Raw genomic sequence first — 72,089 nt, forward strand, 5'->3', positions numbered from 1 at the left:
AAATTACACAGTTTTGTTAATTACTGGCGGTTTTGGAATTCAGAAAAGGTATTGTCTGTTAGTAGATAATTTACTTCTTGACACACTGTCCTCTTTCGGGTTCCAGGGCTCCGTCCTCTCCTGGTTCTCTTCGTATCTTTCCCAACGCACCTTCAGAGTATTTTCTAATGGCTCCTCTTCCACCCCCGTCCCGCTCTCTGTTGAGGTTCCTCAAGGATCTGTCCTGGGACCGCTTCTTTTCTCGATATACACCTCTTCCCTGGGCTCACTGATCTCGTCACATGGTTTCCAGTACCATCTCTATGCTGATGACACCCAGCTTTACCTCTCCACTCCCGACATCACAGTCGAAACCCAGGCCAAAGTTTTGGCCTGCCTCTCAGACATCGCTACCTGGATGTCCAACCGGCATCTGAAACTGAACATGGCAAAGACTGAGCTCCTTGTCTTTCCACCCAAACCCTTTTCTCCCCTTCCCCCACTTTCCATCTCTGTTGACAATGCCCTCATCCTCCCCGCCTCTTCAGCCCGCAATCTAGGAGTCATTTTCGACTCCTCCCTCTCCTTCTCTGCCCATATCCAGCAGACAGCTAAGACCTGTCGCTTCTTCCTCTATAATATTAGCAAAATTCACCCATTCCTCTCTGAACAGACCACCCGAACCCTCGTCCACTCGGTCGTTACCTCTCGTCTTGACTATTGCAACCTTCTCCTCGCTGGCCTCCCGCTTAGCCACCTATCCCCCCCTTCAATCTGTCCAAAATTCCGCCGCACGTCTTATCTACCGCGTGACCCGATACTCGCATATCACCCCTCTCCTCAAGTCGCTTCACTGGCTCCCAATCCGCTACCGTATTCAGTTCAAGCTTCTCCTATTGACCTTCAAGTGCACTCAATCTGCAGCCCCCCATTACCTCTCTACCCTCCTCTCCCCGTATGTTCCCACCCGTAACCTCCGCTCTCAGAACAAATCACTCCTATCTGTACCCTTCTCCACCACCGCTAACTCCAGACTCCGCCCCTTCTGCCTCGCATCACCTTATGCCTGGAACAGACTTCCCGAGCCCATACGCCATGCGCCCTCCCTGCCCATTTTCAAATCCTTACTCAAAGCCCATCTCTTCTCCCTTGCTTTTGGCGCCTAACCACCCTCCCCATTCATGATACCTACACTGACTACATAGTTTGTCACCTTTAGATTGTAAGCTCTCTTGAGCAGGGACTGTCCTTCCCCATGTTTAAACTTGTACAGCGCTGCGTAATCCTGGCAGCGCTATAGAAATGCTAAGTAGTAGTAGTAGTAGTAGATATATCCCTGTTATTATGGTAAAGGGTAAACATGGTAGCTATTATTACAGGAAAGGGAAGAGAAAACAATGCCTATGATATTTAGAGAAATGTTCATGCATAAGTACATAAGTAATGCCACACTGGGAAAAGACCAAAGGTCCATCGAGCCCAGCATCCTGTCCACAACAGCGGCCAATCCAGGCCAAGGGCACCTGGCAGTGGTTTATGGACTTGTCCTTTAGGAAATCGTCTAACCCCTTTTTTAGCAGAGAAACACGGGAAATTTTGCCAGTCTATGCTTGTTACATGAATGCAACATCTGTTTCTAATAAAGTAAATGTAGTTAGTGATGTGGTAGAAGAGAGGCAGTAAGGATTTGTTTCTATTATTGAGAACATTATAATGCCTTTGTGTCGGTCCATGGTGCAGCCACACCTCGAATATTATGTTCAATTCCACATCTCAAAAAAGATATAGTGGAATTAGAAAAGGTACAGAGAAGGGCAATGAAAATGGTAAAGGGGATGGGACGACTTCCCTATGAGGAAAAGCTGAAGCGTCTAGGGTTCTTCAGCTTGGAGAAAAGACAGCTGAGGGGAGATATGATAGAGGTCTATAAAATAATGAGTGGAGTGGAATGGGTAGACGTGAATCATTTGTTTACTCTTTCCAAAAATATTAGGACTAGGGGGCTTGCGATGAAGCTACAAAGTAGTAAATTTAATATAAATTGGACAAAATGTTTCTTCACTCAACGTGTAATTCATTGCCAGAGAATGTGGTAAAGGTGGTTAGCTTAGCGGGATTTAAAAAAGGTCTGGCTGGCTTCCTAAAGGAAAAGTCCATAGACCATTATTAAATTGACTTGGGGGGAAAATCTACTGCTTATTTATGGGATAATACTGATCAAAAATATAACAAAAAATGGCAACGCTCTATCTTATAATTCTTGAAACATACACAACAAACTGTAGATAGAGCGACTAAAGCTCAGACCACTATCTGATTTTTGATAAGGGGACGTCTCATACTGTCACACAGGCAAAGCGTTGTAATGCGAAACAGGCTCCTGTCGGGACTAGACATATACCGGAGACTTACTTGAACGTTGACATGGAGATCCAGGAAGTGCAGGATGTTTGCAGCCGCAGCATGATCTTATGATAACAGAGAAGTCTGTGGCTTTCAGCACGATAAAGATAAGTTAATTTTTTCTGCATCAGATTAAGCTCTTTGTATGAGTGATGCAGCTTGTCAGTAGCACTGGATGAAAGGGTTAGTGCATTAAGCAAATACATACAAAAAAACAAAAAAAAGAAAAAAAGAATATTTGCTGCACAGAGATATTCACAAGACATTTGGAGTATCAAACACATTAAAGGACACTAATATTAGGCAAGTTGGGTGCACTATCGGTGGCTGGGGGCAGTCGATGATTATAAATAGTCACAAAAGCAGAGGCCAGTAATAAGTATGTTACAAAGTGCCTGTGTGACGACGGTATGAGACGTCCCCTTATCAAAAAACAGATAGTGGTCTGAGCTTTAGTCGCTCTATCTACAGTTTGTTATTTATGGGATAAGCAGCATAAAATATATTGAACTTTTTGGGGATCTTGCCAGGTATTTGTGACCTGGATTGGCCACTGTTGGAAACAGGATGCTGGGCTTGATGGACCATTGGTCTGTCCCAGTGCGGCAATACTTATGTACTTATGTTAACTGAAAGTGATGGATCTTAACCGTAGATGTTTTGTCTAGATGGATATCCCATTCATTCGTTATTGAGAGTAGTTAAGAGGGAAGGAGGGATAGCAATGATTTGCAATAGTTTTGCAGGTTGAGGCGATGGATTTGGTGATGGATACTGGTTTGAAAGCCCTAGCTCTCAAGGCAAGGCCCCTCCATTCATAGGTCTTCAGTGATCTATAGACCTCCTGGAAACTAGATTTCAAATGTGGACAAGCTTCAAACATTGCTTCTGCAATTTACCTTATACTTTTGCTCAGTTGTAATTGAAAGGGATTTTGATCTCCATTAAGAAGATACATTGGAGCCAGAGGTCCATTCTTTTATAAATTTGGGGGATGATTTCACTTCAATAATAGTAAATTAGGGCAGTACTCGTGTGTGTGTGTGTGTGTGTGTGTGTGTGGTGGTGGTGGTGGTGGGGTGAGGGAAACATAATTGATGCCATTATTTCTTCTATTAATCTGGATAATAAGAGATTTTTAGATGTTGTTTATTTATATATTGATTGATTGGGATTTATTAACTGCCTTTATGAAGAAATTCACCCAAGGCTATGTACAACACATCAACCAATTTAATTTGGTCACATCTGATCTATAAATCAGCATCTACATTTACATGCCACTTATGCTTGTCACTGCTGAGAAAATTTGCAGTTAGGCACATAATCGTACTAAACACCATTCTGTAAAGGTGTGTGTATCTGGTATGGTGGGTAAGTGTTAGGGTGGAGTGTCAGTGAGTAGAGCATGGGCAGGGGCATCAACTGACACATGTACTTTACAGAATTCCCTAAGTTGCGCATGCCCTAGCTGCACTAATACACCAACAGTTACACCACGTCTATGCAGGCATAACTAAGTATAAGTACATAAGTATTGCCACACTGGGACAGACCAAAGGTCCATCAAGCCCAGCATCCTGTTTCTCCAGATTGATGGTATATTTTATTTGTGGTATACCTATAGTGGCTTATGCTAGTATTCTATTACAGAATCTTGATTGGCATTCATCATTAGCCAATGGAACACCAAAATTGGTTTGCAACTTTATAGAATCATCCCCAACATATCTTGCAAGGTTTTGTTATGCAGGTTGAAGTTGGTGGGATACAGGGTCAATACAGAGCTGAAGAATTGTCAAAGAGATTTCTTTTGGGGAGAAGTAGCAGCACACTTAGCTCACCAGGAGATAACCCAACTCTCTCTTTGTTGGAAGATTGGAATAATATAGCACAGAATTCCTTAAACAGGGTGGTACCCTTTCAGTTGTTGAAAACCCCCAGAGCAGAGTCTCCCCTTGGTATACCTTCAGGCTATTAGATATGAAGAGAGTTTTGGAAATTGGAAAAGGCTCGACAAGAGTCTCAGGATGAGGCCTCTAATCAGGCATGGAGACTGCAGATGGGAAAATAGAGAGAGAGAGAGAGGAAAGAGAGGAGAATATATTCTAACATTTTTCCTCATCTAAAGGGACTCAACTTAAAACTCTCTTCTTGGGGGAAGGGATCTTAATTTGAACTTATGCTACTAACTCTTGTCTCATAAAATAATATTACTGTATGCCATCTGCATTAATAAACTGTAGTGGGACGCCAATAAGTAGGTCATCTCTAAGAATTAATAATTTGAGAGAAATTTATTGTCATTTTTTCATTAGTTGGATTAGGCTTTTATCATTTGTGGCTGTCACAAGCAGGAAGTTATAGTTAGGTAATGCAAATTCTCTAAGTGACGCTAAAGGTCTTGAGAAATGTATTGCAATTCAAATCACTGCGTTACTTTGTTCTTTCTCTTTCATCCCTCCTCCCTGTAGGTTTCCTAATGGTTTATTTTATCTTTCCTACATCACTGTTAAGCAGGTATTCAAGCAGAAAGACTGTGTTTGAAAGGTATTTTGGAGTTTTAGAAGAAGGGAACATGAGAAAATGTGACCATTAAGTTCTCATTGCCTGTCTGGTGATTTTAAATCTATAGCCCTGTTTAATTAAACTTGCAGGTCCAGAGCTCCTTCCCTGCACTGCATATAATCCATCCTCCACCCCATGTATTCCCTTTTCCAGTATCATGTGGGGCCAACGCATGACACAGAGGTTTTCAAACTTGGATAAGAACAGGGCTGTAGCTTTCATTTAAACCCCAGTGATGTCCTTACCCAACAATCCACTTCCCAGTTCCAGTGATCACAGGTTGGTTTGACTGGCCCAACGCCCCATTCTAAATCCACACTGGAGAGACTGTGTTGGAATCAGAGATCAGGCCACCCTTTTGATCCCTAATCAAGGCAACCATTAACCATGTGATAGGCAGTCGAATTTGGGGCAATTCTATAAAGAGCACCAAAAGTTAGGCACCAAGATACAGTGCACTAGGCACTAATTCTATAATGGCATCAGGTGCCCAGAAGTCATTATAGAATACTAGCATAAGTTGACATTTATGCACTTTTTAGGCATGTCATGTCAATGGCAGGCATTAATGTACGCCCCTAAATGCAGCACTTTAGCATGCACCTTACAGTATTCTGTAAGTGATGTGTGTAAATGTGTGACCTGCCCAAGTCCTTTCCACATGTATACCCCAACATAATAGCCTGGACAAAATAGACCAGACAAAATAGCCTTGTAACAAAACAGCCCTTGACAAACTGGCCCCTAACAAAATAGCCCTTGACAAAATAGTTCTTCTCAAAAATAAAAAGTATAGTGCTACCGTTCCCGCCCCCTATGATACATCTTCATGTTCAGGCAGGAACAGCAGGGCTGTCAGCAGCGTGCAGAGCTCTATGACGCCATGCAGAATTTCCTTTATTGACAACCACTGAATCAGAGAGACAGCAGGTTCGGGCAGACAGGCAAGCAGGGAAGAAAAGCTCTATGTTTGATTTTCATGCTGCCTCCTGCCCAGAATAAGTGAGCAGAGAGGAAGGTCATGCAGGGCTGGGACATTTGCCCCTCTCCCTGTGCCCCTCTCTGCAGTGATGCCTATGCTTCTGGAGACAGTCAGGGATCAGTATTCATCAAACACAGGAGCAGTAAGATTTCTTCACAGTTTGTTCTACCCCTGCCGGGCCCTTTTGTTGGGGCTATTTTGTCAGGAGCCAAATTGTGGGAAAACTATTTTGTTGGGGCTAATTTGTTTCTGCAAATGTATGCACCTACATTAGGCACATATCCCCACTTATTCTATAACAACGCATGTAAATGCTAGGAAGTCCCCATTCTGCTCAATACCCCTCCCATTTCCACATCTTCTTTTTCCACTTGTGCATACATTTATGCACATAACATCCATTTACATTTAATTAGTGCCAATAATTGTTAAAAAGTCAATTGGCTTGTTATTCAATTAAATTGTGTGTGCTCCCAAATTTGTACCCGCAATTTTTGCTGGCTTTTATAGAATTAGGGGTCGGTGCCTAACTTTAGGCAACCTGTTATAAAATGAGGGGGATTGTGCTCTCAATCACCAGCCAGGAGTGGCCTCAAGTTTTGAACATAAATAAAGCCAGCGTGCTTTCCAAATAAGAACTCTCCTATGGATTCTATAAAGGCCACCCAAATTTGGGCACACAGGGCAGAGGTACTTGCAAATTAATTAGTTAATGAGCTAACAATCAATTATTGACATTGTCACTAATTTAGACTTAAGCACATAATTGCCTACACACTGTTCTATAATGCTGTGCACCCAAAGTATCTTGTGTGCAACCCAAAAGGGGCATGGTCATGGGAGGAGTATGGGTGGGTCAGGGATGTTCCAAACATTAGGCGCAGTCATGGGCATAGTTTGGGGGATATGAAATTTAATGTGGACAAATGCAAGCTGATGCACATTGGAAAGAATAATCTGAATCACAGTTAACTGATGCTAGGGTCCATTTTAGGAGTCAGAATGCAAGAAACAGGCCTAGGTGCAGGGGTGTGCTGGTAAATTTTTAACAACAGGCTCTTTTTTCGGACGTAGCCAGCTCTGCAGTTGGAAGGGCCAGGGGTAGCCGGGGAGGTGGGTGGGGGAGCAACATTTGCCTCTCTCTCCTACCTCCCTTCATGCGGGCACGCTAGGCATACTTTTGCTGGCAGCCAATAAATGGACTGCCACCACTCCCAAGGTCTTGCTCTGAGCAGCATGCTGGAACTTCTCTCACATGCTCGAGAAGTCCCAGCCTGCTGCCCAGAGCTGGAAACAAGGAGCTGGGAGCAGCAGTAGTCTATTTACTTGGCTGGCGGGGCTCAGCATCCCCACCAGCAAAATAAAAGATAATTCAGCAGAGGGCCCAAGCCCACATTTTGGGAGCCAGTTGTTAAAGTAGCCATGGAGGGCCCTACTTTAACAACCGGCTCCCAAAATTCTTAAAAACTTAACAACCGGCTCTTGCGAGCCTGTGAGAGCCTGCTCCAGCACACCACTGCCTAGTTGTCATTGTAGATAATATGCTGAAATCTTCTGCCCAGTGTGCGGCGGCAGCCAAAAAAGCAAACAGGATGCTAGGAATTATTAGAAAAGGGATGGTGAATAAGACTGAAAATATTATAATGCCTCTGTATCGCTCCAATGTGCGACCGCACCTTGAATATTGCGTTCAGTTCTGGTTGCCTTATCTCAAAAAAGATATTGCGGAATTAGAAATGGTTCAAAGAAGAGTGACCAAAATGATAAAGGGGATGGAACTCCTCTCGTATGAGGAAAGGCTAAAGAGGTTAGGGCTCTTCAGCTTGGAAAAGAGACAGATGAGGGGAGATATGATTGAGGTCTACAAAATCCTGAGTGGTATAGAAAGTACAAAGACTAGAGGACACTCGAGGAAGTTATATGGAAATACTTTTAAAACAAATAGGAGGAAATATATTTTCACTCAATGAATAGTTAAGCTCTGGAACTCCTTGCTGGAGGATATGGTAACAGCTGTTATCGTATCTGGGTTTAAAAAAGTTTTGGACAAGTTCCTGGAGGAAAAGTTCATAGTTTGCTATTGAGACAGAAATGGGCAGGCGGCTGCTTGCCCCAGGATTGATAGAATGGAATGTTGCTTATAATTGGGTTTATGCCAGTTACTTGTGACCTAGCTTGGCTACTGTTTAGAAACAGGATACTGGGCTAGATGGACCATTGGTCTGACCAATTGCTGCTGGGTATTGTCGGTAATGTAAAGTTAAAAGTGCCATGGAGGGGTTGAGGGAGGGAAAGGAAGATCACAGATACTGGACTTGTGAAGATGGGAAGAGAGGTGCTAGACCTGTAAGGGAGGATTGAGGCTGGAGGGAAGGGAGAGTTCCTGGACCTGTGAGGGAGTCTGGAGGGAGAGGAAAGAAGTGCTGGACCTGTGAGGGTGGGAGCTGGAAATCAGAGAGAAGGGATACAGGTTATGGACATGCAGGGGGGCTAGAGGTCAGAGGGAAGGGAGAGAGAGGTGCTAGACTTGAATGGGGGACTGGGGGGTCAGGGAGAGAGATGCTGGACTTGCAGGGGGCTGGAGGTTGGAGGAAAGGGAGAGGGGTGCTGGACCTGTAGGGGAGTGGAGGGAAGGGGATGTGCTGGACCCACAGGGAGGGGGGTTGTAGGGAAAGGAGAGAGGTTGGACCTCAGAGGGGGTGGGGGCACTGGCTGGAGAGAAGGGAGAGAGGTGCCAGACCAAGGAGATGAAGAAAGAAGGAGATCAACTGCTAAACTCACAGTGGGAGAAAAAGCCAGATGCTGGAAGGAGGAGGGAGATAAGCTGGATAGGGTGAGGTCAGAGAAGAGAAGGACACGTTGGTATGGAGGAGTGAGAGAGGGAAGAAGTTGGACACAGGGTGGTATATAGAAACAGAGGGGAGATGATGAGCATTGGGTGGGAACATAGGGACTGAGACACATTGGTAAGACGCCCCTCTTTGTCCATATGCCATCCCCATACAGCAATACTTGACATGGGGGGGGGGGTGAAAATATGGGAAAAAAGAAGCAATGCTAGACACTAAGGAGGGATAATATTGATACAGAGAGGAGATACTAGACATGGGGGAGAATAGGAACACAGAACGGAGATGCTGGACATGGGGGGCATAGGGACACAAAGGGGTGATGATGAATTTGGGGATATGAACATGGGAGATCCTGGACAAGGAAATATAGGGACACAGATGGAAGATGGATGCTGGACATGGATAGAGAAGAACTGTCAATTGGACAGAAGACCCTGGCGAGTGAGTTAAGAGAAGACAGAGGGAACCTGATACCAGAGACTGGGACCAATATGATTTGAAAAATAAAATAACCATACAGCAAAAAGGTAGAAAAAATAATTTTATTATTTTGTGAATAGAATGTCAGATTTAGAATGTGGATCTTTCCAGAGCTGGTGTTACACATGGCTGGGGCCCAGGGCAGAAAATTGGGGAGGTATCCCAACGCCTATTACCAGACTGAGCCTTCTTCAGCTTACGGCAGGCTTCAGTTCATTCTCTCTCTGGCCAGAGAGCCAAGAACAATTGCCTTATTTGCACCTCCTCCTCCCCAATACCATTCCTGGCATGTGCCATCTTTATATTTTGCATAGGAAGAAATGCCTTTCTTGTTTCTCTGATGCTGTACAACATGCAAGGTCTGATTTCTTGGTTTAATTTATGTTTATAGTTTGTGATCACTTATTCTGTATTTGGTATTACTGTTCCATGTGTGTGACCGAGGTATTATGTTAGGATGAATTTTTTATGTTGGCCTATCCAAAAATTGCCACTAGCTATGCAACTGAGATAAACACATGGCCTTCGGTGACCCAGGCCCAAAAGCTTTCCCTCTGCAGTGTTCCACCTATGTGGGGATGGGAAGTTGTAGCGCAAGAAAAACTTTGGGGGGCCACTGAAGGCAGTGTGTTTGCCTCACTGATGCTGCTAGTGGCCTGGAAGGTTGAAGGAGTACAGTTCTGTAGGGAGTAGGAAGGGAGAGAAAGGTACCAGATCCCACAGGGGTGGGGGTGGGGGTAGAGAAAGCAAGAAATGCCACACCTGTGGATGGGGGGGGGGAGGGAGAAAGAGCTGCTACATTGTGGGGAGGAGGGAAGGGGAAGGCAAGGGAAGGAGAGAGATGCCAGACTATGGGTGGGGGGGGGGGAGGGGAACAGAGTACAAGATGGATAGGACTGGGGGAAAGAAGGGGAACAGAGCACAAGATGGATGGGACTAGGAATGGGAGGAGAAGGGGAACAGAGCACAAGATTGATGGGACTAGGAATGGGAGGGGAAGAAGAAAAGAGCACAAGATGGATAGGACTTGGTGATTGAATGGGAGCGTGTTGGGGAGCAGAGCATGGAATTATGGATGGGAGAGATGGAGTGGGAATTTTAAGGGGATGGTGAGTACTTGGCAATTGGTGGGCATGAGTGAGGGTATGTTAATGAGTTGAGAGGGGATGAGAGGGAGATGGGAAAAGCTTGTAGAAGGTGAGAGGGAGAATGAAGAGTAAAAATCATAAATAGGTGGATATAGAGGCAGAGAAGAGAAAAGAAACATAAAAAAGATAGATCAATGCCAGATGAATATTGAGATGGCAGGGAAGAAAGACAAGAGAAAAGAGAAGAAACGGAAAGGCAGATCTGAAAAAGAATTTAGGAGAAGACTGACACTGCATTTCTATATTTATTTATTTATTAGGATTTATTTACTGCCTTTTTAAAGGAATTCACTCAAGGCGGTGTACAGTAAGAATAAATCAAACATGAGCAACAGGCAATTACAACAGTAAAAATATTCAAATAACAATACAAAGTATAGAATACTATCCACCTTATAATTGAAAGAGAAAAACGCCTAGATTTCGACCCAAATCGGGAGATAGACGTTTATCTCACAAAAACGAATAAATCGGTATAATGGAAAGCCGATTTTGGACGTTTTCAACAGCACTCCATCGCGGAAGCGTACAAAGTTGACGGGGGCGTGTTGGAGGCGTGGCAAAGGTAGAACTGGGGTGTGGTTATCGGCCGAGGAGAGATGGGCGCCTTTCGCCGATAATGGAAAAAAGTATGCGTTTGTAGCTAGAATTTAGGGCACTTTTCCTGGACCCTGTTTTTTCACGAATAAGGCCCCAAAAAGTGCCCTAAATGACCAGATTACCCCCAGAGGGAATCGGGGATGACCTCCCCTGACTCCCCCAGTGGTCACTAACCCCCTCCCACCACAAAAAATGATGTTTCACAACTTTTTATTTTCACCCTCAAATGTCATACCCACCTCCCTGGCAGCAGTATGCAGGTCCCTGGAGCAGTTGTTAGGGGGTGCAGGTGACTTCAGGCAGGTGGACCCAGGCCCATCCCCCCCCTACCTGTTACAATTGTGCTGCTTAATGCTTAGTCATCCAACCCCCCCCAAACCCACTGTACCCACATGTAGGTGCCCCCCTTCACCCCTTAGGGCTATAGTAATGGTGTAGACTTGTGGGCAGTGGGTTTTGAGGGTGATTTGGGGGGCTCAACACACAAGGGAAGGGTGCTATGCACCTGGGAGCTCTTGTACCTTTTTATTTGTTTTTGTAAAAGTGCCCCCTAGGGTGCCCGGTTGGTGTCCTGGCATGTGAGGGGGACCAGTGCACTACGAATCCTGGCCCCTCCCACGAACAAATGCCTTGGATTTATTCGTTTTTGAGCTGGGCGCTTTCATTTTCCATTATCGCTGAACAACAAAAACGCCCAGCTCACAAATTGTCGAATAAAACATGGACGTCTATTTTTTTCGAAAATACGGTTCGGTCCGCCCCTTCACGGACCCGTTCTCGGAGATAAACGCCCATGGAGATAGACGTTTTCGTTCAATTATGCCCCTCTATACTATTTACAATGTCAACACAATACATAATAGAACGTTTTAATTGACAGTGAAGGGTATAAGCAAAGATGAAACATATAGATAGGTAAGAGAATATGAGGAGTTAGAAAATAAGGTGATTAATTTAAGGAAGTGTGCATATATAGAGCCTGTGTATTTATAAGGTCAACACTGGGGGGGGGGGGGAGGAGGGAAGTGATGGGCAAGGAGGGAGAAAGGGAGAAAGAGCTGGGCTTTGGAGAAGGAAAAAAGGCAAAAGTGGTGGTGTCGGGCCTAAGATAGGGAACAGGGAAGTGTGCTCTTCCCTTTCTAATTTATGTGAATGTGAGAGGGGGCATAATGAGAGAAATTTCCCATTATTGGCTAATTTTTAATTAAAAATTTATATAATATTTATATCTGTCTTCACTGTTTTGATATACTGCCTTCCTATTCAGTTTGTTTTTGTCTTTTTTGGGAATAATGATAATGAATGTGTGAGATGTATGTAAGCAAATGAATATGCTAATATGCCATACCACACTCTTTGCCACCCCCCCCCCCCCCCCCATGAAACAGTCAAACTATGCCCATGGGTACAGTTATAAAATACCAGGGTTGTGCACCCAATTTGCATGCCAGGATTTACGCCAGGTTTCAGCAGGTATAAGTCCTCATGCTCAAAGTTAGGCATGGGAATCCGCACTAAGCACTATTCTATAAAAGGTACTCAGCCCATAGTGCCCTTTATAGAATCGTGCTTGGTGCAGATTTTTTCTGGCACCTACTGAATCTGGCCCTCTGTCCTTTCTGAGTATAGTATAAGAACCCATAATTCATTGCAAGTTGTATTCACGAGAAGTCTCTTTTAGGAAAATACATATTCTGGAAAGATGTGTCGCCATTTTAACAATATACTCTACTGTGCTTCCTGTATGCTTTTCTGAGCAATTAATGTGCCAACATAAAGAAGAAAATGTTCTATCAAATCAATCGCCCTATTTAAATTATGTGTTGGAAAGGGAAAGATAAGCCCAGAGTCACACCACATTAATTGGCTATGTTTATTTGCACTTCCATTTTCGTTTAGCTTAACCAACAAACCACATTTTGTGGAGTCGGATCACTGTAAGCTGAACAAGCTTTAATTGAAAACTATTAGCAATATTAGCGTCATCACATGTAAAGTTTGTAGCATGAAGCTCTCCATTAATCAAAGCACCTTTTCTTCTCTTTTTTTTCATTAGAAATTGAGAACCATTCAATACAACAAAAAAATCCTTATATATAGTTATGCAGTTCAGTCAATGCAAATAGTGTATCAGCCTTGGACCATATACTTAAACCAACCAAGTAACTTTCATTTGACCCTGTAATTCACCCTCCACAAATTTTCAACCTGACAATTTTTTCTTCGTTTGTTTGTATGTTTGCAGGCTTCCCCCATACAGAGCTAGATTTACTAAGTTTATTTCTTCCCTAGAAACAGGAAGGATAATTTTCAAAATGATTTATGCAGCCAAAGCAGTGTGTTATCTGCAGAAATGGTTTTTTCCAAAATTTCCTGCTCAATATATAGTTAAAATTACGCTGTCAGAAGCCTCTGTTTAAAGGTAAAATGATCTCTATGAAGCAAAACTTGATATTTTCTTGAAGCTGATGACATTCTAACGCATTTCATGGATGAACAGTATTGTCCCATACATTATTTAGGTCGGAGTGAGAAATCATTTAATTTAAGATACTACATCTTGTGTTTTTATAATTCTTTATGAGGGTAAACATTTTATAAATTATGTTTTTCTCATAAAGGACTTTTCCTGTAGGTTATTCATGTAGAGGTATGTGTGGTGACAAGAAGGCATATATGTTTGTGTGACCTGGATGTAGGCATGTTCAAGGGTGGGTTTTGAACAAAGCATGGGTGAAGTCACTATTAATTTGCATATCTTAGCAAATATTCACTAATGTTTACCCTTGTTCCCAAGCAGAAGTAAATGACTATGGCTTCAGTCTAGGCACAGTCTTTGCCACTTTTAGTCTTTGTAGTTTATAAAGACGTGCCTAAGAGATCTGATCTATTGTAATCTACAGCTTATATACCACACATATCCCAGCAGGAGGTTCTTTGAAATTAAAGAAGTCTTTATTAAATAATGAGAGACAATACAAAGAGAGAATCACAACAGCATATGCAAACAATAGTAAACTGCAGTAAAGTATCATAAACCCCCATATAATATCAAATAAAACACAATATAACAACTTCTATATTTTATAGTAATTTATGAAAAAAAAGGGGGAAGGAGAAAGGAAAAAAAAAACACCCCCACCTCCATAAAATACTGTGCTTAAAAGGAACAATGTGAAATAAAAGGCTCCCAAACCACCACCAGCAGGAGGTTCAATGCGGTTTACAATTCAAGAACCCACACAAAAGCAGGAGGTAACAATTGATTACAAAAGGAACTAGATACAAAGTTTATCAAATAAAAAGGTCTTCAGCTTCTTATGTAACTGCCTATAGTCTAATTTCACAATATTTGCAGTACTGACCTTCGCCGTTTTGACGGCCTGTGCCTTTTAGTGCTTTTGTCCCATTGAGGATCTTACAGCCAAGATTTGACAGCTTGGACTTTTACAACCATCTCTTTGTTAAGCATTTTTGCCATAACACCAGAGATTCACCAGACCCCTGAGGCAGGCCTTTTGTGCAGAAAACACGGCCATGTCGAGTCGTTTTTTAGCTGTTTTCCAATAAAGACTACTTGATATCCTCCTCGCAGCCACCTCACTGTTTTGTTTGTTGTTATCACGTACCTGGAACATCAGATGTGGAGGCAGGAGGTTTCCCCTAACATACACTTCTCTTTTCAGCTCCGGTTATACGCGTCCACATTTTTGACGCCCCTACACTTTGGGCGCGCCTAGTCTGACGTCAGACGCCTTCAGTTTAAAGCTAGGAGTTTCCCTCCTCTCTTTGCCTCAGCTACTTCTTCCTGGTATTTGGTGCGTTCCTGCTGTGATTACTCCTGTTTTATGTGGTTTTGACTCTCTGCCTGGATCTGACTTTGCTGGATTGCTGCCTGCCCTGACTCTATGCCTGGACCTGACCTCTGCTGATTAGTTATCTGTCATCTCCTGAGTCCTGCTCTTGTCCCACCCAAGTCCTGCTGGCCATCTGAACCCAAGGGCTCAACAGCTGGGGAACGGTGGTCACCGCGGCTGAAGCGTGGGGATTTCTGACTGCTGATCTTCGGATCGGCACAAGGGCTCACTCCATTTCTGGACATTGTGACAGTTGTCCATGTCTACATGAGGACTGCTCCTCCTTTTTGTTTGTTTCGTTATAATTCAAGAACCCACACAAAAGCAGGAGGTAACAAATTGATTGCAAAAGGAACTAGATGTAAAGTTGATCAAATAAAAAGGTCTTCAGCTTCTTATGTAACTGCCCATAGTCTAGTTTTAAACAAACTAGACCCAGTAATAGCTTGAAAGGGAATGGGACCTGATATACTGCCTTTCTGTGGTTTTTGAAACTACATTCAGGGGCCCTTTTACTAAGATGCGTAGGCACCCACGCGCATACAAAGTGTGTCAAATCAGAACTACCAGGCAGTAATTCTAATTTTGATACTTGTCAAAAATGTGCGGCAGAAACTAATTTCTATTTTCTACTGCATGGCGCTAACTGGGCAGTAATCGTCAGGCATATAAACTGCTGATTACCGCCCGGTTAGCACATGAGACCTTACCGCTAAGTCAATGGGTGACGGTAAGGTCTCAGGCCCAAAATGGATGTGTGCTGATTTTTATTTTGCAAGCTGGACCTGGGAGCATCCAATACACGTGCCTACGCCAGCGCAGGCCATTTTTGGCACGCCTTAGTAAAAAGTCCTCCTCAAAGCAGTTTACATAATATATACATGCACTTTTTTGCACCTTGGGCAATGGAGGGTTGTGACTTGCCCAGAGTCATAAGGAGTTGTAGTGGGACTTGAACCCAGTTCCCCAGGATCAAAGTCTGCTGCACTAACCAGTTGGCTACTCCTCCACACAGAGTCAACTTGACATTTAACCTTATTGGGCCGATATTCAGACCGCAGGCGTTAGCCTGGTTAACTCCTTTGGTAGTCACTAAGCCCAGATATTCAACACCAGGCTGTTTCTAGTGACTAGCATTGAATATGGTGGGGAAAATGTGGGATACAAAAGTAACAAATAAATAAATAAAAATATCCGGTTTATTTTTAGCTGGTTTAAAGATAACTGGCTAAGTCAGACTTAGCCAGTTATCTTTAAACCGACCTAAGATATACCAGGTTTTGAAGCGGCCAAATACGGTTTAAAAATCGGTGATTAGCCGGTTATATCAGGTGATATAACTGGCTATCTGCTAGCCACTAACCCGGGATATTTAGTGGAGAATAGCTAGTTATCTCCCGCTGCATATCTGTAGATAGCCAGTTAAGTGCTATTTAAGCGGTCAGCAGCCGTTCTGACCAGTTAAATAGCGCTGAGGGTATATTTTAAATAACCAGATACCTCAGTAGTAAGCTATCATGGACTCTAGCAGAGCTATAAAAACAGTGAAAAAAATTTGAATTAACAATTCAGAGGAATTCCCGTATAACATCTGAAAAACTAAATAAGCCGTTTTAAAAATTATTTGCGCACAAATGCAAAGCCAGTGGAGATCTGTTATAAAAACCTTGGTTAAGAGAAACGATGGAGTTGTACAGAGACTTCTGTGATCCATACACATTTGAAACTTAATTCTAGAAAAGAATTTGAAAGTTAACAATGAGGTATTGTAACTGTGTGTGACTCTGGGCCTAGCCCACCCTGTAATTAGGCATAGTTTAGGGATGGATATAATAGCAATAATAAAGAAAAGTGGAAGCTGTAAATGTAATTAAAATGCTCATACACCCAACATGTTTTGGCATTTCAGTGCCTACTTCAGGGCAGTTTTTACAATTGCAGACAGTAATTCACCCTAAGGTGACCACCTACAGTACTTCTATGGTTGCACACTGTTTTAACAGTAAATGTTACTTTGCTACCCTCTGAGGACCTCTTTTAAGTTATGTTGCTCTTCATTGAACCTTTTCTAATTCTGCTATTTTTTTTTTTTGAGATATGGCAACCAGAATTGAATGCAATACTCAAGGTGGAGTCTCACCATCGAGCAATACAGATGCATTATAGTATTCTTGGTCTTATTTTGCATCCCTTTCTTAATAATTCATTAACATCCTGTTTGCTTTTTTGGCTGCCGCCGCACACTGGGCAGAAGATTTCAGCATAGTGTCTCTTTGAGAAAATTTACTGTAAGGATCAAAACACATGAAGTCCATACACACTAATAGAAATGCATCAATACACTTCCCCTGAATTCTCCTCCCCATACTTTCACCACACCTAAAGCTCCACCCACAGATAAAACTGTTACACCTTAACGTTCTCTGGCTACTGTTCTATCGTCTTATCATCCCCCTTTGTTACATTCCATTGATGTATCCCCCAAATGATATTCTGAATTGACTTTGTCTTCCCTTAATTCTCCACAATGTAACCCAATATTGAATTGTAACAAGCTGTACTTCCATCAATCACAATGTATTGTAAGCCACACTGAGCCCGCAAATAGGTGGGAAAATGTGGGATACAAAAGCAATAAAATAAATAAATAAATACAGTGACATCTAGGTCTTTTTCTCGAGTGCTGACCCCCCAAGATTGACCCTAGCATGGAATGGTTCACCCCCTCACAGCATATTGGGCCAGATTCTATAAATGACACTCAAAATTAGGTGCAAGCAAAAATTGCAGTAAGTGGTATTCTGTAAAGGGCATGTGCTCTTTATAGAATAGTGCTTTAGGGGCCCTTTTACTAAGGGATACCTAAAAGTGGCCTGCGCTGGTGTGGGTGCCTGTCCCAATTTGCAGCTAATTAATCCATTAAGTTATGCATGCAACTGACCTCATTCTATAAGCTGCACTCATAAATTTATGTGCTGGTCAGAAATTTGGGCATGCAACTTTCTAGAATTAGGAGGTATGTACTCCTGTGTTAGCCAGTTATGCAATAATGTGAAGTTTAACAGGCAGACTACCGCACAGCCCTTTAACGCATTTGTGCGATAGCCTGTTACCACATGCATTAGGGGGCCCTTTTACAAAGGTGCAGGAGAGCCTACACATGTACAGCATGCACCCAGTCGGAACCACCGCCCAGCTAGCGCATGAGCCAGGTGGTAATTCTGAATTTGGTGCACACTGAATCCCAAGGCAGAAAATTATTTTCTATTTTCTACAATGGGCCGCTTAAATAGCAGTTGGCACGTGCTGCATGCTTACCATGCAGGTAGCGCCTGAGACCTTACCGCTAGGTCAATGGGTGTGGTAAGGCCTCAGGCCAAAAATGGATGTGCTCACACTATGCAGGGCCACTTTTTACTGCAGCTTAGTAAAAGGACCCCTTGGTGTTTAATGTTTTTTTTAGTGAATTTAGGGCTCATTTTACTAAGCAGCAGAAAGCCCAATGTGGGCTTACCGTTCGCTATACAGGAAGTTCTGCTGGGCTACCATAGCAGCCTGGCGGTACTTCCCACCCACAGCGGAGTGTACCCTCAATGGATGCTGGTAAGGGCTCCTCCCCAAAATAGTTGCGCGGAAAGAGTTTTACTTGCCACACGGCCATTTTCTGTAGGAAATCGAGACTTCCCTTTTACCAGCTGCGGTAAAAGGGGGCCTTGGTGCTCATGCCTTGGTGCACCGATGCCAGCGCAGACCCCCTTTTGCTGCAGCTTGGTAAAAGGGAAGTCTTTAGTGAATTTAGTTTTATCTGAGAATATTTATTGGCAGCTGCATACTGATTAAACACAGACCCATGTCAAAAGATTTCCTTATTTCCACATTATTCTTTCTCAATTAATAATCACTGGGTCTCTTGTTAACCACCCACTCTCATACACTGGGTATTCAGTGTATCCTGCAGACCTATCCTACAGTGGCACACTCAGTTGAGGTCTGGCAATGTGTTCTTCGTTGGTTATGTATTCTGCGTGAGCGCTGTCAGAGCACAGCAGTTTAGTGGTGTTTTATACAATTTTATCTTTTTCTATTATTATACATATGAATTGTAATCTTTCTTTTTTATATATAGTTATTGTATGTAATCCACTTTGATGGCCTGACCCTAAGTGGACAATCAAATAAATATAACATTGAATCTTGATAACCTTGACCCTCTTATTCCTTATCACTCCTCTTTGCAAGGTTTTACCTTTACTCCGGATAGGGAAGAAAAGGAAGGGTCAAAGCTGAGTAGGTAAAGAGACGCCATGAACTGCATCTTTATACAGTCTGACGGACTGTTATCTTGTGCACTCAGATACAATGAGTCAGCCCAGTTCTTGGCTGCTTGGAGTTCTGATTGAAGAAGCAGCGGTGTGTCCCTTAGCTTTGGATACATTTTTAAATCCGGGCCAATGGCAGCCACCCCTGAATCCGGTAGAGCATAGAGCAGGAAGTTCCAGTGGAGAGGTCAATCTGGCAGTGTCTGAGGAAGTAACCACCAATAGTGTGCTGTCCAATGTTTCACAGGGGGTTGGTGAAACCCTCTCAAAATGGGGGAGCACTGGGTTTGAACCAACAATATTGAAAGCGAGGTTAGAAAAAAATAGTCCCGTTTTCACTTTTACACTACAGCATTCTGCTGCAATCTTTCTGGACTTAATATAGATGGCCATAGAGGAGCTGGGCAAGCTACTTTCCTTACAATTTTCTGCACAAGCTTCGCAAGATAAAGATTTTCTTGAACAGTATAGGGCTCCATTTACGAAGCCACAGTAGTGGTTTCCTTGCTGCAAATGCGACAAGGCACATAGGAGTTGAATGAACTTTGTTACATGTACCACACTGGGAGACCTTTTACAAAGACGCGCTGAAAATGGCTTGCGGTAGTGTCGGCGCAGATTTTGGGTGCACTCCGATCCATTTTTTAGCGCGCCTGTAAAAAAGGCCTTTTTAAAAATATTTGCTGAAAATGGACGTGCGGCAAAATGAAAATTGCTGCGCGTCCATTTTGGGTCTGAGACCTTACCGCCAGCCATTGACCTAGCGGTAAAGACTCACACGGTAACCAGGCGATAATGACCTACGTATACCAAGTGCACCCAAAAATAAACAATATTTTTCAGATGCGTATATCGGACGCACGCCAAAAATGAAATTCCCGCAAGAGCCACGCAGTAGTTGGGCAGTAGCTCTATTTCTGCACGCACTGGGCGCACTTAGACGCTTATGCGGCTTAATAAAAGGGCCCCTGGGAATCACTACCACTGCTTAGTGAAAGGAGCCCTTAATGATCAACAGCAAGAATTGAATACTTTATCCCTCCAAAATTGCCATACATAAATACGATACTACTTGCCTAGTTAACCTAAATCCTTAGGGGTCCTTTTACTAAGCCGTGTAAGCGTCTTTGCACGCACAACATGTGCCAAAATGGAGTTACTGCCTGAGTACCAAGTGGCTCTTGCGGTAATTTCATTTTTTGCGCAAGTTCGATACGCACATCTGAAAAATAGTTTTTCTTTTTGGACGTGCATAATGGACGCACGCCAAGTGGCATTTGATGCACATAGGTCACAACCACCCAATTACTGTGTGAGTCTTTACCGCTAGATAATGGCTGGCGGTAAGGTCTCAGACCCAAAATGGACGCGAGACAATTTTCATTTTGCCGCACAGCTATTTTCAGCAAAAATGTAAAAAAAGGCCTTTTTTATAGGTGCACTAAAAAATGGATCAGAGCACGCCCAACACCTGCAAACCATTTTTCAAATCGCCTTTGTAAAAGGACCCCTGAGTTCCTGGTATATCGGTAGAGTTTTTGGAAATACCTATAGAAAGACAAGCAACTCCTTCCGCTGTAATAGTTTCACTTTCTTTGGACACAAAAAGAGATTGAGACTTTTTTTTCTCTAATAAAGACATGTCTTTCTGCAGACTTATAAATAATTTGTATAGTTCCTGGTATTACAAAAGCTATACCCAGACAAAGAAACAACAATTTCTTATACTGCGTCTGAGAGTCTAGCAGATACAGGCAACATGTTTATTAAGATATCCTTGTAAATGTGAAGCAAAATATAGGGATCGCAAGTTTTTAAAAAAAAATCTTCTTAATTATCATTACTTCTTGCTGATAAGATAGCTTTAGCTGCCTCTGCTCCTCAAGTGGGTTCTCACTCACGAATGCTCTCAGATTAATGTAATTGGATGGTTATGCTGTCTTTTATTTATTTTCTTTTTTGAAAATTATTTATAAGGGCTCCTGATTTTCTGCTCCACCCCTCATATATTGAGGATTTTGTGAGCAATAAGGTTATTGGTTCAATTTTGATTTCATGTTTAAAGCGATTTACTTTGACTGTAATCTGACTTCCTTAATCAAGATTATTCTTTTTAATTTTTTTTGAAAATGTATAAATAAAACTTTCAAAAAAAAAATTAAGGGCTCTTTTAGAAAACAGCTGTACCCTTACACTGCTTTGCCACTCATCATTTGAGCATTACCAGCAGGCTACCGCCAATACCCCCAGTGTGCGCCATTTCCGACACTTAAAAAATATTTTGTATTTTTTAGCACTGGGGGCTTACCCAGTGGTAATCAGGCAGCTCTAAATAGGTTTTGTAGCAAGTGGTTCACTTAGTGGGTCTTTTACAAAGCAACAGAAAGCCCAACGCAAGCTTGCCACACGCTAAAACAGAACTACCGCGACCCATTTCTGGCACTCTCAGAAATATTTTTCCCTCACGCGGCACTAACCAGGCAGTAATTGGGCATCGCTAAATGCTGCCCAGTTACCGTTGGGTTACTGCTGGAGCCCTTACCACCACCTCAATGGGTGGCAGTAAGTGCTCCCTGCTGCATGGGGGTATTTTACCAGCTGCAGTTAAAAGGGCCCTGGCACTTGGAAAGAACTGCCCCCACTGGGCCCTTTTCCCCACAGCTTAGTAAAAGGACCCCTTAGTGCACAGCCATTTTCTTTTTTTAAAAAAAAAACCTTTTACCCGCTGCAGTAAAATGGGGCCTCAGCATGCAGCAAATCCACATGCTGATGCTACCACTATGCCCCTTTTACCACAACTTTGTGAAAGGGGCCCTAAAAGAAAAATAAAAAATAAAAAAGAGAATAGGACCTAGTGCATATACAGGTGCTTAACTCTCAATTTCTTAGTGCTTTTGGCACGTGCAAGTGGAGACTACCTCTAGGTACCGCTTTATAGAATTTGCCCCTTAAGGCCTGATTCTAAATACGGTACCTAAAAATCCACAAGATAAACATTTCCGGCTAAGTGTATTGTATAAGCGGCACCTAGATTTAGGCGCGGTATATAGAATACACTTAGTTGATATCCCAGTGCCTAAAACTACATGCCTCCATTTACACCAGTGAAAATGTGGTGTAAACCCCAGCTCGTAGATTTATGCATACTGGGCCATAATCTGCAACTGCATGTGTAAATTTAGGAACACCCATGAAACGCCCATTTCCCCATATTAGAATTTAGGTGCTTTGCATTACAGAATACACTTACCAAGTTTATTTATTTATTTATTTATTTATTTATTGTGAACATTTATATCCCACATAATCCCACCAAGGCAGGCTCTATGTGGCTTACAATGCTAAGGAAAAGTACATCACAATTAGTCAAGTACAAATCAGGGTAGAAAGTAGAGGGGGGGGAAGAGAGGGAATCAACAGGGGAGGGGAATATGGGGATGCAGAAGATCAAGCAGTAGAGGAGTAAGATAGATCGATCACACAGGTAGGTCTTTAAGGGTTACTTCAACAGGCTGTGATCGGATGTCTCTTTTATCTTTGATGGTAGAGCGTTCCAGTAACAGGGACAAGTGAAGCCAAAAGACGAGGCAAAGAGCAACTTGTATCTTAATTTCCTGCAGTTGGGAAAGTGGAGATTGAGATAGGTGCGGGACAACTTCATGGAATTCCTGGGCGGGAGGTCAATTAGGCTGTACATATAGGCTGGAGCGTCTCCGTAGACAATCTTGTGGGCAAGAGCACAGACTTTGAATACAATACGTTCCTTGATCGGTAGCCAGTGGAGCTTCTCACGAAGGGGCTGTGCTGCCTCAAACCGCGATTTTCCAAATAGTAGTCTCACCGCCATGTTCTGCGCAGTCTGGAGCTTCTTGAGGGCATGTTCTTTGCAGCCAGTGTAGATTCCATTGCAATAATCGAAGTGGCTCAAGACGAGGGAATGGATAAGTGTCCTGAATACGTCAAATGGCAGGAACTGCTTGATACGCTAAAGGGACCTCATGGAAAGGAACATGCGCTTCCTGGCTGCGACAGGAATGGTGATGTTCTGAGCAGTAATCGTGCCCAGAATAGACTTCTTGAACTGGGAGGAGAGGATGAGGCACTGCGTTTTTCCCTGATTAAGTTTAAACTTGAATGTGGTTGCCCAATTGTCCATGATGGTGAAACTACACTGAATTACTGCTGAGATTTCGGCTAAGGAAGAACGAAAGAGGGTGTAGATGGTGACATCGTCTGCATAGATGTAGGGGTTCAGGCCATGGCGCTGAAGGACCCTTGCGAGAGGAGACATCATGATGTTGAACAGGGTAGGCGAAAGGGGGGAGCCTTGAGGAACCCCACAACGAGATCTCCATGATGGCGAAATAGAGGACTGCACTTTGACCCAATAGGAGCGGCATGCAAGAAATTCTCTAAACCAACCCAAGACAGGACCTCCAACACCATATTCAGCTAGCAACATAAGGAGGAGACTGTGGTCAACCATGTCGAACGCACTTGACATATCAAATTGAAGAAGCAGGATGTTCTTTCCGAAAGACAGTTCCTTTCTGAAGTTGGACAGGAGGGTAACCATTACAGTCTCGGTGCTGTGGTGCGGCCGGAATCCAGATTGAGAGGCATAAAGTATCGTGAATTTGTCCAAGTAATCTGAGAGTTGGGAGTTCACTAAGCTTTCCATAGTCTTAACAAGCAATGGAATTGTAGCAACAGGGTGGTAGTTACTAATAATACTGGGTTCACACCTCGGGTCCTTTGGTATTGGCGTCAGGAGAACATGGCCGTGGTCAACGGGGAAGCAGCCGTTCTGGTGCATGAAGTTGAGATAAGATGAGAGGTCAGCAACAAAACACTCCGGCACCGATTGCAGCAGGTAGTTAGGGTAGGTGTCCAGCTTGCAGTGTGTTTTTGAAAACTTGTGAAGGGCCAGAGAGACTGTTTCAGCAGTGACAGGCTCAAAGGTGGACCAATAACGGTCGGCTGGGCAAGGGCCTTGTGTGGACACAAGGCCCTGCAGGAAGTCAGCCGCACTAGAGTGACTTTGGGAAAGCGAGCTCCGAAGGAGAAGGATCTTGTCCCTGAAATGGTTGGCTAGCTGGATCGCTGATGGCATGCCCACACTTGATGAAGTAACTGAGGAGGTGTCAAGCAAGGAATTCAGCTGACGGTAGAGCTTCCATGCATCCAATGACCGTTTGAATTAGCTTCTGGAAGAAAGTTCTTTTGGCTTGTTTGATGGCATATTTGTAAGTGCGAAGTGAGAGCTTCCAGGCTGACAGGGTGTGGTGGCCTTTAGACTTATACCAAGCTCTTTCCAGCCGCCTAGTGCATAAATTCTAATTACTGCCAATTAGTGCTCATTATTGCTTGTTAGGTGCTGTTATTAACATTGATTAGCTTTTTAAGCCAATTAAGTTACATGTGTTATGGAATATGCTTAGATTTCAGCACTGAACACTAGGCGTCCTATATAGAATCTGGCAGTTAGTGTGTATTTACTAAACAGCACATGAAGACAAACATATCAACCTATTTAGCACACACCTGTTTCTTGGCTTTGAAATTTTAGAGTTAATTACCTTTTTCCAAATCCAAGCTGAGTTGAATTACAATCAAGTACAGAGTGTATTTCCCTGCCACAGTGGTGTTAATCTAATTTGTACATGAGGCAATAAAAGGCGCAGTGACTTCCCCAAGGTGACAAGGAGTGTCAGTGGGAGAAACAGAATGTAAACCCTGGTCCTCAGTCCACTGCTCCACTCACTAGACTACTCCACCATACTTGTGCTTTTACATTAATATCATTTCACCTTGGGCCTTTGTATATGGAGGGGCAATTTTGGTATGATGTCCAAGTCTGACTTTGGACGTTTTGCTTTAAACGTCCCACATCTGAATAGAAAATATGACCATTTTCGAAACCACAAAATGTTTGTTTTTTTAAATTCCGTTTGTAACAAGTTTTCATGCTTTTTGCATTTATTTATTCAGGCCATTTTTGAAAAAAAAAAAGCGCACAAGTGAACAATGTAAAAAATGAAGCCATTGGGATGTAGGAGGGCCCAGCACTTTTAGCAGACTGATCCCCCAGACATCCCAGGAGAGCAATGGGCACCCTAGGTGGCACTGCTGTGGATTTCATATACCTGCTCCCAGGTACACATCTCACCGTTGCTCCCCTATCTTGTCTGCTGAGCCCTCCAAAACCCAAATGTACACAACTACAATAGACCGTATGGGTGTAGGGGGCACCTATATGTGGGTCCAGTGGGTTTCTGATGAGTTTTGGAGGGCTCATAGTTTCCACCACAAGTGTTTCAGGTAGAGTGGGATATGGGCCTGGGTCCTCCTCTCTACAGTGCACTGCACTAACCACTACATTTTTCCAGGGACCTGGTTGCCGCTCTATTAGACTTGGCTATAACATCTGAAGCTGTTGTAGAGGCTGGTAAGTACTATTTGTAATCACTTCTTTGGAGTGTGGGAGGGGATCAGTGACCACTGTGGGAGTAAGGGGGGTCATCTCTGATTATCTCCAGTGGTCATTTGGTCATTTAGGGCGCCTTTTTGTGTCTTATTCATTCTAAAAACAGGTCTAGACCAAAACTTTGAAGTTTCAGCCCTAGACATTTTCATTTTGTTCCATTATGGCTGTAAAATGTCCAAGTATTAGGAATACCCTAAGCCCACTCACAAAATGCCCCCAACGTTCCCCCTTGTGATTTGAATGCACTGCAGATGAATTGCATAGATAAATGTCTGCTAAATAGATTTTGAAAATACCGATTTGGACATTTTGAGAAGACATGTGTCCAAATGCTGCTTTATAACACTTTTTGGATGTTTTTCTCTTACGAACACTAGCCCGTAATAGTGTACTATATTTTGTTTGTCCTAAATGACCTTACCATACATGCTAAGCTTTACCACATAGACTCCACTATAATGTTTTTGTTGTTTATCATGTTACTTATAGATATATTGAATTTTAAAAAAATACTCTATCTACTTGTGCCTCAGATTAATCAGTTTTGAGGGGTAATAACAATAAGAATCATATTCCATATATTTTTTTTCAGCTCACCCTTTGAGTTAGCCAGACAAATCCAGACATTTAAAATCAATCTCCCATCCCTCCAATCATAGGCTTAATTTCCCAGACAAAATTTATTCTGTCAAAAAAGGCATCACCAAGGGCCCTTCCAGTGTGTGGTTTCATTTTGGCCAGTAAGTACTAATATTCAATGCTAGCTAGCCAAAATTAGCTAGGTAACTCAAATAGCAGACCTAAAATTAACTGGGCATTCAACCTGCATGGATTCTGTCTGAATATCTAGTTACGCAGGCACATTTGTGCAGATAACTGTATCTGGGCAAGGTCAGCTGTGGGGGTAGGAAGTGTCATTGAGGGCAGAGCCATGAAAGCAAGTGCCCATTTTTCACTGATTTAACCTACACACATTGCATCTCACCAGTAAAATACAAAGGTTAAATACTTCCCATGGTATAGTCTCACAAATGGATTTTCAATGGAAATACAACTTGGAATACTATTGTCACTAATACTGCAAATTTATTTGCATTTAAGTGTTAGTGAGGTTTGAAAAACATTTCTCCAGTACTTTATTACAGTTATTTACCATTTACAGAGTCCTTTTAATAAGCTGCATTAAGCAGTTAGCTTGGATTTTATTGTACAGTAGAGGTTTTCATAGACCTGTACTAACAGTTACTACACATTATAACCAACCTCTAGCAGTAGTCATGCGAGAGTACCATTAGGGACACCATTTTATAGAAGGCGCCAGACTAGACAGAAGTGACTGGGCATCACTTCTGCCCAAAGACCCCCTGGAGTACCAATGCTTCTAAAGAAAGCCCCTGTAGGAGCATGGCCATGTGGGGGGCTTCAACCTTGTAGTGATGGGGGAGTGGGAGCCTTGCAGGGGGAGGGAGGCAGTCGAGCAGGGGTGAACCCTGCCAGCCTGGGGGCATCAGATTGTGGCTTTGCAGCCTGATGCTCGTGGGCCACTGGAATAACACTGCTTGCGAGGTAACGCACAAATAGCAGTATTGTTTTACATCGGGATTCATAGCGTGATTTAAATTGCACGTGCAAATCCAGTCATATTCTGGATTTGCGTGTGCAATTTAATTAGTTAACAAGCCAGTTAGCACCAGTAATTGCCACTTAAACAATTATTGACACTAATTGGCATTAAGTAGAATTTATATGCAAACTGTCTAAGCATATTCTGTAACATGAAGCGCATAAATTCTAAGTTACATAGTTGAAAACGGGGGCATGGCCATGGGCGTGGAATGGGCAGGTCATGGGCGTTTCTAAAATCTGTGTGCATTGTTATAGAATACACCCTTGTTATTTAGGCATCGGCATTTACACCAAGTTTTATTTGGCGTAACTGCCCGTGACTAAATTTAGTAACGCAGACAAGTGCTTGGGGTATTCTATAAACCATGCAGAAATTTAGGCTTATTCTATAAACATAGTAACATAGTAGATGACGGTAGAAAAAGACCTGTACAGTCCATCCAGTCTGCCCAACAAGATAAACTCATATGTGCTACTTTTTGTGTATACCTGACCTTAATTTGCATCTGCCATTTTCAGGGCACAGACCGTAGAAGTCTGCCCAGTACTAGCTCCGCCTCCCAACCATTAGCCCCGCCTCCCACCACCGACTCTGCCACCCAATCTCCGCTAAGCTTCCATTCCTTTTGAACAGGATTCCTTTATGTTTATCCCACGCATTTTTGAATTCCATTACTGTTTTCACCTCCACCACCTGCCGCGGGAGGGCATTCCAAGGCAGTTGTTGGAAGGAGGAGGAGGTGCGGTTGGAAGCTCTGCTAGTTTCCAGAGAGGAAGGCAGTGAGGCCAGCTCCTTGCCCCACCATGCGGCAGGCCCGGGGGGAGCATGCCTCAGGAAAGGCCCAGGCTCTGGGGCCTTCGGGGGCCCGGGACCTGAGGGCCGGGAGGAGTGGTTCCTTCGCTGGGAAACCCCCAGAAAGGAGGGAGAGGAGCCCGGTAGATCGAAGGGCACTGCAACCCCAGGGCGGAGGTGTGAGCAGCGGCCCCCCCCACTGCCTCGCAATATCTGGAAGGTGAGGGGGGAAGAACACTGGAGCTGGCTCAGAAGGAGAGTTTGGAAGACCCAGAACAGGTAGTGGATGTAAGGCGGCCAGAGGCTGGGGAGAGTGAGGAGAGCGAATCCTCAGATGATGATGAGGTGGACTTGGTGGAAGGCTGGTATGATCCGGACGACCCGTCAAGCAGGATAATTGCTATTGTGAGGCGCATTAAGAAGGAAGAAAAAGAGGTGGTCGAGCTGGGGAAAAGAGTTAAGATGGCGCACACGATGTGCAGGTTAGCCCCCGAGGAACATAAGCGGATGTATGAGAAAGAAGAGGCGCGGCTAGTGAAACTGCTGGCCAGAAAGGAACTGTTAGTGAGAAAGTTGAAAAGGGGCTCAGGAAACCCTCTGCAGGAACTTTATTGTAACCGGGATCGGATGTCCTCTATGCTAACACCAGGAGGTGCAGGGGGGCTGGGATCCCTGCAGGAGCAGGCAGGGGTTCACAGTCCCTCCCCGTTATCCTTCATGAGGCAGCTGGCCACACAGTCCGGTGTGGGGGAGCAAGGAACAAGTAAGAAGGAAAAACAGCAAGTCCAGATACTGGAAGTAGCAGATGGGAACATGGAGTGTGCCCTTTACACAGCGGAGGTGGAGGTACCTGGAGATGATGATGGCGTGGGGGACCAGGCAGCTGAAGAGGCACCACTTGAGGGGACGGTGCAGGTGAGCCACGGAAGGCAGAAGCCGTCATTGCTGTTGGTGGAGGAGTCCGGACGGATTGCTGAGCAGCTGGAGTTGACTGGGCATCAGAATCCTCGCCCACTACACGAGGAGGAGAGAGCGGTTGATGCTGGGAAGGCAGAGGATGGAGGCCTTCAGGGCAGTGGACACGGAGAGTGGACTGGTCACCAGTCGGCGAGGGATGATTCCTCACCGGGTACAGAGCAGGCTGGGAGTTCTTCAGCATTGCCGGGGGTCCATGAGGAGGACCCGGGAGAAGAGAGGCAATACCCCAGCGACACGTCCCCAGGCATGGAGACGGAGGTAGCAGGCCAGGAGAGCTTGGCGGTGGAGAACCCGAGGAGGGAGCAGGAGAGCCCGAGGAAGGAACAGGAGGAGCTGGCCTATGGGAACAGTGGAGTGTCTGAGGCCCCGCCCTGAGGATTGGACGTCAGAAGGAGTTCGGGGGCAGGGTGCCTGGAAGCTCCGGTACTGGACAGCATTGTACAGCTGACGAGGGACAGTTCGGCCCCAGAGCGGACCCTGGTTATCGCAGGGACAAGTGTGGACGCTTTGGGGGCAAGTCTGGACTCTGTGGGGGATGGTGTTCGGGTAGTAGAGACACGGGACGGGGCTGTAATAAGGGGAGAGGGGGGAATGGAATGGGGCAGGGGAGGGGGGATGGGGTTGGGGTGGGAGAGAAAGGGGGAGGCGGGGGTAGGGTGGGAAGTAGTATAGGGGGTGGGGGAGGGGGCATTGGGGGCAGGGGTCTCGGTCTTTTGCAGCAGTGGTTCAGGGGAAGGGGGGGAGGACAGAGTGGAATTGGGAATATGGGCAGGGGTTTTGAGGGGTCAGGGAGGGGGTCTGGTCAGCTGCCAAAAAGGCGTAATGTGGTGCAGTTGAAGTGGGTAGGGGAGGGGGCGATGCCATCCCGGGAGTTGGTTCTGCGGCAGGTGATGGGGCTGGGATTTATCCCGGAGGATTTCTATGCCTGCATCCACCCCGTCAATGTCCCAGAATATGATTTAAGTTTCCTGACCCAGAGGGGCTTGGAGGAGTTTTGGGAAAGGTATGAGGGAGTGAGGGAGGTGGGGGAATGGAGGGGTTTTAAGGCTATCCCGATTAGTCAGCCGGACCTGGTGCAGGTGACCCTGCTGGTACGTAATGAATCCCTGACCAGGGCTGACTTGGAGTATTGGCTGCAACGGTATGCAGAGCTGCGATCCCCGTTATCCAAGTTGCCGGATCCTAGTCGGGTTTGGGCAGGGGGATGGGGAGCACTGGTCAGGTTGCGGCAGGTAGGGCACGTAGTGCAGCACCTCCCCTCGGCGGCTTTCCTTGGCCGTGATAGAATACTCTGCTTCTATAAAGGACAGCCACGACAATGTTTTAAATGTGGTTCGTTCAGACATTTTAGTATGTCCTGTCCAGTGTTAAAGTGTGGGAGGTGTGGGGATATTCGACATGCCACAGAGGATTGCATTTTGATTTGCTGCAATCTGTGTGGTAACCTGGGACATGTATTTAGGGACTGTCCACAGGCATCTCATAATGGGGAGGGGGAGGTAGGGAGTGAGGAGAGCGATGGGGGGGTGGACGGGGAAGGGGTGGGGGTTTGGCAGGGGCCGGAGGCAGAGGGGGGGCAGGGGAAGGTGGGGGAGGGGGATTGGGTGCAAGTGGTACGGAAGAAGGGGAAAGTAGGGAAGGTGGGGGGTCGGGAACGGAAGGAGAAGGGGCAGAAGGGGTCGGGGGGGAATAGGTATCAAGTGCTGGGGGAGGAGGCAGAAGAGGAGGAGATGCGGAGGGAGGAAGGGGAGCAGATAGGGGGGAGGGTGGAACGGAAACGGAAGTTGGGGAAGGCACGGGAGGGACGGGTGGGGGGTAGGAAGAAGGGGGTTCAGGAGGGAGGAGAAGGGGAAGGAAAGGAGGAGGAGGACGGGGGGAAGGAAGGGGATGGAGGGCAGGATGGGAGAAAGGGGAGTAAAAGGAAGGCGGAGGGAGTGGAAAGTAGGGTTCGGGACCCTCCGAGGAGTTGGGGGGAGCGAGTGGAAGTGGAGGAGGGTTTGGGAGAGGTTGTGGAGGGGGGGGGTGGGGGAAGGAGACGGGGGGGTGAGGGGTTGGGGGTGATGATGAGGATGAACAGGAGGATGGAAGAGGGCGGAGGGGGCGAGCTTGAAGGGGGGGATGGGGGGTGGGAGGGGGATTGAGGATGCAGGGGGGGGTGTGCAAGTGGCCCTGGATCCGGGGGGGGGGGGGAACGGGGGTGGTCTGGAGGTGGTGGTACAGTTAAGGAAGGAGGGTTCGAGGGGCTGACGGCTTCTACGGCTGATAATGGCAGGGCTTCTTCTGACGTTTGCCTCGCTTAATGTAGCGAGTATCGCCTCGGCTAAGGCACAGTGTCTGGCGTATGATACGTTGGCTCGGGTGCGGGCTGATTGTTTTCTGCTGCAGGAGACGCGGCTGAGGTCGCTGGAAGAGATTCGGCGAGCAAAACGGGCCTGGAGGTGGGGACCCTCGGTATGGGGGATAGCGGGGGAAAGGTATGGGGGGGTCGGGATTCTGTTTAAATCCCAGGAGGTTAACATCCAAAGAGTGGTGGAATTGGGGGTGGGAAGATGTCTGGTAGTAGATGTGATTTGGGGGGGGAAGGGCTTTGAGAGTGGTGAATATATATGGGCCCCAGAGTAAGAAGGAGAGGGTGGGTTTGTTTGGGAAAATCAGGCCCTATCTCTGCACATCTCGCCAGATTCTTTGGGGGGGGGGGGATTTCAATACCATACTTCGAAAACAGGATAGCGGGGGTAGATCGGCGCAGGTACGGTATGACGGAGTACGATTGGCAGGGATTATGAGGGAAGCAGGGTTGATCGATGCACATATGGAGTTTTGTGGGGAGGCGGAGGGGTTCACGTTCTTTCGAGGGCAGTGTAGGAGCAGAATAGATCGGTTTTTAGTGCGGCGGGGGGTGTGTGCTGGGGGGCCGTGGGTAATGAATGTGGACTTCTCGGATCATCGTATGGTCCTCCTCCTCCGGGTTGGGGGGGGGGGGCAGCCAATAGGCCGGGAAGGGGGTTATGGCGGTTGAATCTGAAGTGGTTGCAAGATGAGAGGATACGGGAGGATTTTGGGGGGTTTTTGGAAGACCAAGTAACGGTGCAGGGAGCCTTTCGGTCGCTTGGGGGATGGTGGGATGAGGTGAAACGACGTGCACGGGGGTTTTTCTTACGGCAGGCCAGGAAGGATGGTATGGAGCGGACGAGGTTGGGACTAGCAGTTAAACAGAGGAGGGATAAGCTGGTTTCCCAGGGGGGACGGGAGGAGGAGATCAGGGAATTGCAGGACCTCTTGGAGCAAGTGCAATACAACCGGTATGCCTCCTTGGTGTACGAATGGGACTTCGGGAAGCTAGTTCACCCGGATCCCTTTGCCTGTTGTAGGGAACGACGGGAGCACAGGGTGGTGGAAAAGGTGAGGGATGCTGGAGGGATTTTGCAGGAGTCTAAGGAAGGGATCCTAGGGGCAGTGGGGGCTCATTTTTCGGGATGTTTTGCTGCCCAGGGGCTAGATGAGGAATGGATGGAACATTACATGACAGGTACCCCGGGGATAGGGAACTGGGGTCCTCAGCTTCAGGTCTTATTACGGCCTTGGACATTGGGGGAAGTGGAGGAGGCCATTGGGGCACTTCACAAGCGGTCATCGCCGGGGCCGGACGGCCTGCCGGCTGAGTTTTACCAGGCTTTCCAGGCCCGGTTGGGGCCGATTTTGTTGCAGGTGTGGGAGGCGGCCCGCGTGGAGGGGTCCCTTCCGAAGTCTTTGACGGAGTCGGCCTTGGTCCTGCTCAGCAAGGGGAAGGACCCTATGGAATTGGCCAATTGGCGGCCCATCGCGTTACTCAATACAGATCGTAAGATTTTTGCACGTATGCTATTCCAGAGGATGAGACAGGTGTCCGGGCCTCTGTTGGCGACCTCGCAGGCGTGTGGGGTACAGGGACGGGGGGTTCTAGAGGCAGCGGCCTGGGTGCGGGAGGGGTTCGAGCGTAGCAGGGAGGGGGGAGACTGTTAGTAGCCCTGGACCAGGAGAAGGCGTTTGATCGGGTACAATGGTGTTTTTTATGGAGAGTGTTGGGGCATTACGGATTCCCGAAGGAGTGGGTAGGGCAGCTACTGCTTTTGTACCATCAGGCACGATGTTTTCCCTTGGTTAATGGCTGGCGGGGGAGGGGGTTCGGAGTAGGGGCGGGGGTGCGGCAGGGGTGTCCACTTAGTCCGCTGCTCTATGCCTATGCTATTGACCCCTTTGTGAGACGGGTGGAGCAGGGGGGGGGCAGGGTCTGCAGGGGGTAGAGGTGGGGGGTGATAGTCGGTTAAGAGTGGTGGCGTACGCCGATGACGTCACAGTATGGGTGGCAGATCAGCAGGAGGGGGTACAGTTGTTGGGCTTGATTAGGGAATATGCAAGAGCAACGGGGTCGAGGGTGAACCGGGAGAAATCACAGAGTTTGTGGGTGGGGGAGCGGGGGAGGATTTTTGAGTTGGGGGGGGGGTTCCCTGCCCCGGGAGAGCGCCTTAGGGTGCTAGGGATATATTTTGACTTGGGGGATTATGGCCTGTACAACTGGGACAGGTGTCTGGAGAAGGCCGAGACCCGGGTAAATCGGTGGAAGGGGTGGAGAATGTCCATGGGGGAACGAGTTCGGTTGATTAAGGTTCATCTGGTTCCCCTCTTTTTGTTTGTCAATTATATTTGTTTATTGCCTGAAGGCAGGTATACGAGGTTATACAGTGTTTTTTTTCAAATGTTGTGGGGGAACCGGATGAATCCAGTGAAGAGGAACATAACATACTTGACGAGGAAGGAAGGGGGGGGTGGGTATGTTGAATCCGGTGTTATTTTTTAGTGCATTATTTTTACAGTTTAATTTGGGTAGGGCGGTGGGACCGGAGCCGCCGGGGTGGGCACAGAGCGTGCTCCGGTGGTGGCCAAGATATTGGTCTCTCTGGCAGCAAGGGGGGAGAGTGGTAGCGCTGAGGAAGGGTGGTCCGGGGGGGGGGGTGGGCTATTACAAACTTCTGCTTAAGCTGGTGCGGGTGTGGGGGGTGTTGGCAGAAGGTATTAGGGAAGGGAGGAGGGCGGTGTGGATGGAGAGGGTGAGGTCGCAGGTGTTCCCGGCGCCGCTGGTGCTGCGGGATGGCCCAGAGGCTCGATTGCAGCAAGGTCTGCAGTTTATCACATCTGACCGGATCCCTGTTAAATATCGGGACATTGCGTGGCTGTCCTTTCACGGAAAGCTGTATGTGCGGGGTAATTTAAAATGTCGCAAGGCGCAAGACCGAGGATGTCCGAGGGGGGAGTGTGCTGGGTTGGAGGAAACAATGGAGCACTTCCTGCAGAAGTGTTCATTTTCGGGCCAAGTGGGGGACAGGGTTGCCTCCTTGCTACAGATCCCCGGGTTTTGTAGTTACAGCTATGCGGATTGGGTCTATGGCCCTCTGGGTAGAATTGGGGGTTTGGATCCGGTGACGAGGTTTGTGATCTCGGTGATCTTGCGATATTGTCTGTGGATGGCGCGATGCAGGGTCTCCCTGCACCAGGATGTCCGGTCAGTGGAACAGATCAGCTGGGAGGTGGTGGGGGCGGTGCAGGCAGTGGCGAAGTGGGAACAGGTGGAGAAAGGTAGGAGGGTGGCCGCTAGGTGGTGGGAACAGGTGAGGTTGAACCCGCCCTGAATACTATGAGGGTTTGTTGTTGTAGGTAGGTGTTATTTGGTTGGTGGGGGAGGCCCTATGGTGGGATTGTGGATAGGAGGTGGGAGGGGGTTGCGTTGTGGATAGTTGTTGTTCGGGGATGAGGGGGGAGGGATGAGGGGGTGATATGTGCTGTTTGTATTCTGTTTTTAGTTTTTATAATAAAACGAGTTCTCCAAGTATCCACCACTCTCTCCATGAAAAAAATACTTCCTGACATTTTTATTGAGTCTGCCCCCCTTCAATCTCATATAATGTCCTTTAGTTCTACCGCCTTCCCATCTCCGGAAAAGGTTCGTTTGCGGATTAATACCTTTCAAATATTGGAACATCTGTATCATATCACCCCTGTTTCTCCTTTCCTCCAGGGTATACATGTTCAGGTCAGCAAGTTTCTCCTCATACGTCTTGTAACGCAAATCCCATACCATTTTTGTAGCTTTTCTTTGCACCGCTTCAATTCTTTTTACATCCTTAGCAAAACTGAACACAGTACTCCATGTGAGGCCTAAATTTAAGCATACTTTATAGAATACGCCTGGGCATATTTCAGCGCCAATGTTTTAGGCATGATATACAGAATCTAGTCCAATATGCATGACGCTTGGTGCCCTGCTGGACACAACGGAGTTCATAAAACCATTAGAGAAACTGAATATAAAATATTTTTAGTATTTTGAAACAGATGAATTTGTTTTATTAAATGTGTATAAATGTAGCTTTATAAAGATACACATCCACACCCTATCAATGTTTCTCTCCACCATCAAATCTCATCCATCGAATTAAACTGACATTTTACACTGGAAAAATAGAGTTAAAACGAGTTTGCACCCTGATTTTTGCAAAGATGTGTTGTCATTTTCTTTTCAGTTTATCCCCAGCTGTGTTGAGAAATACTGTCTGCTATTCTTTTAAAAATATAAAAGCCATTCCTGAAGCAAAAACCAAGCAGGAGTTTAAGAAGAACAGCTGACTGGGGGCAATACAAGGCTTGTTAACATCTCCAACAAAAAGAATATACCACAGAAAAAAATGTTCCACCCTACTGTTATAATTCACCTTAATGAGCAGCAAACAAAAGATGGTAAAAGACAGTCATGAATGATTGCCAACAAAATCACAGTGTATGGCAATTGGCTTGGGTCCTGCTGGCAAAAGACGTAATATATTATTTCTGCAGGTCACATTATGGTAAATGAACACTTACTGCCTCTGTGGCATCCAAATTGATTGTTGTAACTATCTCTGAGCTAGCTATTCTTTGCTTTACAAGTGAATGCCTTTTCCCCGTGCAGTCGATCTGAAGATTACTTCAAATGAAGTCACTTCAAAATTGAGGCAGTAGTGAGTAGGAAGATTTACCTCGCGCCATTAACAATTAACACTTCTCACTGTGATTCTCACAAATAGAAAGACCATTGTCAGAATACAGGTTTGAAAGTCGGAGTATGAATTTCATTTCTAATGGAAGTGATTTTAGGTAGAACAATGAAAAAATAACTTTGGTGCAGAAAGACATTTTTTTTGGAACTGAAGCAGAGGAATTTCCCTATGATTTTCCCTATAATGTTATTAATTTAAGAAGCATCCATTGTTGTTGGAAAGAAGCTTGCTTTTTTAATCAAACTGGAGAGGGGAGACTTTTAAGCAATTAAGGGGGCAGTTACTAAGGTACAGTGAAATTTGGCCTTTTGACGCAGCTTAGTTTGTCATGGTGTGGAGTGGAGGAGTGGCCTAGTGGTTATTTTTATTTTTATTTATTTTACTGTGCTTATATCCCACAATTTCCCACCTCTGGCAGGTTCAATGTGGCTTACAACAATTGAATAACAGACAGACAGGGTACAATAAACGGAAAGGGGTAGGGTGGTGGACTTTGGTCCTGGGGAACTGAGGAACTGAGTTCGATTCCCACTTCAGGCACAGGCAGCTCCTTGTGACTCTGGGCAAGTCACTTAACCCTCCATTGCCCCATGTAAGCCGCATTGAGCCTGCCATGAGTGGGGAAAGTGTGGGGTACAAATGCAACAAATAAAAAAATAATGGTATCCTAGTACCGCAGGCTACTGATTCCTGCTTACATGAATAACACAGCTTGGGATCAACCCATAGCCTGATGCTCCCAGTCAGCATCTTAAAGAGGCCAAAGTAGACCTTGCTTTCCCCTCTCCCTGAAGACAACCCTCTCCCCTCTGCAGGCCCCCCATAAGCACCCCCCTCCATAGAAACCTCCCTTAAAGACCTCACCCTTCCATTAGTGTGAAAGCTAGGATCTAGTACTAAAAATGGAAGGATCATATATTTGGGCTGCATAAAAGCCAAGATAGTAGTGCAAGAAAGTGGGTGAAGTTCTGTACTCTAAAGAATAGCTGGATTTGGCTGTGATCATATCTGATAATATTAAGGCAGCCAGACATAGAAACATAGAGACATGATGGCAGATAAGGGCCGTATGGCCCATCCAGTTTGCCCATCCTCAGTAACCACAAACTTCCTTTTCCTAAGAGATCCCACGTGTCTGTCTCACACCTTCTTAAACTCTGACACAGTCTTCATCTCCATGACCTCCACCAGGAGGCCATTCCATGCATCCACCACACTTTCCATGAAAAAGTATTTCCTCAGATTTGTCCTAAGCCTATTTCCCATTAACTTTATCTTATGTCCTCTCATAAAGGTTGCCTTCATTTGAAAAAGACTCACCTCCTGTACATTAACGCCACTGAGGTATTTAAACATCTGTATCATATCACCTCTCTCCCGCCTCTCTTCCAGCATATACTTGTTGAGGTTCATGAACCTGTCCCTATATGTTTTATGACCAAGGCACTGACCAATTTTGTAGCCACCCTCTGGACCGACTCCATCCTGTTTATAGCTCTCCGTAAGTACGGTCTCCAGAATTGCACACAGTATTCTAAATGGGGCCCCACCAGAGACTTGTACAAGGGCACTATTACTTCTTTTTTTCCTGCTGGTCATCCCTCTTCTTATGCAACCGAGCATCCTTCTGGCTTTGAGCATCACCTTTTCTACCTGTTTGGTGTGAGAGTGCAGGTGAAAGGGGATCCGGGAAGGCACGAAGAAAGGGGGTACAGGGAGCCGGGGAATCCCAACGGGGCAGATTTCATGTGCACAACACCCACATTCAGAAAGCTGGGCTACCGGAGGCAGAGAGGTTGGCTGGGTTAAGGAAGAAGGGGAGGAACTACCAATCCCAGAATCCTTCTCTTCCCCACCCAGCTGTGCAAGAGTTAGGGGAGGAGATAGAAGATTGGGAAATGGTCTCTGAGGAAGGTGATGAGGGCCAGCTGGAGAGATTGGGGGCGGGGGAAGTTGAAGAGGAGGATAAAATGGAGATTACTGAAGGACTAGGGGAGGAACAGATGGAGATTGGAGCCCTGGCTCAAACCCGAAAAGCTGCTGTAAGAGGGTGGCTAGCTGTACCTTGGAGAGCCTGGTGGAAGACCGGAGGAGAGAGGCTGAGGCACTGGGGGAAATCTCTACTAAAGAGGAAACAGGTGCAGCCTGTGGGAGAGCAAGAGAGCTGGGCACAATTGAAACCCCAGCCTGAACCAGGTGGGAATAAAGCTGTGTAACCGTGCTGTAAGAAGGTGCAAGAAAGACTATGTAAACTGTTTCATACTAAAAAGGTCTGGGCTGCAACCTACCAAGCTATTTGGGTTTTCCCTCTGATACTGTACTGTTCCTAAGTGAAGTAATCTGAGCTGAAGTGAAGTTATATGGACTGTTTTTGAACCTGAGTTTGAAGTTATATGGACTGTTTTTGAACCTGAACTTGACTGTGTTGAACCTGAATTGTGCTCTGGGCTGCTAGCCTAAACAACCTGGAGTGAAGGGTGTTTTGTTGATTTGAAGCAAGAAAATAAAAGCTCTTACTTATAAACATTGGGCTTTGAATGTGCCTCTGTGAAAGGAACGGAGGGAGGAGGAAGTCCTGGGAGTTCACAGGGCCTGGAGCCAAGGCTCAGAGGAGCCCAATTGCTGTGGAGTGAAGGCAACAGTCATGTGGAGGAAGAGGCAGCTAAGCAGGGTTGAGCCTGGCTGGGTCCTGGATGGGTGACCCAGCTACATTGGCCATCTTAAGGTCATCAGACACATGAATAACACAAATTGGGATCAACCCATATTCTGATGCTCCTGACCAGCATCTTATAGGGGCCAGAGTAAATCTTGCTTTCCCCTCCCCTTGAAGACAACCCCCTCTCCTCTGCAGGTCCCCTATAAGCATTCCCCTATAGAAACCTCCCTTGAAGACCCCAGATAGGGCAATGGCAATAGCCAGAAGAATGTCAGTTGTATAGGGAGGGAAAAGCCAATAGGAAAAAGGAGGTGATAGTCCCGCTCTATAAGTCTCTGATGAGATCTAATTTGGAGTACCATGTGCAATTCTGGAGCAAGGGCATAGCCATGGGTGGGCCTGGGCCCATCCAGTCTCGGCTCAGACCCACCCAAAAATTCTGACATTCTTATGGCTGGTGGAGATCCCCAAGCCCCACCAGCTGAAGCTGTCCTTCAGCAGCCAGAACAAGAGATTTTCCTACCTGCTTTGGCTGGCGACGCTTTCCTCCCTTTGCCACAGTACCACCCCCCCCCCCCCCCCCACACACACACACACCTCATGCATGTTTGTTTTTTGCACATGCCTGAAAACTGAACATGTGAAGGAGGGGAGAAGCCAGCACAGCAGCAATGAGTGGAAAGTGCCACAGGCTGTAGCAGGTAGGAAAATCACTTGTTCTAACTGGCGGTGGACATCTTCAGCTGGTGGGGCATGGGGATCCCATGCCAGCTCAGTTATTTATTTTATTCTTTGGGGTGGGAGGTACAGGGTAGGGGCAAAAAGTGCATGTGCATGAAGGGGATTGTATGCAGGGCAGGAGCAGGAGCAGGGCCAGAAAGCACGTGTGTGTGTGGGGGGGGGGGGGGATTGTATGCCCACCCAGTTTGGATTCAGGCCCACCCAGAATATTATGTCTGGCAACACTACTGTTCTGGAGACCGCACCTTCAAAAAAATATGAACCATTAGGGGCTAGATTCAGTATATGGCATCAAAAAATTCATACAAAAAAAAATCAGTGCTAAGTGGTATTCTAGAAAGGGTGTCTAAGGATGGTTGCCCTTTATAGAATAATGTATAGTGCCAGAATTTGTGCCCAAAGTTTACACCAACTGAAATCAGGTGTAAATCTTGGCTCGCAAATCAGGTGCAGATCCCCCCTAATTCTGTTTTAAGGAAACACCTCCGACCCACCCATGTCCTTCCCATTGTTATGCCCCTTTTTCAGATCTGCGCAGAAACACTTAGGCGCTATTCTATAACTGGGTGTGTAAGTGTAGTTCCGTACGGATCTGCCATTTTGTATTACCCGTTTCGGTGCCTTGTTTCCATTATAATGCTTTTCCATGCCCAAAACTCTGAGGCACCATATATAGAATTCCCTAGTTAGAGTCAGTCTAGGGGATGAGTAGTGCTGTTAAATGTGTATATTTTTGATCCTGTTGCATGGTTGTCCTATTATTAAGCTTCAATTTGCTGTATTTATTGTATTTATGTTTATACTTGCACATTTTACTATTGTTATGTTTTTAACAAAATTGTGAGCTTGATGTTAAAACTGACCTTCTGTACACCAACTTGGGTGAATCTCTTCATAAAGGCGATTAACACATCCAAATAAATAAAAAAGTAAAATAAAATAAAAATAGTAAAATTGCAAACCATGTAAGGACTGACTTAAAGATCTACATTTATAGAAAAATCTAAATTTGGAAGTAAAGCAGACTAGGGGCAATATGAGAGAGACATTTGAATACCTGCAAAGTATAAAAACACAGGAGGCAGACCTCTCTCAATTGAAAAGAAAGCTCTGGAATGAGGGGTCATAGGATGAAGACAACAGGGGATTGACTCAGGAGTATCTAAGGAAAGTGTTTACTTATGAAAAAGGTGATGGATGCATGGAACAGCTTCCCAATGGAGACAAATACAGTGTCAGAATTCAAGAAAACATGAACAATCACAGAGAATCTGAAGAAGACGTGATTATAAAGCATAATGGCAGGCATGGATAGGCCATAGGGTCTCTATCTACCATCATGTTTTTATGTTTCTAGAATATCTGCCTAGGACAAAGTTGACAATCTCCTCAGTTAACGCAGATATCTTTTTTGTACCATGAACACTGGAATTTTCCTTGACAAAATTTAAACCTCACCTTACAACATATTATTTTGAATTAGCCTTTGGACCACTCAAGGCCTGATTCTAATTTAGACTTTTGAGCCTGAAAGACTGGGGACAGTCAGCCCTTCCTTGTTCCTTCTGTTTATCTACTACCTGAGTCTTCCCATTCCTCTAAGATACGAATGTGTTTGCTTTCCTTTCCAGAATTGGCATTCTTTTCCTTTGTTTTATGTATTTTTGCTTTTTAGTATTAACTGCTTTGATCAGACTCTGATATTCTGGTATATCAAATATCTGAATAAGCCATAAATGCCACAGTATAAAACATCTTTAGATGGCTTTACCATTTACATAACTGAATGGTTTTGCAGAACAGAGACCTACAGTTATGTTGTGCTTTGTACATCTGTGACAACAATGTAAATAATACATTTGAGGTTTAGTAGACATTTGTTCCACTAATTACTGTTTCAGTATTTTTATGTGTTGTTGGTAACTGCAAACTTGTTTTTAAAAACTGTTTTACTATAACTTCAAGTAAATATCACCTATATATTTAACAAGTCCTGGATTTGCTGCCTTTGCTAAAAGCTTACACATTTCCCTTTTTATTTTTATTTGTTAATAAACAAATTACTCTAATGGGGAAATTACTGGTAATCAGCAGTTCTAGATACACAATGCCATACTGGCACTAAGATAAGATACCAAATTCTACACACATTCATAAGAACATAAGAATAACCATACTGGATCAGACCAATGAGTTCATCTAGCCTAGTATCCTGTTTCCAACAGTGGCCAATCCAGGTCACAAGTACCTGGCAGAATCCCAAATAGTAGCAAGATTCATGCTACTGATCCCAGGGCAAACAGTAGCTACCAGCAGACTGTGGACTTTTCCTCCAGAAACTTGTCCAGACCTTTTTTAAACCTAGATATGCTAACTGCTGTACCACATCCTCTGGCAACAAGTTCCAGAGTTAACTATTTGTTGTATGAAAAAATGTTTTCTCCTATTTGTTTGAAAAGCATTATCATGTTACTTTATTGAGTGTCCCCTAGTCTTTGTACTTTTTGAAAGAGTAAAAAAATTGATTCACTTTTACCCGTTCTATATCACTCGTGGTTTTGTAGACTTCTATCGTATCCCTCTTCAGCCATCTCTTTTCCAAGCTGAAGAGCCCTTACTGCTTTAGCCTTTCCTCATATGAGAGGAGTTCCATCCCCGTTATCATTTTGGTTGCCCTTCGTTGAACCTTTTCTAATTCTACTATATCCAAGTTAAGCACACAGATCAGGTATTTTATTTTATTTATTATTTGTAGCATTTGTATCCCACATTTTCCCACCAATTTGCAGTCTCAATGTGGCTTACATTTGCCGTAATGGCGGTTGCCATTTCCAGGTAACAGAATTACAAATGGTATTGCGTTAAGGTGTATACATACATATGCCTGGAATATGCATTAAGGTGTATACATACATATGCCTGGAATAGACTCCCTGAGCCAGTACGTCAGGCTCAGTCTCTGGCTGTCTTCAAGTCTAGGCTTAAAGCCCACCTCTTTGCTACTGCTTTCGACTCCTAACCATGACTCTCTTACTCAACACCCTCACTTATCACCCCTACCACTGCAATTTCCCCACCCCTAGCTGTCTGTTCGTCTGTCCAATTTAGATTGTAAGCTCTTTTCATGTTAATTTGTACAGCGCTGCGTAAGTCTAGTAGCACTATAGAAATGTTTAATAGTAGTAGTAGTAGTAGTACATACATACATGGTAGCAAACATGGAACATAACATAAATGGAACAGATCATGGTATATATACATCATGTGCATATATACTTGGTAAAGAAGAATAAATTATGGTATTGCATGAAGGTTTCTGAGTAATAAATTGGATTGTGACATATATTAGGTCATCGACTATAGAGAGACCTTATTCAGCATAAGGTTTAAAGTGGTATTGCTTGATCAATAATATCAAAGAGGTTAATCAGTCATGTGATATGAGATCGGTTTTGTACAACTTAAAACTCACTTTTATTTACTAAAACAGCCAGAGTATAATCAACAGGACAAAAAGCATTTTCCTCAAACTGAGCTTGCACAAATATACAAGACTTTATATAAAAATCACACATTTTAAATTGATAGCCCCCCTCCCCCCCAAATGATTAAAATAATGATTGAAGTGCAAAGAGCTACCAAACATTGCAATCAAGTCCATGAATCTCTTTAGTCATTTATATATCCAATAATCTTTTAAAACATTTTGGGGTCCTTTTACTAAGTGGTGGTAAAAACTAATGCATGCTTATTTTGCGGGAAAATGCAGTACTGCGGGGTGCGCTTAGGTGTCCTGCATTAGTGTTGGCATCTGCATATACTTCAAATGTGCTAAAAAGTACTTTTCATTTTGTAGCGCTGGGGACATGTTTGGGGGGAGGGAGTAAGCGTGTCCAGCGCTAATTGGTTAGGGCAGCCACATTGCCACATGCCTACCAATTAGCACATGATTAACGTGCAAGCACTTTCCACCCACTAAATAGATGTTGGTAAGGGCTCATGTGCTAATGACCACATGCTAATTGGGAAATTAATGCATGGCCATTAATTGAAGAAATGAAAAATCATCTATTTTACAGCTGCGCTATAAATGGCCTCAGCGTGTGGAAACCCACACACTAGTCATAGCACAGGACACCTTTTAGCGTAGCTTAGTAAAAGGGTCCCATCATTTGTTCTGTAAGGGGTCCTTTTACTAAGGTGCACTAGTGTAGGCGCATGTTTTGGACATGTGCAGATCCATTTTTCTACACACCTGTAAAAAAGGCCTTTTTTGCCGAAAATGGATGTGCGACAAAATGCTGATTACCGCCCAGTTAGCGCCATGTTCCAGAAAAAAAATATATTTTTTGACACACTTACCGAATGTGCATAAAAAATTAAATTACCACCCAGGCCATGTGGTAGCCGGGCAGCAATTCTAAATTGACGTGCATTGGATGCACATAGGCACCTATGCAGCTTAGTAAAAGGGCCACAATATTTTTAACATTATCATAATTTGATGCATAATGTAGTGACTAATTATTCCTTTTTGCTTAGATAAGGAGCATATAAGCAAAAGGGAATAATTAGTCACTACATTATACATTAAATTATGATTTATAATATCAGATGATATGTTAATCTGCCCCTAGCATAGAAAGTTGTGATAGACAAGCTACAAATGAAAATAAATTCTTCCATAAATTCAAATCTTTCTATTTGACATCATATCACTTTGGAAAGGAATGCTATCACATTAGCTCAAACTATTTCTATTTTTACATCCTAAATGTTTTTCAGTTTTTCTTTGAGCCACTGCACCATCGGTTGATCTGATTACCAAAAATTATATGTAGTGCTACCAGTGCATGATCAGAAATTGTCTTGTGACCCTTGATGCAGGCAATTATGCCAAAATCTGGCTATTTTGGGTCTTCTTTACAATAAAGTACTTTTGATGATCCATTGACATTCTACCATCCCTTGACCACCTCTGTGTTTTTGTTCTACTTGGTATTCACCAACCACAGAGGTTTCCTTTTTCTTATTAAATTACATTAATACATATTTTAAGCTTTCACTTTGGTCTGGTTGGCACAGATTTTAAGGCCTAGAATATACACTAAAAAGATATCATTTGGACCAAAAGCAGGTATTAAATTCAAGGCTTCTGTGTCCTCTTGCTAGTGGAGAAATACAATTTACCATGTACATAATAGTCTAATTGGCAAACATTTTTTCATTTTCCTGAGGTACATGTTCATTTAAGCATGGTAGCCTAACAATTAGTGCAGTGGCCTGAGAAAAGGGTTTGATTCCCACTGCAACTCCTTGTGACTCTGGGCAAGTCACTTAAGACCCTGTTTACTAAGCAGTGTTATAGGCGCATTAACATTTTTAATGCACTTTAACCATGTATGTGCGTTAACCATGTACGTGCCTACAATATCCCTATAGGGGTCTACATGGTTAGCATGCTCACTAGGTATAGGTGCACTAATGCACCTTAGTAAACAGGGTCCTTAACCTTCCATTGTCCCAGGTACAAAATGAGTACCTGTATATAATATGTAAACCATTTTGATTCTAACCACAGAAAGGTGGTACATTGGGCAGATGGTGCACAAAGTTAAGACCCGTATTGCTCACCATCTTAGTAACTTGTGCCTGCAACATGTGGAAGCCCCTCTTGTGTCTCACTGGCTACAGGCAGGGCATGTACCGCAAGATTTAAGATTTGTAGTGCTGCAGATGGGGGGGGGGGGGGGGGAGTAATGTCTCTTTAATGCTATTAAGGAAAGAGCAGCGCATGATTTTTCAGTGGCAGATTATTGTCCTGCAGGGCCTTAATAGGGAAACTGAGTGGCTTGCCTTTTAAATTGATGGGAATATATAGAAGGGGATCCTGACATGCTCCATACGCATGCATGGCCGCCGTGGATGATATTCCCGCTACACAGCAGTGGCGCATGAGTGAGTTCCTAGTGACCCATGTATGGCTGGTAAGAGAATTAAAGAATCAGGTTTAATGTAAAATGTGAAGTAGGTGAGAGTTTGAATAATGTTTTGGTTTGGTTGTGATGTCTGTACTTTTTTTATTATGCAGAGCGAAACACGAATCATGTAGGGTCAGTGCTCAACCAGTGCCGTAGCGAGGGCGGCTGACACCCGGGGCGGGTCGCAGCTACGCACCCTCCCCCCCCCCCGGAGCGCATTGTTACTTACTTTAGAGGCGAGGGGCGGCCGGGAGGGCCGATCCGCCCCCGAGTCCACCTCGCTGGGAGCTGCGTCAGCTCCATTGGTTCCTTGCTCTCTCTGCCCCGGAACAAGAAGTAACCTGTTCCGGGGCAGAGGGAGCAAGGAACCAACGGAGACGACACCCCCCAGTGGCGTGCACCTGGGGCGGACCACCCCACCGCACCCCCCTTCCTACGCCACTGTGCTCCAGTGCTTATTTCCTAGTAAAAAAGGTGCCGGTACTCAAATGCTAGGCCACTCTTCAGGGGTGGGGTAATCACTGAGGGACCCATCCCACAATAGCCAAGCCCCTTGCAACCAGTCACAGAATGTATGACAAGGCAGAATTGGTGTGTAGAACCTCAGCTCTTTCATTAAAACTTGGGGTCCATGGGTCAATTTTAGCAGACAACGGAAAAGGTGCCGGTACTCAGTACCCCCAAGTACCCCCTCAAAAAAATCCCTGCTGTGCTCAACACTAGTCTCTTTGTAGAGAAATGATCCAGTGTATTGGATGAAGAATCACTGTTGTTAAAGGATATCACAGGTATGGAGTGGAGGAGTGGCCTAGTGGTTAGAGCACCAGTCTTGCAACCAGAAGTGGCTGTTTCAAATCCCACTGCTACTCCCATTGCCTCAGGATGTGAGCCCTCCTGGGACAGAGAAATATCCAGTGTACCTGAATGTAACTCACCTTGAGCTACTACTGAAAAAGGTGTGAGCAAAATCCAAATAAATAAATATTAGGAATGCAATTTATTGGGTGCCAGTGTTCTCACATCAAAGGAGACAGTGCTTACATATAACAGTTTGGAATATCCCAAGGTGCAACTTTCTTGGTGATCAAGTCAGCTTGCTTTATTGTTTGCTTTATTTTTTTGTTTTTGTTTTTTTGTTTTTGTCTACTAGATTGTAAGCTCTTTGAGCAGGGACTGTCTTTCTTCTAGGTTTGTGCAGCGCTGCGTACGCTTTGTAGCGCTATAGAAATGCTGAATAGTAGTAGTAGTAGTAGCTTTCTTCCAGGAGGACTTTTCACCTGATGTATAAAACTTTTTGATTAAGAACGTGGGTGGTCGGCGATGCACTGCCGCTCACTCTGTAAACATCTGAATCAAGGAATACTTGCAAAGATGAACTGCTGCGTTTGGAGTTGAAATGCTTGTTTTATTATTTATTTATATATTTATTGGATTGATTGATTGATGCATTCTTGTATCCCACTGTTATCCAAAAACAAGTTTTGGTTCAAAGTGGCTTACAATTTGTATTTGGGTGGGGTTATATTATTGTATTACATTTGTGGTATAGGGAGGTTGCCCATAGTTTATGTGGATAGTTGTAGATTGTTTTGAATAGGTAGGTTTTCATAGCTTTTCTGAACAGGAGATAGTCAGTGATACTTCTAATGGCTTTTGGTATTGAGTTCCACCATTTGGAACCCAGGTAGCTGAATCCTGCTGTGTAAATGGTTTTGTAAATTGTGTTTCTGCAGTTGAGTAGTTGGAGGAAACTGGTTTCTGGGTTTGCATTTTTTTGAGATAATTCGATCGGGTCTTGCAAGTATTCTTGGCCATTCCGAATAGTACCTTGAAAATGAAGGTGCAGGCCTTGAAGATTAATCTTGCCTTGATTGGAAGCCAGTGTAGTTGTTCGAGGAGTGGAGTTGCCTTTTCGTATTTCAACTTTTTGAATATTAGTCGAACTGCAGTATTTTGGATGGTTTGTAGTGATTTTAGTGCATTTTCCTTGCACCCTACTTATGCTGCATTGCAGTAGTCTAGGTGGGATAGTATCATTACCTGTACCATTATCCTGAATGATTGTCTGGCAAAGTAGTCTGTTATCCTTCTTAGTTTCCATAGAGTTCTGAAGCATTTTGATGTTACCACTGATATCTGGTTATCTAAAGACAGGTGATTATTTTCAGTTGTGTTTCAATTTGGTATGTTTGATTGTTGATTGTGAATTTTTGGTAGGTTGTGGGGTTGGTTAGAATCAGGAATTTAGTTTTGTCCCTGTTTAATTTAAGTTTGAATGTCGTTGCCCAGTTTCCCATGAGGTCCAGGCTTATTTTGACTTTGTCCAGTATTTCATTGATGCTGTTGCTAAAAAAAATATGTAAATTGTTACATTGTCAGCATATATGAATGGATTAAAGCCCTTTGCTTCCAACTTTTTTCTGAGAGGTGCCATCATTATGTTGAACAGTATTGGTGATATGGGAGATTGCTGTGGTACCCCACATTCTGGGATCCAGGAAGCTGAAAACTGATTGTACATCTTTACAATGTAAGATCTCTTCCTTAGGAAGCCATTGAACCATGCCAAGACTGCCCCGCATATTCCTATGTTGTCGAGTAGGGTCATAAGTGTTGTGTGGTCTACTAGATCAAACGCACTTGACATGTTGAATTATAGTAGTAAAATGTTTTCTCCTTGGCTTATAAGGCTTCTGAACTTCATTATCAGGGTGGTTAGGACCGTCTCTGTGCTGTGTTGTGGTCTGAAGCCTGATTAGGAGTTGTGGAGGATTGAGAATTGTGTCAGGTATTCTATTAGTTGCTGTGCTACTAAGCCCTCCATTGTTTTGTTCAGTAGTGGTATTGAGGCCACTGGTCTATATTTTGAGATGTCGCTGATTTTGCTAGTTGTGTTTTTAGGTATTGGGGTGAGTACTATGTTTCCTTTGTCTGTTGGGAATTGGCCTTTTGTAAACATGTGAATGATGTGTTTGATAAAGCATTCAATGAACCAGTCTGGTGGGTCTTTCATCATGTAGTTGGGGCAGTTATCTAGTAAGCATCGAGCATGTGCATATTTTGTTAGTAGTGATCTTATTGTGTCTTGTTTGGGTGTTTTTGAAAGAGAGCCGTATTCTGTCTGCTGTGGTTTGGGCATCTTTTGTTTTGCACTCTTGTAGGAAGTCTATGATGGTTGTCTGTGGTTTTGTTAAATCTGATCTTGTCTTCGTTATTTTGTTTTCAAAGTATTGTGCAAACTCGTCTGCCATGGGTGGTGTTTCAGTCACTGCTAGGACATCATGGGTCTTAAGTAGGTTGTTCACGAGTTCGAATAGTTTTTTCATGTTGCTCTGTTCTGAGTTGTCATTGGTGCTATAGTATTCTGCTTTATCTTTTTTCAAGCGTATGTATGTTCTTATAGCTTTTCTACATATGATTTTGGTTTTGTCAGTCTTTATTTTAACCCATTTTCTTTCTAGTTTCCTGCACAGTTTTTTTCATTTGTAGTAGCTCATTGTTAAACCAGGGATGTGGTTGTTTTTGGTTCCTTGTTTTTGTTTTGAGTGGTATTAATTTGTTTAGTATGTTTTTGCTTATTTTGTCCCAGTTTTTCATGAAGTGAATGTCCTTGGGTGATACGTTTCTGTGTTCATTCAACATTGTTGACCAGGAGGTCTGATTGTCTACCCTCCCTCTGGTAGTGAATTAGTTGCCTTGGTTCTCTGCTCTTGCCGTTTTCCTTCCATTGTAGTGTTAATGTGAGCTTGCAGTAGTCTGACCATGGTGCTTCTACTTCCCATTTGTGGTTTTCTAGTTTGTGGTTTTTGTTTGTTGCGAATCTGTACGCAAGTATGTCTAGTAGGTGGCTCTTGGTGTGAGTTGGGGTGCCTTGCGTTGTTGTGAAGTTCCATTGGTTTACAGTTTGGATGTTTCAGTTTGTAAAATGGATGTCCAAATTGGACATCACCAGCACATGAATGTCCCTATGTATTTTAGAACAGGCTTTACATCGGCAGATCTTGTTCTAAAATACTAGCACCACCAGTGACATACTGACCTGGATGTCCTTATTCTGACTTGTATGTCTGTTCTAAAATGTTTTTCCACATAACAGCTAAAGACCAATGTGGCCTATTCAGTCTGCTCTGTAAGGTAGTTAGTGTTGTACCTGCCATGCAGGGCAGGATACTTCCCCTATGATTTCTCAGAATTTCAAAAGTCACTCCATACCTTTTTTGAATTTCAACATCATCCTCTGTCATCTGCCAGTCAGCCAATTTTTTAATCTTGTTCACAACCCTAGGACCCACCTCCAGGATACTCATTTATTTATAAGTCTCCCATGAGAAATATGCTGAAATCCACAAAGACCACATCCAGTTGAAGAAATAAATTAAATTTGTTTGGCATGATTTACCTCTGGAAAAACCAGGTTGCTTTGAATCATGGACCCTATTGGGCTGCTTACTATCCTTCCTTTCAGTAGCATCTCCATTACTTTTCCCCACCACAAGGTGAAACTTACTGGTCTGTTTCCCACCTCTTCTTTGTTACCATTTTTATGGTAAATCCTGAGAAGAAAGAAAGATAAGCAAACACTTCACTAGGACATTTGTAATGAATATTTTGAAATTACCATTTGAGTATTGTCATGGCCAGTTACACTCTTAATAATATCAGGGAGCAGCAATGCACCTCTTCAGCTTTAACAACCCCTTTCTCTTTGAGTTGATCCTTCCAGTGTTCAGAGACCACCAGGACTTCAGCCGTAGGCTCTAAGTTCTCCCAGAAGTACTCCTGAGAAAACTACGTTGGCTCCCAGTTCCATCTAGAATAAAATTTTAAATCTTGCCGTAAAACTTTAAAGCACTGGAAACTGCTAATTCTGCTTATTTATATGGGTTCTAGATGAGTTCCCACCTAGATAATTCCCACCAGACAGTTCCCACCTACCAATTACCCTCTGGATAATTGCTACCTAGATCAATTTCTCCCTAACTAATTCCCACCTCTCCAGCAAGGACAATTCCCCTCCATAACATTTATACTGCCAAATTTACATCTACACACTGTGGGGGAGATTCTATATATGACGCCTAAAAAAATCAGCGCTGAAATCACTGCCAAGCATATTCTATAATGATGATAGAATAAGCTTAGTTGATATCTCAGCACCTAAAAACTACATGCATCCATTTACATGAACGAAAACATGGTATAAATCCTAGCACGTAGATTTGCATGCACTGGACCATATTCTATAACTACACATGTAAATTTTGGAATGCCCATGAAACTCCCATTTCCCCATCCGTATCCATGCCCCTTTTTGCCTGAGTGTGTTAGAATTTCGGTGCACTTCATTATAGAATATGCTTAGTGAGTTGTGCATGTAAATTCTAATCAGTGCCAATTAGAGCTCATTATTGATTGTTAAGTGCATTGTTATAGAATCTGTGCTGATTTTGGCGCAGATCTCTAGGCACGCTATATAGAATCTGGGGCTGTATATCTAAGAAAAAACAAACACTACGTAACATCAGCAAATCCATTACTAAACATATGAAACAGAAGTGAAATAACAACAATTTTAAAAAAGAGATAATTAACTAAGGGGCCCTTTTATAAGCTGTGGTAAAATAGGCCCTGCGCTAGCAGCGGTGGCCGTTTTTGCCATGCACTAGTACCCCTTTCACCACAGCATGTAAAAATGGCCAAAAATGAAATGACCATGAAGTAAGTTCGCACTTGTTGAGTGGACATTTTGGAAGGGAGCACTTACCGCCACCCATTGAGGCGGTACCGCCACCCATGCTAACCCGGTGGTAACCAGCCAGTGTGCAGTGCAGCCCAATTACCACTGGGTATCCCCTGCAGAAATAGTTTTCAAATATTTCCGCTAGCACTGAAAATCTGTAGTTCAAGATTTCCATGCAGCAAGCCCACGGTGGGCGTACTACTGCTTAGTGAAAAGGACCCTTAGGCAACTTTAACATAAAAAAAAAGAAAGAAAAGAAAATCCCAAACAAAAGTCCAACAAAAAAATCACACACTCCTAAAATAAATGTGTGGAAAAAATGCGTTATTACTGGACATCATGGGATAATCAAAGACTAAAAAAACTAAAACACCTCTAGGGAACATGCACATGTATAAAAGAGCACAAGATGATGACACTTACCTTATATCTCAACCCAAAAAGGAAACATGAGAACAGTGAGTGACCAAAACTCCTCCGCCAATATGGAAAAATATGTGTCTTACATTGATACACTGTACCACCCAAAAGTCAAGTGTATAGCAAGAAACACTGTGCATACTCAGTAAGAGCTTTAGAAAAGTTTGCTGTGGTCAGTAGTGCCATAGCAACGTGACATTGCGTGTGTATGATCTCAAAGCATTAATTATGCAGTTAGAGCAAAACCTGCCGGGATAGCCTGATCGATTCACGAAAAATGTAAGACTATATAATTTCGAGTGGGAATTTACTGGAAGGGGTGGATTCTGCAGGGGGCAATTGACACCTCAAGGTGGGAAATGATATGAGGGGATTTGACCTAGATGGCAATTGTCTAGAGGGCAGTTGGTGAGTGGGAATTGTCGAGGTGGTTACTCGCTGGAGGAGTGGCCTAGTGGTTAGAGCACCGGTCTTGTAATCCAGAGGTGGCCAGTTCAAATCCTGCTGCTGCTCCTTGTGATCTTGGGTAAGTCACTTAACCCTCCATTGCCTCAGGTACAAACTTAGATTATGAGCCCTCCTGGGACAGAGAAATATCCAGTGTACCTGAATGTAACTCACCTTGAGCTACTACTGAAAAGGGTGTGAGCAAATCTGAATAAATAAATATGATAGACTGCAAAGATACATTCCTTGAGGACCTTCAGATCTAGTCAGAATCTGCTACTGCTAATTCTGTAAAGGATTAGAGGGGATTGAGGATGAGATCTAGGATGGCCCCTACTTGGTGGAACACTCTGCCTAAAGAATGGAAAATAATGAAAACAGTTTTAAAAAGAATCTGAAAAAATGTTTGTTTTCCTGGGTGATGATGAGTTATGAGATGATTGGAGTGCTGGATTTTTTATGTTTAAGATATTGTTTGTTGTGATGCTATATTTTATGAGTGTAATTTTATTTTATATAAACCTCTTTGAACAAACTTTGGTGTTGTCTAGTCAGTACATAAGTATTTGAGGGGCCCTTTAACAAGGACATGGGAGGGCTAACACGTGTGTTGCATGTGCCATATTGGCACTACTGCAGGGCTAGAGCATGCCCCTGGTGGTAATTCTGAGTATGGCACATACCAAATCCCACAGTAGAAAATAATTTTCTATTTTCTACCACAGGGGGAGTTCCCAGCGGTAATCGTCAGTTGGCTTGTGCTGTATGGTTACTGCATTGGTAGCGTGCGAGCCCTTACCATTAAGTCAATGGGTGGCATTAAGGGCTCAGGCCATAAATAGGCATGCGCTAGTTTTAATTTTGCTGCAAGTCCATTTCCCGGCTCATTAAAAAAATGTTTTTTCCAGATGCAGTTAAGAAATGAGGGGAAAAAACAAGCTCTTGCACAAAGCATCACCAATCCACGGTCATCTTGGATCCCCCGAAATATCCATGTTCATTTGCTCTTCCAGGCTTAAGTAGAAGTTCATCAACAGAAAGATAAAAAGATGTTGGGGGGTAAATTTAAGCACAAATGATTTCATTGTTATGAAACTGAGTTTAGAATAATCAGTGTAAAAAAAATAAGATTAGAAAAAGTTGAAATTTCCTGACGTGCAGGACCAAAGATGAGTAAAAGAAATGGAGAGCACTGTAGCATAGAGCATACAGCTGCTACACCATAAGCGTCAAATGACATTATTACATGAGTCAATGAGCTGTATGCCAAAGTTAACAGAGTTGTGTTTTATGAACAGGCTCATCGAGTGAAGTTGCTTGCAGATACACCATAGATGGCTTGCTAGAAATGCTGCATGTTGCAAGTCCTTATTAAAATAATTCAGTGCAGCCTTTAAAAAGAACTATTTGAGTGGATCTGGACCAAACAAGCAACTTCGACTTGTAACTGTTAATTTGTTTTATAGAGAACTGATGTCATACCATTTCAGTGAATCCCTAATAGGTATGTTGTTTCATGGCAGTTTCTCTAGCACTCTTAAGACTGAAATTTTGCAATCATTTCTAAAGGGATATATGATTGTATGTGTCTAGATGTACAGAATCCTTTAACAAATCTTTCAAAAAGCATGTCCAGCTTTGCAGCTAATGTGACCTCTAAACAAGTCCTGGGGGGGGGGGGGGGGGGGAATGCCTGATATCAAACCTGATTTGACATCAAAATGGACACACCAAGTAAAGATCAGCACTGTAACATTAACTTGCTCCATGAATATGGATGTATGATACAAAATGTTATTCTAACTCTAGTGTAAGGGTTACTAGAGAATAACATTTAATTTTAACCAAATATTAAGAATAACCCTACTGGGTCAGACTGAAGGTCCATCTTGCCCAGTATCCTGCTTCCAGCAATGGCCAATTCAGGTTACAAGTACCTGGAAGAATCCCAAAGAGTAGCAAGTTTCCATTTTACTTAACCCCAGGGATAGGTAGGGGCTTTTCTGGTATTTACTAGTAGATTATGGACTTTTCATGCAGGAACTTGTCTAATCCTTTTCAAAATCCAGACACTTTGGTCCTGAGGAACTGAGTTCGATTCCCACTTCAGGCACAGGCAGCTCCTTGTGACTCTGGGCAAGTCACTTAACCCTCCATTGCCCCATGTAAGCCGCATTGAGCCTGCCATGAGTGGGAAAGCGCAGGGTACAAATGTAACAAAAAAAAAATAACTGTACCACATCCTCTGGTAATGAGTTCCAGAGTTTAACTATTCATTGAGAGAAAAATTATTTTCACCTATTTGTTTTTAAAGTATTACCATGTAACTTCATGGAGTGTCTCCTAGTTCTTGTACTTATTGAAAGAGTACACAATCGATCCGGGTTTGCTCATTCCACTCCACTCAGGATTTTGTAGAACTTTATCAAATCCCCCTCAGCCATCTCTTCTCCAAGCTGAAGAGTTCTAACATCTTAAGCCTTTCCTCAGATGATAGGAGTTCCATCCCCGTAATCATTTTGATCTCCTTTCTTTGTACTTTTTCTAATTCCACTATATCTATTTTAAGATGTGGCGACCAGAAGTGCACACAATTCTCAAGGTACAGTCACATCACAGAGTGATACAGAGGTATTATAATATTCCTTGTCTTATCCTCTATTTCTGTCCTAATAATTCCTAATATTATTTTTGCTTTTTTGCCTGCCACTGCACGCTGTATACATGAATAGAAAGTATGTACATACATTTCTCTGTTTGAACTTTGAAAATTGCAGCAGGAGAACTCTGTATTTATATTTATGTGTTCTTTGAGGCACACCGTTTTTTTTCAGATTATAATACTGCATACATTTGCATTTTCAAAGGTTGTGCTTTGGGAAAAATTCAGTAAATAGTGCACAAAGGGGTCCTTTTGCTAAGCTGCGGTTAAAAAATGTCCTGCAGTAGTTTGGACGCATGAAATTGGCGTGTGTTGGACCATATTTTACCGCAGCTGGGGAAAAGGCTTTTTTTTTTTACTGGGGCAGTAAATTGCAGTGTGCACTAAAATTAAAAGTAGTGCGAGGCACTTTACTGCCTGAGACTTTACTACCAGCCATTGATCTAGCAGTAAGGGGTCACGTGCTACGCGCACCAATGTGGCTGTGTTACTGGTTACCACCGGCGATGCCCCCCGCAGTAGAAAACAGAAAAATATTTTCTACCACAGGAATTCTACTGCATGTCCCAACTTTGAAATTATCGCCAGGTACCCGTGTTACTCCGATGGTAGTGTCGATTTGGTGTGTGCTACCTGCGCGTTAGCCCTACTGCAGCTTAGTAAAAGGGCCCCAAAGTTAGGTGCCTCAGATTAGATTCTATAAATGGTGCTGAAAAATGTAAGCGCTGAGCGCTATTCCATAAACGTTCCATGACCTGTATAGAATAGCACTAAGTGCGTCAATGGCACCTAAATTAGGCATCAGTGGAGTCTATTCTGTAACAATGCATGTAAATTCTGGGAATGCCCCTGGAAGGCCCCCTAAATGCCCCCAGCCATACCCACTTGAATTTAGGCGCTAACCGTCAGATTCTATATATCGCGCCTAGTGTTTCATGCCAAAATCCAAGCCTATTCTATAACAACATGTGTAACTTAATTGGCTTAACAAGCCAATCGGCATTGTTAAGAGCACTTAGTAAGCAATAATGAACATTAATTAGCGATAATTAGAATTTACACACATAACTCGCTAAGCGTATTCTGTAATGCACAGCACCTACATTCTAATGCACATAGCCAAAAGGGGCGTGGTTATGGGCAGGGAAATGGGTGTTTTGTGGGCATTCTAAAATTTACATGCACTGTTATAGAATATGCTCCTCTATGCCTAAATCTTCATGCCGGTATTTACACAATGTTTTCCTTGGTGTACATGGATGCATGTAGTTCTAGGTGCTAACTTGTACACTTCTGGTGGAATGTGTGAGCCTGCAGGCCTTAGGTCTATTGTAGTGGTGTACAGTTAGGTACAGTAGTTTTTTGTTGGGTTTTCTAGGGCTTACTTTACAATATAAGGGGACTAGTAAAAAAGCCCCATTTCTGATGCAAATGAAACAAGGGCTAGCAATGTTTTCTTCTGTGTGCATGTGGGAGTGTGTGTGTCCCTGCCCTCTGCCCTCTCTCCCCTCCCTCCTCTGAGTCCTTCAGTAAAAAAGCCCTGTTTCTGATGCAAATGAAACGGGGCTAGCAATGTTTTCTTCTGTGTGCATGTGGGAGTGTGTGTGTCCCTGCCCTCTGGCCTCTCTCCCCTCCCCCCTCTGAGTCCTTCACTGTTACAGAGCCAGCAATTTGATTTCGTGCTCTGCTGTTTTCCTTCACTGACTGTTTGTATTACAGAGAGGGCGGGGCAGACACTCATGGGGAAACCGGATATCTCTCCCCCTTCACAATTCCGGCTGGAGGCTTCATAGAACGTTGGTGTTGCCTTTTATATAGAGAGATGATGGTGAAATGTGTACCTGGAACCTTTTATTTGAAGACCATTTCAGTGCCCCCTAGGGTGCCCAACTGTTCTACTGAGATGTCTGTGCGGCCAGTGTACTAACAATGCTGGTCCCCCATACATCCCAATGGCTTGTTTTTGTGCATTTTTCCCTTGAATGTTTTTTTCCCCAAAAATGGTCCTACAAGAGACACACTGAGCACAAATACATCTAGCAAATGGTCATTTTGGAAACAAAAATTTTGATGTTATTCTGGTTTGAAAATGGCCATGTTTGCTTCTGGATTTTTGGATGGTTTTCCTAAAATGCCAAAAATCGGATTTAGACATCATATCAAAAATGCCCCTCCACATAATTACTCAGATATTTTAAAGCTGATATATATTATTATTCTTCATCTGATGTATAATGTCTAAAGTTTTGGGTGCAAACTATAAAATATGCCTCAGAGGATTTAGTGATGGTATAAAACAAGTAATTATTTTTAACAGAGGAATATATACTTGTGTGTATTAAGCAGTATCCAGAGGAGTACCCTAATGGTGCAGTGGGCTGGAAAACAGAGAGGCCAGGGTTCAAATCAGCGGCATTGCCATGGGTAGGCTCAGGTAGGCATAAGCCCACCCACTTTGGGTTCAGGCCCACCTAGCAGCGGCACAGCTATGATGTGGCTGTCAGGTTCCCTAAGCCAAGCCAGCTGAAGACTCCTGGCATCTCTCCTTCCCCCTCCCTCACCACCACCCCAAGGCAATTGGGCATCCCTTAGCTCCACTCCCCAAACCACTGGTACTTTTTAATCCTTCAGTTCTTCACTGGCAGTGAGCAGCAACTCATACCATTGCTTGCACTGGCTCCGAGCCTTCCCTCTGAAGCAACTTCTTGCTTCCGTATAGGTGAGACCAGGTCAGAGGGAAGGCTAGGGTCCGATGCGAGCATCGGGTATGAGTCGCTGCTCTCTGCCAATGAAGAAATGAATGCTTTAAAAAGGTACTGGGGTGGGAGAGTGGGGGAGTGGGGTTGTTGTGCTCACCCAATTTGGACTCAAGCCCACTCAAAATTGGGTATCTGGCTACGCCCCTGGTTCAAATCCCACTGCTACTCCTTGTAATCTTGGGCAAGTGACTAATGATTCATTGCATCAAGTACAAAGTTAGATTGTGATCCCTCCTTGAGCTACTGAGAATGACAGAGCTAAATCCATTATGCAGTGACATGCATGACAAGTTTGCAAATAACATGTCACGAAATAACATGTCACGAATGCAATTTTGTACTCTTATTCGCAGACTAAAAAGAATTCTTTTGTAACCAATATTATCCTTGTTTCTTTAAGTTTATTCATTAAAATCCTGAAAATTAATCAGAAAAATTATAAAATAAAAGGAAAGGCTAGATCAATTAGGCAGAGAGGGAAACTGCGGCACTAACCTTTAGATGTAAACATGAGAATGGATTATATAAAATAGAGGGTAAGTTAGATCATGACAGTAATTACCCAGTCTGCTGCATAACCATGTAGTAAGTAATGAAGCAGGGCATGTAGTGTCAAATCAGTGGCTTTACCTCATTTGCTCCTTGCAGACAAAGGGAGGTTGAGCTAATGAGCTCATCTGCCTTTCTGCATACCCCTCAGCACTGAATCACAAGTGCCTTCTCCTAAAACAAATGCATTCCCTGCTACCTTGTTTCTGGGAGCAAAGACTCAGTTGTGATGAATGCCAGGCTTCTTAGCTTATTATTCAAGGCAGCACACCTGTGAGGTTTTTTTTTTGTTTGTTTTTATGACTGAAGATATATTTTGGTTGGGGTACTATTCAAGAATAAATTTTAAGATATACCCTGAACTGGGAACAAGTGTTCCCCTCAGATGAATGACCCTTCTGACAAGGTAGGATAAGGTGTTGTCTTTGTGACACCTTCATTGGCTTGCCTTCATTAATTGAAAGGACTTCCTGTGAAATAGTGATACCACAGTGTTGTCCTGAGCACTAGGTGCAAAAGTGAAAACATGCGACGAGAAGTGGAGTGAAGAAATGTAAGTCAATTTGTTTCACCTTGCTTTAGAAACTTGTGAGGTAAAATTGTATACACATCAAAAAGTACAGGGTTCAGTTCACCCAAATCCATTGTAAAGGTCCACACATTTATCTTACTAGACATTTTGAGGCTAAGTTTGTAAACCCTTTTTTTCACATAAACCCTGCTATTAGTGATCTGTAACCTGTCGTTAAATCATCCGTAGTACCTGAAGATTGGAGGGTGGCCAATGTAATGCTGTTTTTAAAAAAGGGTTCCAAGGGTGATCTGAGAAATTACAGACTGGCAAGCCTGACTTCAGTGATGGGCAAAATAGTGGAAACTATTATAAAGAATAAAATTACGGAACACATAAGTAAACATGGTTTAATGGACAGAGTCAACATAGGTTTAGCCACGGGAATTCATTTCTTTGAAGGTGTGAATCAGGGGCGTATCTGCGTGTGGCCACAGATTTCGCCCTGGACCCCCCTACCGCCGTCAACCCTCCCCGCTGCCGTTGTTTACCTTTGCTGGTGGGGGACCCCAACCCCCCCGCCAGCCGAGGTCCACTTGCCGCCTTTAAAGATATTTCTTCAGCTGGCGGGGGACCCCAACCCCCGCCAGCTGACCCGACGTCTTTAAAGTTCTGGGACGTCAGACTCCGAACTGGATTGAACAGCTATCAACTACAGCACTGCCACGGAGACCGAAGAAGAACTTTAAAGACGTCGGGTCGGCTGGCGGGGGTTGGGGTCCCCCACCAGCTGAAGAAATACCTTTAAAGGCGGCAAATGGACCTCGGCTGGTGGGGGGTGGGGTCCCCTGCCAGCAAAGGTAAGCAACGGCAGCGGGGGAGGGTTGGCAGCGGGGGGGGGGGAGGGTGGAGAGTCGTTGGTGGGGGTTCTGGCAATGGCGGCGGTGGGGGGGGTCATTGGGGGGGCTAAAATGTGCCCCTCCCTCTGGCTCTGGCCCCCCTACCGCCGGAGTACAGATACGCCCCTGGTGTGAATAAACATGTGGATAAAGGTGAGCCAATTGATATAGTGTATCTGGATTTTCAGAAAGCTTTTGACAAAGTTTCTTATGAGAGATTCCTGAGAAAATTAAAAAGTCAAGGGATAGGAGGCAATGTCCTTCTGTGGATTAGGAATTGGTTGTTGGAGAGAAAACAGAGGGTAGGGTTAAATGGCCATTTTTATCACTGGAGGAGGGTGAATAGTAGAGTGCCACAGGGTTCTGTACTGGGGCTAGTACTATTTAACGTATTTATAAATGATCTGGAAATCGGTGAGGTTATTAAATTTGCAGATGGCACAAAACTATTCAAAGTTGTCAAAACACATGCGGATTGTGAAAAAGTGCAGGAAGACCTTAAGAAACTGGAAGACTGGGCATGCAAAGGCAGATGCGTTCTGGATTGGCTAGTACTGGAAACAGGATTCTAGGCTAGATGGATCATCAGTTTGACCGAGTATGACTATTCTTAGGGTCTTATGATGTGGGAGAGGCACAGGCAGTTCAGGGGTGTGCCCGGACTAACAGGCTAAGGTTATAGAGTACTGTCAATTACATGAATAACTGACAACATTTAGGTGCCAGTATTTACACCAGAAATTTAAAACCCAACGAAATATTGTGTTACTCTTGTTCACAAACCTTGTATACTATAAACAGGTAAACTGCCAAGTTTTCATCCCAGTTTTCTATTAGGATTAGAAGTTCTACAACTAGGATTTCATTATACAAACAAGATGTTAACTTTCCCTTTTTGGGTGAAGAGGGCAGATTGCAAACATCTGCTCTGGCCTGATTTACTTAAAACTAGCATCTGGGACTTCTGCTTTGTAAGGAAGTCAATAAATAAGGCAAATTTGTCATGTTTTAATGTGTTCACCTTATTTATTGACTCCCCTCAAACTTTGGTATAGCAGTTAGAGAACTGACTAAGCATGCTCAGCAAGACACTGACCTACCACAATACATAAATCTACCTCCCTTCCCCCCTTCTAAACATTGCAGAAAAAAAGCAACCAATTTCAAGCCTCCTTCCAAAAAACAAACACAAAGGACCTAGCATGGAAATGGAAAAACTACATTGGGTCAATATTCAATAGCATAAGTGATCACATTTTTTAAAACTCTAATCGTATTTTAAAAAATACATAGATTCAGTGCTGCTATGTGGATGGATGGTGGCACTAAATATATGTATAATGCAGTCATTTCCTTTGACTATCCATGGACCAAATTCTATAAACGGTGCAAAAAATCTTTGCTGAAAAAATTGTATGCTAAGTGCTATTCTATAAATGGCACTCTGAGTTAGGCGCCATTTATAGAATAGCACTTAGCACTGGGATTTGTGCCTAACTTTTAGGCGTGAGGATTAAACCAGCTAAAACCTGGTATAAATCCTTGTGCCTTAATTAGGCGCACATCAGGCGTATTCTGTAATAGTGCGTGCAAATTCTTGGAACACCCATGACCCGCCCATGGCCATGCCACATTTTCAGATGCACCAGCAAGAATTTATGTACACATCTTTATTAAATAGCGCCTAGCAAGATGTGCATGTAAATACTAATTGTTGCCAATTAGCACCAATAATTGATCATTATGCCCAATTATTAGTGCTGGTTGGTTTGTATTCAGTTAAATTGCATGTGGAAATTAGGCAGGCACCTAAATTTCAACATGCAATTTTTAGCGTATATAGAATTCAGAGGATAGTGCCTAAATTCATCTGCTATACATATAGCCAAGTGATTTACTTTCAGACTGCATTTTTGCAATCCTATAATAAACCACTTAGCTATACAGATAGCAGGACCTACATATCATTGCTGTCCCCCGGATTCTATATAGCGTGCCTAGAGATTTGTGCCAAAATTCAAGAATATTCTGTAACAATGTGCATAACTTAATTGGCTTAACAACCCAATCAGCATTGTTAACAGTACTTAACAAGCAATTATGAGCACTAATTGGCCATAATTAGAATTTACGTGCACAACTTGCTAAACATATTCTGTAATGCAGTGTGCCTAACTTCTAAACATTTCTTCAATCTGGCCTTTCTGAATACAAAGAACTCTGGGGCTCTTTTAATAAGGCACATAGACGCCTAGGCATGTCCAATGTGTGTCACATTGTCACTACTGCCCAGCTAGCACATGCCCCGGGTGGTAATTCCATTTTTGGCGCATGCCCAAAACACATGGTAGAAAATATTTTCTATTTTCTACCATGGGGCCTTTACCTGGCAGTAATCAGCAGTTGGCACATGCTGCATGCTTACTGCCCAGTTAGCGCGTGAAACCTTACTGGTAAGTCATTGGGTGGCGCTAAGGTCTCAGGTCGAAAATGGACTCGACCTGGTTTTCATTTTGCCACACATCCATTTTCCGGCACATTTAAAAAAATCCTCTTTTTTCCAGATGCGCTCAGGAAATACCAGTGTGCATCCAAAACACGTACCTTCACCAGCGCAGGCCATTTTTGCGTGCACCTTAGTAAAAGGGCCCCTCTATTTGAATTTTACCCACACCCTTTTTTAAATCTCATTTCCCATCTAGTACTGCCTAATTATGCTCTCACCTATCCACCCTTATTTGTTTGTCCTTGAGATAGTCTAAATCCCTGGTTACTTACTGCACATGTATTCATTTGCTTCTTGAAGTCATTGTAATTTGTGTTATATTCTGTACAATATTATGTTTTGTTCACTTTATTGTTTGTTTGTAAGATATATTGAACTCGAGTCTATTTCAGGCTAGTGTAGGGTATAAATGTCATGAATAAATAAAATGTGCAGACAAAAAAATGCGTGGTTATGGGTGGGGAAATGGGCGTTTTGTGGGCATTCCAAACTTTACACGTGCAGTTATAAAATATGGCCCAGTGAACCTAAATCTATGTGCCATGATTTAAGCCATGTTTTTGCTGGTGTAAATGGTTGCATGTAGTTTTAGACACTTAGATGTCAACTAAGCATATTCTATATACCGCTCCTAAATCTAGGCACTGCTTATAGAATATGCTTAGGTATGGATTTTTTAGGTACCATATATAGAATATCCCCTTGTATGTACAGTATAGCTAGTCATTTTGCCTGCACTTTGCTCTAACTTTGTTAAAGCATTATCCAGATAGTGCACCCAAATTTTGACACACAATTTTTAGCGCCATAAATAGAATCCAGAGGATGGTGGCTAAATTCAGCTGCTATACATTCAGCCAAGTGATTTACTTTCCGACTGCATTTTTGCAGTCCTAAAATAAACCACTTGACTATACAGAGAGCAGGAGCTGCATATCATCACTGTATGTATATAGCTAGTCATTCAGCCCATGCTTCGCTCTAACTTTGTCCCAGCATTATCCAGATAGTGCCACAGTGGTTAGGATTTTCACCTGCACTATCTATATAGTGTTGGTGAAATTCCATGGATAGGGGACTTATACATTTACGCCCTAATTCTATATAAGTTGTCAAAACTTTCACATGCTGCTCAATTAGCTAAATTTAGTTCACCAACTTATACCATGCAAACACGGGAACACAATCTAAACGCCCAACTAAATGAAAAAACATGGGAAAAATTTTGGTACAAAACCACTCATACCACCAAATCAGCGTCTATCTCTCAATCTATGTTTTACTTGGCACACAAGGCTTTATGGACTCCAGCTAAACTCGCCAAGTTAAACACAACAAAAACAAAATACAGTATGAATAAATGTTGGACATGTGAAATGGATGTTGGAAATCTTAAACACATTATTTACTCTTGTTCATTTATTCAAAAATATTGGAACTCTGTATGGGACTCAATATCATCCACTTTGTTAAGTACAAAAAATATGGACTCCTTTACTAGATCAACTACACAACAATCTCTCTTAGAACTGAATTTATGTATTACTCCTGTGATGACTATGAATTGTCATAACAACAATCTGTGACCATTCTTAACTTGAACATGTATGCTGATGCCTTGTTATTGTTAATCCGTATTGATGGCTAACTGTACTTTCTTTTAGCCATTTTGTTACTGTCTATAAAACACAATAAAAAATTTTGGAACTAGAATAATGAGCTAATTAGCACCAATAATTGGCTTTTAAACAACCAATTATTGGCACTATTTAGATTTTCTTGGAATTTATGCACGTAAATTTAGGCATGGGATCTGTGTCTAAATTTTACACAACTATAAAAAGGGGGAGTAAAAATGGGAGGGCTATGGGTGGAACGGGGGCATTCATAGAATTAACATGCATTGTTATAGAATAAGGGGGGATATGCATCTAACTTAGGTGCATACATTTGTACCATGTTTCAGTTGGTGCAAAAGGCCATGCCAAAAGTTAGGCACGATTCCCAGGCATAAGCGCTATTCTATAAACTGTGCCTAACTTTAAGCACAGCTTATAGAATAGCGCTTTTTTCAGTGCTGATTTTTTTATTGCCATACATACAATTTCTCCCGTAGGAGCCTGGATTTTGCTATAAAATATTACCATAACTAACATAAGAGTAGCCATACTGGGTCAGATGAATTGTCCAGCCCAGTATCCTGTTTCCAAACAGTGGCCAAGCCAGGTCACAAGTACCTGGCAGAAACCCAATTCGTGGCAACATTCCATTCTACAAATCATAACTTACGCACACAACTTACAGAAAACAGTAAGTTCTACCACTTTGTTTTGACCTCAAGAAAGGCAGTAAACATAAACAAGTATAACCAGGCACTGTTGCGCCTCTTTAAACCAGCCATACGCCTGGCATAATTGTGGTCATGTAAATGTGGCAGAGAAGTGCATAACTGATTGAATTCTGTAAGTTCCTTACTTAAGTAGCAGCCCCACCCATGCCCCTTCCTTGCTTCACTCCTTGCACTTAGGCTCTATGTCCGAAATTGAAAATCGTGCATGCAAACTTGGGAACATGCACAATTTGCGTGTACAATTTAACTGAACAATGAGTCAATTAGCCCCAATAATTAGGTGCTCAAAATCAATTATCGGTGCTAAGTGGCAACAATTAGAATTTACGCTTGTATCGTCCTAGTCAGAATTCTATAACAACACGCATGGCCATGGGAGGGGCATGAGATGGATCATGGGTATTCCTAGAATTTGCACGCAGTGTTATAGAATACAGTACATCCTCACCTAATTTAGGCACAAGGATTTATACCAGGTTTCAGTTGGAAGGCCTCAACAAATAGCTGTTTGTAGCCTACTTTTTAATCAGTGTTGTGTTTGATTTTCCTGTTATAGCCACCTCAAAAAGTATTTATCACCTTTTCTGAGCAGAATACTGCAGAGGTTTGCCATTGCTTTCTGCAAGTCAAAGCACCTGACCTTCCTGGTGAATCTTCATCCAGGCATTTGCTAGGTCATGCCCTACTTAGGGGACCTTCTACTAAGCCGTGGTAGCGTTTTTAGCTCATAGTAGAAATCAGCTGATGGTAAACGTCGAGACACCCACTATATTCCTATGGGCATCTCAACATTTACCGCCAGCTGATTTCTACCACGACTTAGTAAAAGGACCCCATAGTTTCCAAGACCTACCAATTGGGGGCTCTCCCTGCTCCATGTGGCTTGAGGTTAATCAGAGTAAAATCTTGTTTTCAGTTCTTCCCATTTGATTTCATTGGCTCATTTTCCCTAGCCTTTGGTATATTTTTTTTCTTCTAGATTATGCATTTTTTCATACCATCATACTGTTTGTTATTTTTTGTTGTTGATGAAAACAAAGTGATAATACGTGTAATGTTGGAGTTGATGATGTAACAGAACTCTGAATCTATAAAAGATTTTAAGGAATGTTTTATATAACACTGTTTTTTTTGTTTGAATTATTTATTTATTAAATTTTAATTTTTACAAACAAATAAAAGTTTGTTAGGCAATACAGATGAATTAGTATATAAGAAGAAAAAAAATTACAAGTTGTAACATTATTAGCTCTTCCTTAGACCACAAAAAGACAGTTATCTGGGGGAGTGGTTTAGTAAACATGAGGAGATTACAAATGAGGAAAAACAAAATAAAGTCCAAATTGGCTTAGTCCTGTTCTTTTTTCCCCTTATCATTCATTTATAGCTGTTTCAGATGTTTCAATCAGTCGGCTAGATGTTTTTTTTTTAGTCCAGAAAAATCCGTAGTTGATTTGGTTCAAAAAATACGTATTTAATCCCCAGCATACGAATCAGGCATTTACAAGGGTAGACTAATGTAAAAGTTGCTCCTATAGCTCTTGCTTCTTCCCTTAAGGTATATAACACTGTTTTTAGAGCACAACTAATAGTATAATTATGATTTAATTCCAGTGTAGCAAGTTGTTGGTAGTTATTAGACATAGCAATTTCCCAGTTTTATGCCTTTAATTCCTAGTACTTGATGTATAATTACCATGGAATTATATAACTGCAGTTACCATTTACCATACTATAGTCAATTAGGGCAAAAAAGCATGGAGATGCCGTTGTGATACAACAGTGTAAAGAACTGTGTGGTTGCCGAGAATCCATACAGTAATTCCTCCATTCTAAATTTATCCATTTCTATTGTGTTGTGATTCACAATTATGTTTTTAGGGAGAATGAGTTAAAATGTTATTTCTGTAATGGAAAGGGTAGATAAGAAGATGAGATAAGAATAGCCTACTGGGTCAGATCAATGGTCCATCTACTACTACTACTTATCATTTCTATAGCGCTACTAGATGTATGCAGCGCTGTACATCTATCCCAGTATCCTGTAAAGTTCCTAAGTGTTAGAAAAGTCATCAAAATAGGGAAAATGTGTGTGGTTCACTGTGGGCTTCAAGAGACAATATCTAACATTACTCTCCTCATGCGGCAGATACAATCCCAACAACCCAAGCATGGGGACAATAACCTGTACTGAAGAGGAGGTACAACCTCAACAACATAATCATGGGGAAAGTAACTGTACTGCATAACTGTTACAACCCCAACAGCTCAAGCATTAGGAAAGTAACCTGCACTGCACAGGAAGTACAACACCAACAACCGAAGCATAAGGAAAGTAACCTGTACTACACAGGAAGTACAATCCCAATAACACAAGCATAGGGAAAGTAACCTGCACTACATGGCAGGCAACCCCAACAACCTTCCTGGGGAGACTCAATGGGTCATGTTGGTTTTTCTCTGCCATCATTTACTATGTTACCATGTAAAGGTAAGCTCCTGAATGAAATCATCCATAATTCCTAATATCAAGCAGGATTAAAGGAAAAATTTCCAATTGCTATACACATACATATACAAAGACACATATTTAGTTCAGTCATCTTCAACTGAAAAGGCTCCCAAATCAAAGTTTGCAATCACCCCCACTTGGAGGGAAGCTTGCAAGAATCTCATCCCTGTTTAGCTGGTAATGATCGCCCTTTGACTTGAAGAGTGGGTAGGGGAATATTAGATTTGAATTATTTAAAATTCTTATCTACCATCTTCCTGATTAAAAGAGTCATTCAAAGCAGTTTACAAATCAAATTGTAAATAAAAATTCATTCAACACACAAAATAAAATATCAATTAAAAGAGTCATTCAAAGCAGTTTACAAATTAAAATTGTAAATAAAAATTCAATCAACACACAAAATAAAATATCAAAGGGCAACATCATCGTACCACATTACTATTCCATTGATGACATAGAGGAGTAAGTGCTATCAAGACTCCCTCTCTATCAGAGATTCATCTATCTAGAATGAGAAAGCCAGCTTTTAGATTTTGAGGGCCTTTTCTTTGGAGCACACTGCCACAATAACAGAGAGGGAGTTTGTTTTTTGTTTGTTTATTTATATGAATTTATTTACCTCTCTTTTTAAGAAGTTTACCCAAGGTGGTGTACAGCAATAAGCCAAACATAGGCAATAGACATTTACAGCAGTAAACAAATTCAAATAGCAATACTTAATGGGGGCATTCTATAAATGGTGCTGAGATTTCGATGCCAGAAAAAATTGGCACAGAGCACTATTCTATAAACGGCACTCAGGGCTGAGCATCTTTTGTAGAATAGCACTTAGAGCCCATTCTGCGCCAAACGTTGGGTGCTGGTATGCCAGCTGGAACTTGGTATAAATGCAGACTCCCAAGTCTGGATATTGTGGCACAGAAATGGGGCACAACTTTTAGGAATGCCCCTGCCACATGCCTCCTTTTGAGTTGCATGCTAGCTTATTTAGGCACAGGGGGTTATAGAATGGGGTGTGGGGAGATGCATGTGCAAATTTCAATTATTGCCAATTAACTGCAAAAATTAATTAATTTCAATTAATTGCAATTAATTATCTCATGAGCTAATTAATTTGCACGCGGATCAAAGATTTTTGTGCCAAATCTCAGCGCCATATCTAGGATCTGGGGGATTTACAACAGTTATCTCTGCATCTGTCAAAAGTTGAAAGCATTGATCAATATTCAAACGCATTTGCCTGGATAACAGCACCTGCTATTCGGATAGGTGCAACTGTCCAGGATATTCAGAGACTCAATCTGGAGAGTGTTTATAAATTTATTTATTTGGATTTTGTTCACACTTTTTTCAGTAGTACCTCAAGGTGAGTTACATTCAGGTACACTGGATATTTCTCTGTCCCCGGAGGGCTCACAATCTAAGTTTGTACCTGAGACAATGGAGGGTTAAGTGACTTGGCCAAGATCACAAGAAGCAACAGTGAGATTTGAACTGGCCACCTCTGGATTTCAAGACCTTTGCTCTAACCACTAGGCCACTCCTCCACTCCTTAAATATCCCTATAGAGCTCCTTGGCATTCTCCAAACAGTACTGAGGAGGAGCATGGGTTGTCCTGGAGCTTAATTGGATAGGACTGAATATCCAAACTGTGGGGGTAATTCTATAAGTGGGCATCTCCTTTTAGGCACCCCAATGACAGATGGTTAGAGCATATTATATAATGGCACATGGGCAACCAGATGCCATTATAGAATACTAACATAGACAAGATCGGCACACCTTACATATAGATCATGTAACTTTGAGTACCCAAATGCAGCAAGGCCAGGTGTAACTTACTGCATTCTGTAAGTTGCACAGTTAAGTGGTAGCCCAACCCATGCCTCTCCCATGCTCCATATTTTTGAAGTACCATTGGTTGCCTATATTGTATAGAGTAAAATTTAAACTGCTAATCCTGGCCCATAAAGCATATTGGACTAGATTCTATGTATCACGCCTAAACATTTGGCGCTGAAATGAAATTTGTCTAAGCACATTCTATAAAGTACTACTACTACTACTACTAATCATCATCATCATTTCTAAAATACTACTAGATGTACGCAGCACTGTACACTGGACATGAAGAGACAATCCCTGCTCGAAAGAGCTTACAATCTAACTAGGACAGACAAACAGGACAAATAAGGGATAAGGGAATTACTAAGGTGGGAATGCTAAAAATGGGTGCTGAACAAGTAAGGGTTAGGAGTTAAAAGCAGCCTAGATTTGAAGACAGCCAGAGATAAAGCTTGACGTACTGGCTCAGGAAGTCCATTCCAGGCATATGGTGCAGCAAGATAAAAGGAACAGAGTCTGGAGTTAGCAGTGGAGGAGAAGGGTGAAGATAAGAGAGAGATTTACCCAGTGAACGGAGTTCTCAGTGAGGAGTGTAAGGAGAGATAAGAGTGGAGAGGTACTGAGGAACTGCAGAGTCAATGCACTTGTAAGTCAATAAGAGGAGTTTGAACTGTATGTGGAAACAGATGGGGAGCCAATGAAGTGACTTGAGGAGAGGGCTAATATGAGCACAGCAACAGTGGCGGAATATAAGTCGTGCAGCAGAATTTTGAACAGATTGATGAGGAGAGATATGACAGTGGGAGATCTGTGAGAAGCAAGCTGCAATAAGAGTGTGGATAAGGTTTCTGGTAGTGTGCTCAGAAAGGAAAGGATGAATTTTGGTGAAATTATAGAGAAAGAAATGACAGGTTTTAGCAGTCTGTTGAATATGTGCAGAGAAGGAGAGAGAGGAGTCTTTCCTCTCTGAGCACACCACCCGAACTCTCATCCACTCTCTCATTACTTCTCGCCTCGACTACTGCAACCTACTCCTCACTGGCCTCCCACTTAACCATCTATTCCCCCTTCAATCCATTCAGAATTCTGCTGCATGTCTTATATTCCGCCTGGACCGATATGCTCATATCACCCCTCTCCTCAGGTCACTTCACTGGCTCCCGATCAGATACCGCATTCAGTTCAAGCTTCTCCTTCTTACCTTCAAATGCACTCAGTCTGCAGCCCCTCATTACCTCTCTACCCTCATCTCCCCTTACGTTACCACCCGTAACCTCCGCTCACAGGACAAATCCCTCCTCTCAGTACCCTTCTCCACCACCGCCAACTCCAGGCTCCGCTCTTTCTGCCTCACCTCACCCTATGCTTGGAATAAACTTCCTGAGCCCGTACGCCAAGCCCCCTCCCTACCCATCTTCAAATCTTTGCTCAAAGCCCACCTCTTCAATGTTGCTTTCGGCACCTAACCTTTATACCCATTCAAGAAATCTAGACGTCAGACTCCGAACTGGATTCAACGAATCAGCAGCGTTACTTACATCATGGCCACGGAGGAGTCGGAGGAAGACGAAATATGAAGACTGCGGGTCGGACCTCGGCTGGCGGGGGTTGGGGCCCCCCGCCAGCAAAAGTAAGCAGCGGGGGAGGGTTGACAGCGGGGGGGGGGGGGGGAGGAGGTGGAGAGTAGTGGCGGCGGCGGCGGGGAGGGGAGGGGAGACAAAAATGTGCCCCCCCTCTCTGGCTCTGGCCCCCCCTACCGCCAGATTCCAGATATGCCCCTGTCTTGTACTGATATTGTATTTATAATATATGAGAATCTGGGTGTGGGAACTTTGAAATCAGGAGAATTTTAGGTTTTCTCCGATGAATTAAATTCTGTGACTGACGAGTCAGTGTGCATCTAATCCAGATTAGTTACCTCACATTCTTTTCTTCATATTTTCACTTTTCACTTCAGTAACTGTCAGCACCTTGGGATACTTCACCTGACTTTGCCAAGGTTCAGCAATCAGGACTGGCTGTAACCCGAGGGCTTAAATATTAGTTCATAATTTTCCCAACTATGGGGCCCTTTTACTAAAATTCATTAAGAAATGAGCTTAGAATTTTTAACATGGGACTTTCTCATGGGCTAAGCTCATTTTTAGCATGCTTCAAAAATAGGACTTTTTCTTTTTTTTGGGTCCCACACTAACTTTTCTATTAGAATATGAGACCTGCAAAAATATTAACTTGGCAGCATTTATTGCCTAATTGCTCAATTTGCACATGCTGACAGGCAAATTAATGCAAAACTCTTTACCGTGTTTTCCAATAAGCCTTTTTCCTCACAGTAAGCACACGCTGATGCTTAACATGGTTTAGTAAAAGAGCTCCTATATCATGGAGGGGCCTATTTCCTATCCTGTACTAAGGTTTTACACCTAATACACAGTCACAAAACCTCTTAGTTAACTTTTGAGGATATTCCAAGACAAAATGTTAACATGCATTAATGAATGGTAGTAAGGCGGTACAATTAGATACCTTTGTATCTGCCATGCTAACAGTTAACACACAGTAACCACCTCCATTTTAAGGTACACTCCCTACACATTTCCACACCCCCTTTTGAATTAAGGGCTAGATTCTTTTTATGGCGCTTAAAAAATTGTTGCCAGAAAAACCCCATGATTAAGCACTATTCTATAGACCTCACCTAACGTTAGGCGTGGTTTATAGAATATGTATAGTGGACGTCCCATGATCAAAATGTAGGTGCAGGCATTTATGCCAACTAAAACCTGGTGTAAATGCAGGCACCTTATTTAGGCATGCAAATTTTCAGTATGCCCATGACCTGACCACGGCCTTTTGAGATCCACATGGTCCGATTTATGCTCATCGCTTTATAGAAACCCCCCCCCCGATTCTATGAAGCGTGCCTAGAGGTCTGTGCCAAAATCCAAGCGTATTCTATAACAACACTTGTAATTTAATTGGCTTAACAAGCTAATTAACTTTGATAACAGCACTTAACAAGCAATAATGAGTACTAATTGGCAATAATTAGAATTTATGCGCACAACTTACTAAGTGTGTGGAGGAGTGGCCTAGTGGTTAGGGTGGTGGACTTTGGTCCTGAGGAACTGAGTTCGATTCCCAGCACAGGCAGCTCCTTGTGACTCTGAGCAAGTCACTTAACCCTCCATTGCACCATGTAAGCCGCATTGAGCCTGCCATGAGTGGGAAAGTGCGGGGTACAGATGTAACAAACAAAAAAAAAAGTGTATTCTATAACACAGTGCACCTAACTTCTAACAAGCACAGGCAAAAAGGAGCGTGGTAATTGGCGGGGAAATGAGTGTTTCATGGGAATTCCA

This window comes from Microcaecilia unicolor, chromosome 1, assembly GCF_901765095.1.
Source record: "Microcaecilia unicolor chromosome 1, aMicUni1.1, whole genome shotgun sequence".
Classification (NCBI taxonomy): Eukaryota; Metazoa; Chordata; class Amphibia; order Gymnophiona; family Siphonopidae; genus Microcaecilia; species Microcaecilia unicolor.